Raw genomic sequence first — 71,783 nt, 5'->3', positions numbered from 1 at the left:
TGGACCTGAATTCTCCCTCCATTTCACAGCTTTAACTCTGACAGGATTTTTTAATAGTTTCGTAGGGATAAAAGATGAATCACAATTTATAAATGTAGTGGCTAGATGAAGAGAAGATAAATTTCATGCAGACTTTGGAATAATTTGAAACTCTTTTTTCTTTCTTAAAGCTGTGGCCATAAAAATACTTAGAGTTAAATGTGGACCAATGCATCTTAAAAATGACAGGTATTCTCACCTCGACGTGCAAATGCAATCACAATGTCTGCTTGCCTGTTGTATACTCTTTGGAACCGCAGGGGAGTCACATCACTCCATACCATGAGAGCCCTTCTAATTGCATCATCCACTTTCTTTTGGGGTAGATCAGGAGTATAATTGACAATCCTGGCAGAAAAAGGAAAGAGATTAATGTCACTTATGTTGTGAAGGAAACCCACATAGTTAAATACAAAGCAACCCCTTTCCCCTTAAAACCTGAAACATCACTAACTTGTAAGTCAAATGTCTCTTGTTCCACCTTGGACTTCCAGGAAATGTTTTGTAATCCGCTATATCAGGGATTCCACATCTGGGCTGTTTAATTGTTTCTACTGTTTCTGCATTTAATTTTCCAGTTACAGTCAGGTGGAAAAACCTCTGCATTTCTTTAATCCTGTCTTCTAAACTTTGGTTTTGTGTTTTTGTGAGAAGTGGAAAGAATTTATCAAGATATGCCTGAAAGAAGAAAAGGAAAATAAAAATCAATATGTATATCGGTGGACTTTTTGGTAATTGCATTTTACATTTGGTTGAATTGTTTTGTCATCATGGTTAGTTTTAGATTTTTTTTTGTTACATTTCAGTTTACAAAATGCTGTTCTCCCCGTAGTATAGATTAGTATATGTAAAAAGAATTGTAATAGTAGCGAAACACTGTAAGGAAGCAATCTTTTTAAGTAAACACAATTTACTGAGCATTCAAATCCTCTGCCTTCCAACATAGTCTACATAAATACTTTAGAAATGTTTTAAAAATGACATGCTCCCCTTTACCAGTTGGAACTTGATCTCTTTTGTAAGTTAGACTGGGGGGGGATGTCTAATCTAGTCAATAAGTTTAAATTGTTTCATGTCATCTCTGCAAAAACTATTGTGGTAACTTAAGAAGATAATATAAACAGACAGGAAAGGAATGTAGAAGCTGAATAAAAAATCAGATTATTCACAATACAGTTACATTGCCCCCCTAATAACATACCTTTACATTATCAAAGTCTGTGTTGCTCTGTGATTCTGATTGAAGTTGTGCTGGAAAAGCAAGACTCTCAGGTAGGAGGATGGCAGCACAGAGTAGGACATATTGCATAGTGCCCAGCTTGCCAAGGAGCCTTGCTATAGCAGAAAGGGTTTGACTTTCTGTCTCCCAAGACCACAGCTAAATTGCTTATATAGATCCTGATAGCTCGAAGAGGCAGTTACATGTGACTCACTTTTTGGTGGTGTTAATGGTATGTCATCACTATTCTAAGAAGTAAATGAAAGCATGTTAAACAAATCTTTTCTTTGACTTCCCTGTTGATATCATGTCACAGCTCGAAGACATCTTTGGCTCAATCTTTTCGTATTATTCCAGCAGTGAAACCACAAGGTCATAGGGAGATTCACTTTCTGTAACTTCATCAATGCAGTTACTGTATAATCACTGGCTTCTTCCAAGTTCCTTATATACAAAGTCATTCTGTAACAGCCTGTTGGCCAGACAGCCTGCCTGTATTAATTGATGCAGAGTCAGAGATGCGATGCATAAGGGCACTCACTGAAACTACTGGTATTTCCTAGGAAGCATGCACAACACTCTTCAGGTATTTTTTTCTAATCAAAATTCTCTTGTGAGTTATCCTATGCTGCAGGAAATCCAGTTCAGTGACGTTAAAGAGGTTTCTGCTGGTTTTACATAGTTAAGAAGAGAGCTCTTTAAATATGCCCTCTAGAAACAGGAAGCCATGGGAAGCCTTTGTCCCTTTCTTCCCAAATGAGCTGGCCTTTCAGGAGAGTCTTTTTACAATGGAGAACTAGATATAGAACATAATTTACAATTACAGGTGAAAGCCCTCAGGAGAAAAGAGAGGAGTTTATCCTAACAAAGGTGAAGATATCTTCTACCTCCAGTTGTACCAGTGCAATCTGACAGTGTCAGAAGCACTGGCAGCTGAGCAGGGCAGCTACAACCTCCCTGGTCCTCTGATAGCAACACTGGTCTTGGCCTCAGTCCACTAAACCCCACTAGAAGTGAGTTTTTGAGGACTGGAAACACTAGTCCACAGTCTGGCTTGTGAATTTTTTCAGGCTGTGCAGTTTTGTGACCATATTACTTTTAATCTAAAAGAAAAAGCAGATAAATGGGAAAACAGCATTACTGTTTCTCACAGTAAGACAGCTTGTATGGATATAGCTGAGCATGTGTGGAAAAGTCTGTGGGTTACTAGCTTAAGTCCAATGTACTTCTGACTGGCATTTGATTTCAAAGAGACTTTGATTTCAGAGAGATTATCTACACCAAAACACTGCTGAATTACACGAGAGGACTGCATTACACAGTAGTGTCTTTCAGACAATTGCTAAAGGAATGATGCTTCCACCTGATACTGAAAACAGCTGAGATATCCACTGTAATCATTTCTGTACATTTAGGTAGGCTTATGGAAAATCCATCAATGTCCAAATTTTAAAGCTTAATGAAAAAAAGCTGGTTTACTGTTAGAGGCAGGTTCATCTTCCTCAAAAACTGACTGTATGTCTGACTGTGGCAGTAAAGCAGGATCTGGACCCGGGGGTGGGAGGCAGGAGATGAGGTTGTGTTTAAACCACTTTGAACTCCGTGACTCTGGCATATGGTACTGATTATTTCCTCATATTACACAAGAGGAATTTGAAAGCCACCAGAGCACCATTCCAGTTGACAGACTATTGTGCAACACACATGTATCTTTAACCAGGGCGTGGGCAAAACTGAAAAGGAGAGTTTAAACACAATAGCTTGCTGACAAAGGACAGGTGTCATGCTCCATCTTATTTTCTGATGGAAATTTGTCAGCTCCCCCCCTGGGTTTTTTATTTTTTTGGTTTTTGTTTTGTTTTGTTTGCTTGTGTTTGGTTTTTGGTTTTGTTTTTTTTTTTTTTTTCAAAAAAGAGAGGAGGGTTTCAATGAACTTTGGGCTTGAATTACAATAAAAAACTTTCTGTGAAAAGAATTTTAATTTCTTCAGTTTCAAAATCATCAGGAATCAATCTAATTCTAATAAGACCATTATCAAAAGGAAACAGATGCTGTTTTTCAGCTTTAGCTCTGTGAATTTTGCAGATAACTCTATGGCTTCTGCACTCTGTTTGCATAAATCTTATACTTGAAGCAGTCCTCTGGTACCTGGATTCCAGGGCTACATATCCCTTTTGCAGGCTGTGTGAGGGTAAAAACCTCCAGTCATCCCTGCCTAGGCACCGAGATCCTCCTGGGGTCCCTTGGCCCTGGATCAGCCCATCACTGGAGAGGGTCAATCCAATTCTTGCCTCCTGTTCGGCTGGATCAATGTGCATAGAGCTATTTCCCAGCAGGATCGAGCTCACATCCCACTGTTCTAGTGGATGAAAGGCCTGAGGAAGGGATTAGGTATTCAAATTCAGCAGAAATGATGTGGTGAGAACCAACACATCCAAGTCATTAATAATTAAGCAATCAAACAATGTATCTCAACTTGGGAATTTCCCATCTTCTTATAGTATCTAGAATTGTTTTGCATTTAATGACTTTGTATTTACAGCAGTTTAATTGGGACATTGTGTGGGAAAAAGATGTAAATATAGAGATTAGTTTTTACAATAATAATCTTGAGCAATAAACCACCAGAGAAATGACCTTCCTGTAAATATCTGTGTTAGTTCTGACATCCTCCATTTTTTAATTTGTCTTCTCCTTTGGCCAATGAACAGGTCTCTCTTTCCTCCAGCAAACAAATACATGTGGAACCCTCAAAATTTTTCATGCAATAATTTGCTTTATTAAATTTAAATTGAAGTCATTAGATACAACATTTAAGTGCATTCAGTTGTTTCTTCCTCCAGAAGTGCATGTACAGGAAGGGAAGAGGGCAGGAGGTCACCAGCTGCATTTCACTGCACTGTGGATCCACAGTTTGATGGTCAAGAGCAGTGGCATAACCTCCGATAGTCACCTTTCATTTGTGAATTCCCTTTTTGTAGCTGGCTGTCCCTGCTCATTTTTACGTCTGGCTCAACACTGTCTTTAAAGGACTGAGCCAAGGTGCAATCTAAAGCCTTTTGTGCATCCTGTCTTGACAAAACCATATCCCTTCATGTAGAAAACCTTTAGCTTAGTACTTGGACTAAGGCAACCTCTGACTGCCTTTAACCCTGCAGCAGATCTCTTTGATAAGCAGCAAAGTCCTTTCTGAATCAGACTGCTCATATAATGGTGTTTCAAGGGCAGGCAGAGAAGCCGTGACAGCATGGAGAGGCATGTTGCATTCAGTCTGTCCACACTAAATGTAACCTAAACTAATGTCTGAAGCTCTTCCTGACTCATCCTGAGGTCTGCACATGCTGGGCCAGCACAGTGAGCTTGGGCTTTGGTGATGGTGAAGGCCAGGATTTGAAAGGCAGGGTAGACACAGCAGGACTTTACCTTCTTGTGCTTTTACCTGTGCTTGGCCTAACAAACCTCTACATCTCTTTGGAAAATGTGCTGGGAGCATAAATTAACATTAACCAAAATATTGCATTTGCTTGGTTTGCAAAACCCTGTTTCTGTAAAAAAATAAACAGCCCTGAAACACCAGAGAGCTGATAGACTTCATTGTAAACTGACATGCAGTAAACAATTCAAGAAGAATTACAGACTTACCTACCACTGGGGGTTTATGCTCTGGTATAAAAGGTGTGAGATTGAATTTGAATGCGGTGAATACAAGACTGGTGCAGAAGCTTGGTTTACCTTAGGTGTGTTGGAGGTAGGAGGATTGCAAAACACTGAAATTAGCCATACATGAACACATTGGTAAAGAAATCTTTTACACCTTTTGTTTTTTCCCCATAGAAGTTGTGAAGTATTATCATGCTGTTGTCTCTATTCAAATGGTTCTTAATTCATGCTGGAAGCTCTTTGCTGGTCAGACAGGTCCTCTGGGTGTGGGGTGGGTCCTTTCTGTGTCTGATTTCCAGTAACTGAGTACAAAGATAATAACATCACCTTGTTGGTAAACTTGATTATACCACTGAGATATTCTTTCACCAAAAGTTTCCTTCCTTGAACAGAGCTGCAGCCTGTTTCACACAAAGTTAAGTTATGCCCAGTTTTCCAGCATGGTAGATTTTGACTTTGCACCTTTAAAAAGCAATACAACCATAAAAAATCTGCATAACCAAATAAGGACCACTTGCATTTGGGTGCTGAAGAGTGAGTCATGAAGAAGCCTCTCTAACTTTAGAACACTTATTCACATAGCTGCTCACTAGCCCGAGTGGTTGCTTAATCAAACCCATGTGAGCTACTATGTTTCACTCCATTTCTTTGAAACTGAAGGATAACATTGACCTTTACTGCATTTAACTGGATTCCTAAAATTGCTTGTGTTAGTTATGGCTTCTGACTGCCTATTGACCACTGTCTGCCATCAGGAGCACTTAACTGAGCAGTTCAGATGTTGCTACTTACCTGATGTGTGCTATTTCCCACCCCACCGACTGTTATCCTTTGTTATAAAGAGCCCTCTTATTGTTGCTGCATGTTTTAATAGTACTCCTGACTCTATCTAGGATGCATTTATCTCAGATCTTTCTGCAAAACTACAGGAAGAAATACAATCAGATACAGCCACAAGACCTCTAATTGTTGTCTTTACTCTGTAATGATGAATATATAATTTAAAGGCAGAAAAATGGTCATTAAAAATTTTTGTCTTGTGAAGACAATAGATTCTTGCATCATTGCCTCAAAGAGATGAGAACACCCCCTCTACTTTTTTTTTGGTTTTTATTTGCTTTTTTTCCTTATGGTCTAATATTTTACTTTTCTACATTTCAGTTTATTTTTTTTTTTTCTCTCAGAAGGTGTCTTCTCTAGGTTATATGCAATTTTCCAAATTGTTACAGCTACTTCCAACCAAAAAAATATTTGAAAAGGAGCATGTTATAACAGTGTACAAAATTTATATAATACATATAGACTTGATAGGTTTGCAGCTGATTATAGCAGTTTAACAGTATCTAATTTGTAAAAAGCTTAATAGATGCATTAATACACGCACACATGGTGGCATGCTTTTTGGCTCAAGACCGTATCAAAGGGGGACAGTTTTTTTAATGTCCAGCTGATCCCAGTGGACTGGTTTCTGAAACATACTCAGGTCTGGAGTGAAACACTCCCGGAGGCATACCCAGTGCCCTGGCCTTTGAAACCAACTTGAAGTCATTACATTTTCTTCATTGCCAGGTGATTATGGCTGATCACAGGTCAGGAACAATAGGCTTTTGTGTATTTTAATCCTTTATGTTCCTTCACATTAGCGTGCAACAGAAGATGATTGCACATTAAGACTTTCTCCAGTCCTCACTTCGTGTCCCAAAAGTTTGTTGCAGGTAAAGTTTGCATTTTTGCATAATGCAAATATAAATTTTTATGGAAGGATGATACTAGCCTGGGGGGGTTTGATACAAACAAACAGCCCTTTGCAGTAAGAATTTATTCGTCACAGCATCCTGTTTGAACATGACCTGCTCCAGCCTGCTGTCACTCTATCTTGCTCTGGAGGTAGTGATCATTAATTGCTCTGTGAAGGGTGAAAGGAGTTTGACTGTATTGCACTAGTTACAGATCAGTGACCTAGCATGACAAGGAGAAAAAAAAAAACCAACCCCATAAAAACAAACCCAGTATGTGTTCCACAATTACAATGCAGTTGTTTTTTTATAGTTTACAATTAGTTTAAATTCATCACTTGTGTACATCAGAACCAGAGGTTTTGCACCAGGGATGTGCTCTCTACCTAGGTCACAGCAGGATGTTTTCTGTAGTGGCTGTTGTACCTGTTGCACTGTGGATTATGACAGCTTCCTAAATCCTGAGGAAAAAAAACAGTCCTTTCAATAATGTCAATGTTCTTGTCAAGCAAAGGTGGCTTTTCCTGCACTTAATGCAGACAATAATGCCAGTTCTTAAATGAGAAAGTGCATCATGCTCTTGGTGACACCAGAATGAAGTCTAATGCTATGAATGGAATAGTGGGACATGAGTATACCTCAGGATGGCAATACACTTTTTAATATGGTGAACAAGCAGTAAAAAAATTCACTAAGCAGCTAAGGGAATATTATGCTACATTAATAGTGAGACTTTAATGGTTGGATATATATAGGAGCAGAAATTGTTGAGAGAAAAGATTAGAACTTGCCTGCACTCAATGGCAAAAAAAAAAAAAAGTAGTTAATTGTGGAAGAAAAACTTCTGTAATGATAAATCTGCCTGAAAAGTGTCTGTTTCCATTTTAGGGATGCAACCTCATGCAGCTTTACTGAGTTACTGATTGAACTGTGTGGAGGCCTCACTTGGTTTAGCCATCATGTGATGTAACCATCCTTGCAGAGATAAGGCAACAATCCCCACTTCCCCAGTGAATTGGGAAGCCAACCCACTTGAATATGACTGTACCTTTTTCAGCAATTTTCTAGCCAATGTCACACAATGAGACTGCAGTATATCTTCTTTGCAGCGGGAGGAGAGGTTTTCTTACTTCATCTGTACTAGCCAAAGATACATTGCTGCCACTAACTTTTGAATATTACCAAGGAAAATAAAATTCAGCTTTCATTTCAGCATTACAGATGGGAGAAGTTTAGTAGTAAGCAAAAGATACTACCCACAGGTGCCTTATGTGAAAGAATTTGCACGAACAGAGATTATCTTCTACCAGCAAAAGCACATTGCCTTGTCTTTAGAAACCATTAACTAGACTGTTATTGTTAAGATGTTAGTGTAGTACCACCCATTCCCTCCCTCAGTGCCTTGGCTTAGTCTGGTATTGTGAATTTAAATGCTGCTCTTTTATGATGCTTAACTTCTGTTGTGACAATTATGGAAAATGCTTAAAATGAGCAGGTGAGAAACTAGACCTACCTGTGGTATCAAATCTTAACAAAACACACCTAGCCAAGTTCCATATGGCCACATTATTAAAAACTGGAATGATTTACGTTAGTGTCTCATTCAAAGTGGTGGGAGCTCACAAGAACTTGAGTGCCCCTAGCTTACTCTTCTATATTGAGCAGAAAACAGGGGCTTCATGTCAGCAACCTGCACAGGATAACCTAAGGAAAGTTAAATCCATGGAAGGCAGTATTTATTTTGTTGGGGCTTTGCCTAGTAAGTTATTGTTTATTAAGTACCTTTTCGGAATAAATAGAAGGACATACCAGGTCCTTATGGGCTATGTAAAGGATTAAGATTATACATAAGGATTCACAGACATAAACAAAGACACAAAAAAGATAAATATTATTTTAATAGTAGAGTTAGGAAACAAAGCCAGCTAGAGACTTTTTCAGTGAAGCCTTTCATTCAAGGTACAGGTACCATGTATAGAATTGGTGAAGCCTTCTGGAATTTGTAGGTGCACATTAAATCAGACTGTGATGCATGTTTAAGTTGGAAACATATCATTTGATCTCCAAGACCCAGCAAAACCTGTTGCAGTTTAAAAAGGAATTGAAATCATGTGCTGTGGTTGTGGTTAAACATTGCACATCATTACCATGAGGATGAGGAACTAGTTAATAGTTGATCACAAGCCGAATAGGAGTAAGAAACAATGTTTTGTTCTTTTAAAAAAGGCAAACATCATCCCGGAAGTAAAAACAAATGAGATAATTGTTCTGCTGCTATGTGCCTGGGGAGAGTTTCACGTACAGTTTTGTGCACTGAGCATTCAGAAAGGTGGGGACCAACATTAGGAAGCGCAGAGGTGAGCCATGAGAATGTGATTTAAAATGTAACTTCTGTGGAAACTTCAAGGCAATGGGGTTGCTAAGTCTAGAGAAGAGCGGTTGAAGGGAGACATGATGCTGCTCCACAGCTACATGGGTCATAGTGGCAGAGGGGAAGTAAGTGTCTGCAGTGAACAGAGTTATCTTCGCTGATGGGAAAAATGCTCTAACACGAGAATATCTGGGGTTGCAGCAGGTTGCTTGGTGAGGCTTCAGAAACTCTATTACAGTAAACTTTTAAGAACAGCAGGTTAAAAGATATCACTCGTAAACTTTTAAGAACAGCAGGTTAAAAGATATCACTTGTAAACTTTTAAGAACAGCAGGTTAAAAGATATCATTCATTTATCTACCACTCTCCTTGGAAAACTGGTGCTGCATTTCTAAGTGCCAGCTGGATTTTAGGAAGACAGGAGCAAGATAACCAGAATTGCAGTATTTGAGTTTTAGATCTGAGGTACAAAAGCAAGTGAGGGATTTTTCAGGTACTGTCCTATTTGACCAAATAGACATTGCACGCAGCATTTTCTTGCAGTACCACAGGTGCTGCCACAGTGAAAGACCTTCTCTAGAATACATACACACATGTTGCATGGAGGCAAAAGAGTGCTCAATATTCAGATCAACAACTGCAGGCTGACAGTGTCCTTTTGATGACCCTGTACATTAACATCCAGGCAGGACTTTTTCCTAGTTATAGTTGTTAGCATGTTCTTGAGAGTCAGAAGAAAAGGTAAATGAAGTCTAGGAAAAAAAAAACAACAAATTAATTTTATTTGCTCATAGTTCCTATGAACTATGAATATGAGCATTGCTGAATTTAATAAAAGAATGGGGTTGCTGGTCCATGGCCAGCATTGATTTTCTGGACCAATGTGAAGGCAATGTAAATGGCTGAGGAACTTCTGTTTTTCCTTCTTTATGCTCTGTAGTAATGATTGCAGCATGTTAGTGGTCTCAGCAGGCTCTGCTTTCACTTTGTGACTCTATAGCCATTGTAAAATAACCATGATTTTATTTCAAGCATAATGGAAATCATTTACAGGCAATATTTATGGCTGACTGGTGGAGTCAGTTAGTATATTCTGCAAAGTAAAGTGTACATGTGAAACAATACTACATTTAAACCTTTTCCTTTGTCTCAACATCACATTTGCCACCCACCTCCTCTTTCAAATCCTACATTTTCTGCATTTTATTCATATAAAAAACTTCTTGTATTTGTTTACTTAATTTGTTTACTTCACATTACTTTGTGAATGTCATCAAAACTGAATAACAATGTGTGGAACTAGATAAATATGAACAATAAATATGTGGAACTAGATGATCTTAAGGTCCTTTCCAACCCTAACTATTCTATGATTCTATGATTCTATGTATATCTATTTTTTCTCAAAAGAACTGGATCAAAATCTCATGGAAACAGCTGATTCAAATAAGCAGTCTGTTAACTATTCCCAAGCTGTTACTTTTTAGCAAATCAGCAAAGGGACCTTAATATCATTCACTTCATTTTTGTCTTAAAACTTTGTCTAAAACTAAGTTGGCTCATTAGTTTGAATTCTTCATTAACACATTGCTGGGAACATTCCTGCAGTGTTAGAGAGTCCTGAAGAGCTGGAGGCTCATAGGAAAGGTTTGTGCACAGTAGGCCTGCAGAGACAGATCCCGGATGTGAAACAGGGGTGAAAATCCACTAACTAAACACTGATCTGTGTTAAAACTAGAAAAGAATAGGCCAGAGCTCTCACACCTTTTTGTAAGTCTGAGGCACTTGAACCAAATGCAGAATGTAGATTTATTCTTTTAGATCTTGTTAAATTTCAGTACTTTCAGCCTGCAGAGATGATAGATTGCTTATCATGCAGTTTGTTGAACTATTTACAACAAGAAATATTAAACATTCTCATCTAAACGGGAAGTAGAAGGAAGTAATATTGTAAAGGGGAGCGTGAACTTAAAATTGAGAGGATTTCAGTAAGGTCATTGTGCAAGTACTCTGAACAATGGGATTATTGGGGAGGGGCTGGAGCAAAGCTAACATATCTAAATTCTTCATTCTTCTTCATTCTGGATTTTTGTTCAATGTGTTACATATATTCTAAAATACTTGGATTTATTCCATAAGGATATGCAGTGAAATATGCGTTTCTTGAGCTAATTTTCCAGATGAAATGTATTTTTTTCTCACTAGTTAAACATACTTTAATGATTTTTCTCTTTTTTATTTATTTATTTGTTTTAACTAGGACTAATATTGCTCAAGGACACTCATATATTCCACTTACCTATAATTATGCTATTCCCTCCAGGCCTCAGCAAGTTATTCATTCAGTTTTAGACTAGACTCAATGTAATTATGCTATGATGTGTTACAGGGGAGGAGACTGTTCACATGGGGGCCATTTCAAATGGAACTTGCCGTACAAGGGCTGTATTCTCCCCAAAGGTAGAAGAGAAAGTGTAGAATTCGTCCAAGCTGAAAAATTTCTGTGTCGTGAACTTGTCCAAGAAAGTGGTCAAATTCTACCCCACTGAACAGAACATGTCCTGACAAAGCTCAAAAATCCATGAGGCTTGATATCACATTTGAAAGTATAGTTTAGCTTTCATAAGAAACTTACATTGTTTGACAGATAAATAATTTCTGCCTTCTCTGATATACTGTAATAAAGCAAACATAGGGAACTTAGGATGTTTAGACAAGAAGGTACAGTTGTGATCTATTTTGAATTTCTTCATAGCACACAAAAAAAAAGAGTTTCTGAAACATTTGTCCTTGAATTCTGTTACAGTTTTGACTGCAGTTTCATGGGGTACTGTCATTTCAGACATTTCCTGAAGGAAAGGCAAATTTGTCTTAAAATCAGAACCACAACTGGAAAAAAAGTTTGATAGAAAGGATGTTGCAATGGTGGGTACTACAAAGGAAATGTGAGGTTTTGGTCAGAAGCAGCAGCACCATGGATGGGGAGCTAAGAGGGGCTAATAAATGACAGCTAGTGAGAACATGTGAAATAACCCTAAATGCAGATAAACTTCTTCCTAGCCTGAGCTAAGAAATGGAAAGAAGCAGTAAAAAGCCTGCCTAAAGCAATTGTTGTAAACTGATTTTTCTTCAATGTTTTGGCATATATCAGAATACAAATCCTTGGTGGAAAAAACCCAGTTTTAAGTGAAGGTTGATGTGAACGTGCCTGTTCAGTGTCCGGGTTGTTAGCTGCTGCACACAAGCAGTTTTGGATTTTCACACTTCCTGGTTTGCTACGTCATCATTCTGGGCAGGATCCAAAGGTCATGGAAATCAGCAGAAACACCTCATTGGTAAGAGGTAGATGGCTGAGCTTGTGGAACATAATCCATTGTCCAAAATTCCTCTTCATCTCAGTATCACCTCCTATTTCCTCTCCTTCAGACCCTCATACGTGACCTAGCACAACGTGACATCAGTCACATGGGAAAAAGTTCCTTTGTTTTAGCAAAATGCATATTAGATTTTAGCTGGCAGTTCTTGTACTCAGGTAAACAGTAAAGCCAGAAAATACTGTAATTTGAACCCAGAGGATATTAACCCTTGGATTTACATTCCCTGTTAAATTGACTTTCTTTCAAATACCTTGTACTTGTTAAGTCAACAGGTTCCTACTTACGTCAAAAGCAATATCTAGTGTTGCAGGGAATTAAAATTCTTTGGGCTAATTAAAGACTTCTTTCACCCAATGTAGAGAGCTGCCATGGGTTAATAATTAAAAGCAGTGGTAAATAGATTCTCCTAAAGTGTCTGTCTCCTAGCAAATATTGCAAGAATTCATCATGGTTTAGCATGCTCATGACATGCCCCTCTCAGATTCTCTCTCATTCTCACTTCTTTATGCCAATCATATTTACAAAAGGAATCTTTGCTTTTTTATTTTTAATGCCCAATCATATTTACAAAAGGAGTCTTTGCTTTTTTCCTTAACGTACATTTTGCTTGCCTTGTGCTGTTCAAACCAACTCAACTGATTCAGGAGAAGTGAACCAGAAACATGCAATTTAAATATTTTGGCTATCAGACTTTAGTGTGATGTGAAACCCATCGTATCTCATTCATCTGGTTTTCTGTACGGTCAAGTATAAAGCAGCAGTCACTCGCAAGAAGCAAATAATCCTGTTATAAGAGGCACAATACCTGGGCTGAAGGACCGTCTGAATCTCTTATTAAGATTCTTCATAAGAATTTCAACATTTAAAGGGTTTTGTTTCATAGATGTTGAACATATGTGTTTCTAAAAATTGAAAAGAATTTGTGTGAGTTCAAGAATTAGGTAACATGTTTAAATGCCTTCCCGTTAAGCTGCTCGCTTGTGTTAGATTCCTTTCTATCCTGGTAGAATTGCACTTTTAAGATCAAAATATCAGACAGAAGCCAATCTGTTCTCTTCCCCTGTTGTGGTGGAAGATGATGTGTGTATCTGAAGGCCCTGGGGGCAGAGCATCCCCTGCCTGGTTCTGCTGACCTCCCTGCTCTGCAGGACACAACAGGAGAGACGACAGCAGCTGGAGGGAGAAGAGAGGCACTATTAAAGCTGGCATGCTGGGGACACTGCTTTGGCAGTGGGAAGTGGTTCAGTGTTATGCCTATTTGCTACCCACCAAAGAATCACAGGTGAAATTCATGATGAACACTAGGCATCTTAAGGTGCCTGTGTAAATGAAACACACTGTGTGCAATCTAGCACTTGTGTGCACTGCTTTTCTTAGTTCACTTAGGTTTGGGTTTTGATATTTTACAACAGGTGGTGCTTGAAGTTCCTTTGGAGCTTATGCCTTGTGTAACTGAAACAAGTTGTCCTTCCTCAACAGTGCTTGTATGAGAATGTGACATAGGTTGAATATTCTTGTCACTTTTCTTAGGAGAAAACCTCTCACTTCAAAATGTGTTTTGGACAGGTTGTTTACTAAAACACACAGGAAAAGCAAACACCTTTAGAAACAGTGGTTATTCTGGTATCGTTGTCCTCACTTTGCAGTTACACAGAGTTCAGAGGTGTCACGTCCCTTGAATTCCTTAGAGGTGCTTTGACTATTTGATTCAAGACTTCCTGGTGCATGTCTGTATCATTGCATACAAGGGAAGTTCCAAAAATATCAGTAATGATATACAAATATTTTATATCTGGTCTAGGAAGTTCTGCTTTCTTTATATCCTCATACAAGTGGTAGTAAGTACATCCAAATTAGTTGACACTAGAACTAGAAACTGACACTGGAAATTCCCTTTGTGTGGGGGAAGGAGTCTGCAGACATAAGGAAGCTGCAAGTATTTTCCCTCCTTCATCAGATCCTGAAGAGTTACCGTCCTCTACTTCTAGGTATTGTTTAAACACACTGGCACAAAATGTCTTGTTTAGGTTTTCCCTTACTATGAATTCGTTGTGGTCTGAAGGTAATGGTGCATTTCAATCTAAAATCAAGGTGACAAACAAATGGACCACTGCTCAGAGTCTACACATATAAAGAAAATGTTACGCTGCTTAATATACAGGCAAAAAAAAACCCATTAGCATTCAGCAACATGCCTTGAAACCCTGCTCCTGTTGTGTAGTGACCATGAAACTGACTATTCTAAAACAGCGCTGCCTGATGGTCTGATCACTCTGATCACTGAAGGATAACCCAGGAAGGATTTCGATTACATGGCTTCAGGAAACAGTTTGTAAGACTAGCTTGTCAGAAACCGTTTCCCACCACTCCCCCTGGCCAAAAATGCTCACCACCCGTGTCTCCTATTATTCTATCTGTAGAAGCAAAATACTCAGATTTATTTCATATACTTACTATGGATGATAGTAATGGAAATGTTCTAACAGAGCAAAAGCGTCCTTGCTTTTGAACTACATCCAGTAGTATTTTATTGTTCAGCCAATTCTGAAAAAGCCCAGCTGTGTCACTTTATAGATGTTTTGAATGATGTCATCATGTTATGTCTTCACAAAAAGTAAGCAGTGACATTCTTAGAGCTTCATCATCTCTCTTCTGATCAGCACTTCTGAGACTCAAAAAATATATTCAAATATTATGTGCTAAAAGGAACATGTGCCTTCACAATGCAGGACCAGAAACTGATGTTCAGGTTGATTCCAAAGGAAATAGTTCAACTAGAAGCAAATGCACTGGGGAATGAGAAAGGTCCAAGCAGAAAGCTATACTGGATATACCAGTATGGTAATGATGTGACAGCATCAAACTGCTATCATGCTAGAACAGGTAGTAGCTATATAGGGCTCATCTATGTACCATGATTATTCATTTTTTCACACTTCACTTTATTAATGTGCAAATACATTTTGAACATATATTAATGTTTCTTTAAGATTTTGAAAGATGTGAGCTTATGTGTGTACAACTATGGCAATCCCAGTAATAGTGCAGAAGTATGATACCATATTCAATTTGATGAATACATTTTCTATTTCTAAAATTGATATTTCAGTGCAGTGAAGTATTTAAGGTATTATCAAAAGAGGACACCTTTTTGCCGTGTTACCATTTTACATCTCTACAGCAATGGAATTAGTATTAGTTCTGTGGCCAGTGTGTAAGGATGACAAAACCCCAGCTCTCACATTCATAAAAATTGAAACCAAGAGGAGACAGAGAACTGCAGAATCATGTCAGGGATTCCACACTGAGACTGTTCATCTTTGTCACTCTCTGAGCAACCAACATTTCAGGGATCCACTTCTCTGGGCAATCTGTTCCAGTGCCTCACCAGTTCCGTAGCAAGGTATTTCTTCCTTATATCAAATCTAAATCTACCCTTTTTAAGTATAAAGCCATTCCCCCTTGTCCTGTCACTACTTGCCCTTGTAAAAAGTCCCTCTCCAGCTTTCTTGTAGGCACCTATAGGTACTGGAAGCTGCTCTAAGATCTTTCCAGAGCCTTCTCTTCTCCAGGCTGAACAATCCCAACTCTCTCAGCCTGTTCTGATAGGAGAGGTGCTCCAGCCCTCTGATCATCTTCATGGCCTCCTCTGGACTTTCTCCAGTAGCTCCATGGACTTCTTATGCTGGGGACACCAGAATTGAATGCAGTACTCCAGGTGTTGTCTTACAAGAGCAGAGGGGAAGAATCACCTCCCTTGACCTGCTGGCCACACTTCTTTTGATGCAGCTCCTGCTAGTATAGTATCTAAGGTTAATCATGAAAACAAAATAAAATAAAATAAAAATTACACGGTGCTTATCATTGGTTTTTCTAAAGCCATGACATGTAAAAGGATGACCAGAAATGTCATACTGCTGTGGTTCAGGCTGAAGCTGACACACTTGTTCTACTTTTTCATTTCTGTAATCTAACTGTAGACTTTGACTTACATGGGCTTCAACCTCTTTTTAATAAAAAAGAAAAAAATCTTCTATAGTCTGATCAATTCCTGGGAACTAGTTCAGGCCCCTCCAACTTGCAGGCAAATTCGTATTCCACCTGGCTTGTCTGAGTAAGGACTCAGACAAGCATTGAGGATACCTGTGAAGCATTGCTTCAAACTGTATGGTGGATGGGGAACTGGCTGCCAGGCTGCACCCAGAGGGCGGTGGTAAACAGTTCCTTTTCCAGCTGGTGACCTGGCACTAGTGGGCTCCCCAGGATCAATATTGGGCCCGACACTGTTTAATATCTTCCTAAATGATGTGAAGGATGGGATCAAGTGTACCTTGACAAAGTTTGCCAAACTGAGTGGGGAAGTGGAAAAGTATGCTTTGAAAAGTAAGGTTTTTCCAAGGGCACCTGACTGGGAAAATGATAAGGGAACGTCGGATATTTTGACTGGGAAATTGAGGTTTGTATAATCAGTTCCTTGTCTTTGAAATGAGGTAATATGACTGTCAAAACTTCAAGATGCTATGTCAACATGTGGCTTGAATGCTTAAGTCCTTGTGGTTTCATAGGCTTATCTACGTGCATTAAAGGATAGTATATACAAGACCAACGCCACACAAAATGACAACTTCAAGATGTATCTAGACAGTTGGCCCTAACTTGTAGTCTCTGCAGTTCAACCCATTGGATGCACTGACCCACTTTCCCTTGCATAGCAATTTTTGTTAAAATATTTGCATTTACTATTTGTGCCAGATGAACTTACTGCAACCAAATGTGTTTCATGGTAAACTAAGTGGTTTTGTTTAACTGCCCCCCTATTCAGTAGACCCAGAACAATCTTATTCCCTGATTTCTGGATTGTATCCAGAAGAATGTAATCTACAGAAATTAGGACACATCAGTTCAGTGGGTTTTAAGTGAAATTTAATGGGAGAAAAATAACAATCCTTTCTCTTCTACCCTCCCTAAAAACCCAGCAAGGAGGAAACAAATGAACTGTTCATTGAAATACGGTCCAGAAAATTCAATAGATGTGCAGCTGTGTTACATGAAACAGTGAAGCAAGCACTTTCTCCAATTAGGACCTAATCATGCAAAGCCCCAGTTCCCTACTGAGAATCCCAGGACTTCTTAAGTTAACCAACACTTAGTGAGGATGACAGACTTCTGTGGTCAAAGGAAAAGAGTTCTGGGTTGAATTTCCCAGTCTGAATCTTAGTCATGTTCCCCAATCAAATTTTCCAGCCCAGTTCCTCAACTCCAGATTCGACAAGAGTTACACAAATATGCCCAGACTAGAGATTTCTAAGTGACCTTGTTATGGAAATGATCTGTCTACAAACCTGCAGTGTACTTAGATTTGATCATTACATTGCTAATGAATGTGCTCATTCTTCACAGACTTATTGAAGATGCAGTTACAAACTATGTTTGCTTCCAAATGGTTTACTTTGACTCATCTCAGTTTGTCAAGTGAGATTTGTCACACTGCTCATAGTGCATGGGTTGTGCTTCCTGACTTAACAGTGAAGCTTTTGAACAACACAGTGATCAAATTATATTGAGTTTTGTGTTCAAAGATGATACACAAGTGTAATTATGTGTAGGATCTGATAAGAACTTTGTTGAACTCAAAGATAATGATGAGAGATACTCTTTCCTGTTCCCTGCTTCACAGACCATTTCACATAAAGTCACATTTTATTAGTTTTATTCTTCAGATATGTATGCTTGTTTGCATGTGAATTCAGGTAATCTTTTACAAAATGAACAGCAATTAAATAGTCACTGGGTACTTACTGATTTGCATTGAGTAAAAGGAGGAATCAAGCAGCTGTTTAGAAATGCTAATTAAAATTTAAAACAATGCCTTTTACCAAATTTATAACATTGAAGTGGAAATTACCATTTTAACTCTAAACATGTAATTTCTTATTTATGACAAATTATCATGACTTCAACGCAGATCTGCAGGGTCACTAATCTTCAAATTCTCTGTCTTCTTGTTAAGCCTACTGACAAAGCAACATGGAAATTTCTTTATTCCCACTCTTCATATTCTTCAGTGAAATGAGTAACAGAGAGTGAGCCCTTGATCTTGTGTGGTTTGATGTTACACCTCTATTCTTAGCAGTTCATCCTCACTTTCTTCTCCTAGAAGCTTATTTTAGTTGTTCATGGACAAAGTCTGTGATCCTTACAAGATATACAAACTCAGAAATTGCTAGAATGTTTATATTTACCCAGTGGTCCTGTTGGCTATTGTAGTATTCTTCCATTTTTATTCTTCAAAACACATTTTTCTTCTCTGTATTCTGACCCCAGACATTTAATATTATGCCAGTTAGATTTACATGTCTTCATGGGTTTTTTTTGTTTGTTTGTTTTCTTTTGTGGCTACATAAGTGGAGTTGGCAGATGAGCATGAATCAGTTAGATAGGGAACTTCCCCCTGCCCAGTTGCTACATCAGCGTCTACAAGCTCATGAGTAAGGTGCTCCTCTAATGTTAGCTGGTCACATGTACTTTCTCTATTGGCAAGAATGACAAACACCATAGGAAGTGATCAATCCTATCCTAAAATAGGCAATATGCTTCAGTCGCCTGAAACAAACGGTAGACAATGTTAAGTCATGTGTCATACCTTCCTCTGTAATGGGGAGGATCAATTTCTGATCCTTATTTCAGAACTTATTCCAAGGTTGAGACACCTTTCAGCTGCTACTACTGAGGCCACACTTTGAGAGGAGGAGGACAAGCTGGGTACAATTGTTTAACCAAGAGATTGCTTTATGTGCTAAGTGGGAGGAGACCTAGAAGAGCTAGCCAAAGAAATGATTAAGTGAGAGACCTTATGCACCTCGAACACCAGAGAGGCACCTAGCTGCTGAATATAGTCAACACTGAGATGTTTATGGACATATATAGAAGTCAACCTTTAGTTAGGGTGTGGGTTTCACTTAGACATCTACACTGTGTCCAATTTAGAATAACTATTGAATCTCTTTTTGTGGTTAATGGGAAGAAAGAGGCACCTCCCACTTGCCTGCTCAACTTGGTGTAAGAAAGTCTTTCTGCATCCATTCCCACAGACACCATTATTTTCCTATAGCCTTTCTGTGCCTCCAGGAACAATCAGATATTGAAACACCAGGATGAAAGGTAGCAAAAAGATTCCACAATATTCTTTGCAGACAGAATCAGCTATTCCCTAAAACTCTGGGGAACATATTAGCTCTGGACCAGCATAGGACTGAACCAGGCCTGGTCTTCATGCATGTAATGATGAGAGGCAAACCTCTTTGCTTGCTCACTTTGCTCCAAAATGTCTTCATCTGACCTTCAACAAATTGCAAATATTGCTTTAGTCCTTTTTTCTTTTAGGAAGTCCCTTGCATCTCAAAAATGGCAACATGAAGATGTTTGAGTCATAGAACCATAAAATCATGTATGTCGGAAAAGATCTTTAAGATCATCAAGTCCAGCCATTAACCTAGCACTGCTAAGTCCACCACTAAATCCTATCCCTAAATGCCACATCTACACAACTTTTAAATACCTCCAGGGACTGTGACCACTGCTTCCATGGTCAGCCTGTTCCAGTGCGTGACAACCCTTTTGGTGAAGAAATTTTTCCTAATATCCAGTCTAAACATGCCCTGGCACAACTTGAGGCCATTTCCTTTTGTCCTTGTTACTTGGGAGACATCATCAGCCACTTCACTACGATCTCCTTTCAGGTAGCTGTAGAGGGCAATGAGGTCTCCCCGAGCTTCCTTTTCTCCAGGCAAAACAACCCCAGTTCCCTCAGTTGTTCCTCATAAGACTTGTTCTTCAGATCCTTCATCAGCTTTTTCTGCCCTTCTCTGGACCAGCTCCAGCACATCAATATCTTTCTTGTAATGAGGGGCTTTCAAGCCACTCTTCCCCAAACCTCTAGCTTGGGTAAGTTAGTAGCTTACTGATCTGATGTTTTTGATCTCATCCCCGTTCACTAGAAACTGCTGTTAGATGCCATTTCACCAACCTTCCTCCAGCTCACATTAGTCTCTTCCTTTTTTCAGCTCACTATTAATCCCTTCTCTTACACGCTTCCTAGGAGCTCTTAGGAATTTCCACATTGGCCACAGGCTCCTTAACAAATATGCATTCTCCTCATGTTTCCCATTCTCTGTATCATGCCTATTCTGATAGCCTAATTATTGACATTGCTAATAAGCAATGGAGTAAATAGAAAGGTAGAAGGTATGGTGATTTAGTATGCCTTCAACTGCAATGTTCTTTTGCGGTTAGAACATGTCATCATGGAAATGAAAATTAACAGTAGTAGTCACATTGTTAAATTGAGCTAGCACCTGAATTTTTACAGTTTTGATTTCTTCCTAATAATGGAGGAAAGCACAACTGAAATTCTTAAATTATGCATTTTATTTCAATCATTTTTCTTTGACATGAAATTTTGAAAACTTTTGCATTACTTGATAGTTTCTATGCTGCAGGGGTTATAAAGCATGTGAAAGAATCCATGTACCTTCATATGTTGCAGACAGTTTAAGTTTCAATACGGTACATTGAAGGTCACTCTTAACAGAGTTTATGATTCAAACAGTAGACAGATCATGTATGTTTATTTAAAGTCTCAGATAAGAAGAAAAAAATTTACATCCTTTTTCTTGCGTCTGATTTGAAAACAGATGAATTTGAAAACTTTCAGTGGTTGCTGGAAGCCATAGAATGAACTATATAAAGATCAGAGAAGCACAGGTTAATTTGCTTTCCTTCTTTAAAATCTTTATCAGATACAAATGGAACATTATTTAGAATTGAAGAGGTATTCTGCAGACTTCTACTGGCTTTAGGATTCTGGGTTCAGGGGAAAGTCCAAGGCAGAAGAAGGAAATCACTTCTCTCATAAAGCATGCTTAGGTAGAGATTACTTTTTTCTTCCTCACCGCTGATATGAATTAATCAGAAAGTCCTGTTTCTGCTGAAATTACAAAATTTGTTCTTGTTTCCCAAAATGAATATGGTACAGTATTTATGTTCCCATTTCTGAAGAACACAGCACTTCTCCTGAACTCCTGACAAGATTGAATGTTAGGTTAGTTTTACCTGAGGACCTGGATTAGTCATTCCTAGATGATATAAAATGAATAAAATTATGAGCATATTTGTCCAAACACTAAAGGCATTTGCCAGTTAAAGGCCTATTGTATATTGCTTTGCCCTGTACTGTCCAAGCACCTGCGGCTGGCTGTCATGGACCTTGAATCTCATCTAGTAAGGTGCTATCATATGTTTCTTAAAGTCAGGAGTAGCTTTGCTGGAGATTTTCAATGGGGCCAGGATTTTAACACAAGGTGGATGTAATTCCTCATAAGATCTACTAAGAAAGAAGAAAAAGATTTCTTGACTACACATTTCCTGTTGACGATGCACAGCAGCCAGGAAGGGTGGACAGTATCTCTCATGCTAATGTTAAATAAAGTGTGTTCTGTTTGCAGCTTGAGGTGCTATGCAGAGGATCTATGGTGTTGAGGATTTTGAGAAGAAACTGCATTCATTGAATTAGTCATTTTTGTCTATTAAAGGTTATTTTCTTTCTGTGGTGGGTTTTATTATTCTGGTCACCTCCACTTGTTTTATTTCAGCTCCAGTGGGACTGCATGAAATTTACAGCGCCATAAAGAAAGGAAGAATCAGGACAGCTTTTAAAAGGAAGATCCATATTTTTGAAAATCCTGCATGCTTATTTAGCTTTGCAAACTAAAGCATTTTCAGGGAAAACAGTAAGGCTGTTGTGAGGAAATATTTTTTTTCTGTGTATGAGCATTTCCAGAGCTGAAGTCTCAGGAAGAACACTCCTCTAATTGGGAGTGCATCTATAAAGTGATATGCAACAGGAGATATTTGCTGGGTTTGGTGTCCTTTATAGTTTCCTCAAACTTCATGTTTTCTTTCGGAGTTAAAAACCTGGGTTCAGAAACATTAGCTTTGTATTTGTGTTCCCTCCACCCCTTAACTCATACTTGAATTTCTGCATTAAACCAGATGATGCTGTTGGCAGGGAGCCCTGTTGGGTAATGTAAAATGTGCTTCAAAACACTGAGTACAGAACTGCAAATTGTAGCTTATATCTTTCAGTGTCATTCATTCATGCACATCCTCAAGGGAAAGTGGTGGCACAGGTATTTTGTGTTTTGTTATGTGAGTGCTTCAGATGTGCTTGGACTTTGAACAGGGAAGTCAGAGTAGTCAAACTCTTGCACAGCAAAGAAGTGCAAGTTAACATCTTTAAAGAACCATGCAGTTGATCAATAAGAGAGACAGAAGTTTCCAAAGCTGAAGTAAGAGTGTGTCACAGAGAAGTGGAACATGCCTACAGTCAGAAAGAAATATGAAGCAATAGCTAGGGAATTTTTGTTTCTAGAGGGTGTCTTTTTGAATAAAATGAGATCAAGGTTTGTTCTAACCAGGCTCAAGAACCAGAGTTCCCCCTTTTTCACACTACAAATAAGAAGATTTCTTTTTCACTCCCATCACAGTGTATGTGAACTTCAAATGCAGGTACAAACACATGAGCCAGTTGTCTCCATGACCATCAAAAGCCCTCATAAGCTCTGAAGGTATATATAAAAACAAGCTTTCCTTTATGCAGTATGCTCACTATACTCTTGAATCAGTGGAGTAATACACCAAGTTATCTGAAGTATATGCTTAGGAAGTACTGAATGGAAAAATCAGTAAGTTTACAGAGCAAGGACAAAAGTATGCCCTCCCCTTAAATCATAGAATCATAGAATCGTAGAATCATAGAATCACAGAACGGTTTGGGTTGGAAAGGACCTTAAGATCATCAAGTTCCAACCCCCCTGCCATGAGCAGGGACACCTCACACTAAACCATGCCACCTAAGGCTCCGTCCAACCTGGTCTTGAACGCTGCCAGGGATGGAGCATTCACAACCTCCCTGGGCAACCCATTCCAGTGCCTCACCACCCTAACAGGAAAGAATTTCCTCCTTATAGCTACCCTAACCTTCACCTGTTTAAGTTTAAACTCATTACCCCTTGTCCTATCACTACAGGCCCTGATGCAGAGTCCCTCCCCAGAATCCCTATAGGGCTCCTTCAGATACTGGAAGGCTGCTATGAGGTCTCCACGCAGCTTCCCTCCTCCAGGCTGAACAGCCCCAACTTTCTCAGCCTGTCTTCATATGGGAGGTGCTCCAGTCCCCTCATCATCCTCGTGGCCCTTCTCTGGACTTGTTCCAACAGTTCCACGTCCTTCTTATGTTGAGGACACCAGAACTGCACACAATACTCCAGGTGAGGTCTCACAAGAGCAGAGTAGAGGGGCAGGATCACCTCCTTCGACCTGCTGGTCACGCTCCTTTTGATGCAGCCCAGGATACAGTTGGCTTTCTGGGCTGCAAGGGCACACTGCAGCTGGCTCAGGTTCATTTTCTCATCGACCAACACCCCCAAGTCCTTCTCTGCAGGGCTGCTCTGAATCTCTTCTCTGCCCAACCTGTAGCTGTGCCTGGGATTGCTCCCACCCAGGTGTAGGACCTTGCACTTGGCATGGTTAAACTTCATGAGGCTGGCATCAGCCCACCTCACAAGTGTGTCAAGGTCCCTCTGGATGGCATTCCTTCCCTCCAGCGTATCAAGCGAACCACACAGCTTGGTGTCATCGGCAAACTTGCTGAGGGCGCACTCAATCCCACTGTCCATGTCACTGACAAAGATGTTGAGCAGGATTAGTCCCAACACTGACCCCTGAGGGACACCTGAGGTAACACTTGTTACCCCTCTTCAGTTGGACATTGAGCCATTGACCACAACTCTTTGTGTGCGGCCATCCAGCCAGTTCTTTATCCACTGAGTGGTTCATCCATCAAATGTATGTCTCTCCAGTTCAGAGACAAGGATGTTGTGCGGGACAGCGTTGAATGCTTAGCACAAGTCCGGGTAGATGGATGTCAGCTGCTTTGTCCAGCAAAAGCAGTTTTTCTGTCTTATAAGTGAAGTCACTCCGTATGTGACAATCACACAGTGCTCTCTTCATTTTCTCTGAGTTATACAACTTTGTACTATGCAAGAATAACAAAAGAGCCATTATCCATCCCTGGCAGTGTTCAAGGCTGGGTTGGACAGAGCCTTAAGTGACATGGTTTAGTGTGAGGTGTCCCTGCCCAAGGCAGGGGGTTGGAACTAGATGATCTTAAGGTCCTTTCCAACCCTAACTTTTCTATGATTCTATGATTAGAAACCACAGGGTATGAGGAACTTCAAAACAAGGGAAATACATGAATAATGGGTTTATTATGCAGTATTTTTTTTTATTACATAAGCATGTAACAACATGCTTCAAATTACTTTAAATTATATGGGGGAGCACGGCTCTGCAATCCTAGCATTTAAGTCTGATGTCTCAGGGTGAAAACTCTGACCCCTTGAGGCATTCTCTCAGAAGAGAAAATCAAGAACAAGAAGTACTTTTTTCAATAAGCAAAAGAAGAGTATCTTGCTGAACATATTTAGTGGTAGATAAGTCCTTTTTTCACACTGAAACTAGGAAGCATTCTTATTTATAGACGGCTGACCTAATACTGCAAAAGATTTTCACTGATGATGTGATGAAATAAGCTTGTTGTCAATTTTATAAGTCATGAATATTAAAAACCCCAACCCTTCTCTGTGCATAGCCACAAACCAAAATATCAGGGAAAGATGTAATCCTGTTGTGCAAGTCTAAATCTTTTGAAAACTTTAATTTGATTAAAAAAGTTTGGCATGAAAATAATTGGAAAATAATAGCATCTGGATGGCCCAGATATAATACGTAATGCTAAAATTCTCAAAATTACACTGAAAATCCCAACAAGAAAAATTACATAGCAAGAAGAGATAGCCTCTACTCTCCTAATTAATTTTTAATTAGAAAATTACCATTGCTGATAGAACATCAGTGCATATCTCTTTCTAGATTTATTACAATGCAGTTAGCTCACAAGTGTCTTGGAATATTTATAAGTCCATGCAAAAATATTTAACTACAAGAATTACTTGATATACAAGATATAAACTCTTAACTTACAAGTCCACAAATAAAATTGTTTTCTACTGTTACAATGGTGTCAGTTAGAAGCTCTATTTTAATAATTTATAACACACATTTTCTGTATAATTATTTAGTTATTTTTGTGGTTTAAAATGTTTTTACTCAATAGCCTAGAATATGTGCAAAAATCAAAGCAATCAGTTCCTTAGTGCGTATGATCCCAGAAGTAATTTTATTTCCTCCTCTCCTTTCTTTATCCACAAGGCCAAAATCTGATTAAATGTCCTGCTTTCCTTGTATGAGAGGGTTCTGATCCAGTGGAGAAATGGTGGCACGGTTTTCCATTTGCCTAGGTAAATACTAGGTGTATTGCTGAAAAAAATCAGACTCTTAATCCAGGATTTTGATGACATGGACAATTCATCTGTTAAAATGGCACCTGCATTTCTTATCTTGGGAAAAGTAACCTGCCTTCATCTTAGTCATTCTTTTGTGAACACTGTTGCAAAGAGCTACTGTGTTTTCTCATAGCTTTGTGGCTTGAACAAGCCTCTTAAATTTATTACAACTATTTCCTTGTGTGTACATGCTGATTTTCAGGATTGCTCAGTAATGTCTGCTATATTCAATAACAGCAATAAATATTAAATTTTATGAACAAGTTTGGCGAGTCTTGCTTGCACTTTTTAGCTTAAAGTGCTAGATGATGAAAAAAGTTTTTCACTGATGCAGTAGAAAATAAAGGGATGTGTATGCAGGACTCTCATTTGGATGTGCAAAACTGGAGGGTATTTGTAGTAGCCCCACACAGGGACAAATTTGTGCTAGTTTTGGATCCTAGTCTTTTTGCCACTTGGCTTTGCTCTGAAGTAGACAGAAAGGAAGATCCATTCAAAAGAAGTAGGACAGAAGACTAAAAAACATTCAATCTATTGCAGATATCTGAAATGAAATATATTTGTCTTTTGCATAGGTTCCACAGGGGAACTTATGGAGGGAGGCATAACAGCTTTATGGCCCACTTACACCTTGGTCTCAGGCTCTTCTGGGTGTTAGAATGGCTTTTTCTGTCATATAAGTAAATGGAATAGAAGCAGAGCAGCTCTTGCTTAAATTGCTTTGGGTGCAATTACACGTTTTACACGTTTGCAGTTTCTCTATAAGGCGGATCCATTAGGCAGCCTATCAATAGTCATCTAAAGAGTCCTGCCTGGAACAGTTTCTGGTCAAGAAAATTTGTAATTGTCATATAAAGGCACAAAGGAAGGAATAAAAGTTACATATGTTTAAATATATTTTTTTTTTATTTTAGTGCAAACAACTGTGATAACATGATGACATCAAAAAGCAGACTTCATGAATATCTGTACTTTAAACTATGCTTCCCCACTGTTTTAATGAGTGATATGCAAATCCTTTATCACTGTTTTCAACCAAATAATTGTGTAGTTACTGTGTCAGGCCTCATTTGTAAGACCATGTTTCAAACTAAAACAGAAAAGTGGCGATTAGCTTCTGCTCTGTCATCACATTTTCCTTGATGAAAACAGATTGTGTTGATGAAAGGTCAGACTGAAGATGCTGTAGACTGAACTCCAATAATTAGGCACTGGGAGGGTGTGAATATTTGCTGCTCTGCTCATCTGTCTTGCATAGGACCACTTAAACCACAAGAGTCGTTTTTCTTTCATAGAGCTGCTCTGTCTGGAATAATTTTGCTGGTTCTATCAGGAAAGGGTCTGACTAGTCATAGCTTCTGTAATGGTTTCCCCTATATCACACTGTTCTCTGGAAATGCAGGTCTTTAGGAAGTGGTCTGAAAGGGGTTCTCATTGAATTTCATTAGAAATATATTCTGGGTCCAGGAGTTTCTAAGGTGAGACTGAAGCTCAGATGCTAACACTGATCATAGAATCACAGAATCATAGAATCAACTAGTGATTCTATCACTTCCCTGAGCAGCCTGTTCCAATACCTGATTATGCTCTCATTGAAGAGATTTTTCCTAATATCCAATCTAAATTTTCCCTGGTGCAGCTTGAGGCCATTACCTCCTGTCCTATCACTTGTTACTTGGGAGAAGAGATTGACCCCACTTCACTACAACCTCCTTGCAGGTAGTTGTAGAGAGTGATAAGGTCCTCCCTGAGCCTCGTTTTCTCCAGGTCAAACAACCCCAGTTCCTTCAAGTGCTCCTCAGCAGACTTGCTCTCCAGACCCTTCACCAGCTTTGTTGCCCTTCTCTGGACCTGCTCCAGCACCTTGAAGTCTTTCTTGTAGTGAGGAGCCCAGAACTGAACACCGGATTTAAGGTCACCAGTGCTGAGTACAGAGGAATGATCAATGCACTACTCCTGTTGGTGGCCAACATATATCTGCTAAAAGCTAGGATGCTATTGGCCTTCTTGGCTGCCTGGGAGCAAGCTAGCTCATGTATAGCTGCTGTTGATCAACAGCCCCAGGTCCTTCTCTGCCAAGCTGTTTTCCAGCCACAATTCCCCTAGCCTGCAGCATTGCATGGGGTTGTTGTGGCCTAAATGCAGGATCCGGCACTTTGCCTTGTTGAACCTCAAAACTTGCTGAAGCTGAGGATTTACCCTGTTCCTATAGTATGTGCTGAGCTTTGTGCTCCTGCAAATCTAGGCTGTTCCTGAAGTGCTTTATCTAAATGTAGCCTGAATGTCAATGACATGTTTCCGACAGAACAGACAAATTTATTCTCATGAATCTTTAACTTGCTGCCACGAAGGAAAATCTTGATGAAGAATTCTGGGGTTCAGACCTCATGCTTGCCACATCCTGTCTGCATTCATGAAATGCCCCTACTGCTATCTATAGGCCAAAATGTCTATTGACAAACCACATGTGTGTATTTGTTGTTGAGCCACTGGATTTCACAATCATCTCTAGACAGAGATTCCAGAAGCTGTTCCTTCTGTTGGAGAGTATGAGATACGAGCCCCAGTGAGCTCACAGTGTAGACTGATACACCTGAACATCTGCAGAACATGTTTTATGTTGAATGCCTGTCAGTAGCTATTGCTACCTGCCACAGGAAAAACTGCCTGGCTCTTACCAATTCTCTTTCTGGTTTTCTCATGCTCTAGACAAGTTATTATTATTTTTTTAAAAAAAGATCTTTCTGCTCTTAGCTGTTTAATACCTTTTTTTTTTTTCCTGAAAGTTGTTTACTTTATGGGAACTTCCTTAACTATTTAGAAAAATAGAATCATTTAAGTTGGAAAGGATCTTTAAGATCATTAAGTCCAACCATTAACCCAGTACTGCAAAGTCCACAACTAAACCATGTCCCTACATGCCATGTCTACATGTCCATTAAATCCTTCCAGGGATGGTGACTCCACCACTTCTCTGAGCAGCCTGTTCCAATGCTTGACAACTCTTTTAGTGAAGAAATTCTTCCTAATATCCAACTGAAACCTCCCCTGGTGGAACTTGAGGCCACTTCCTCTTCTCCTATTGCTTGCTACTTGGGAGAAGACACTGACACCCACCTCGCTACAACTTCCTTTCTTCATTGCAGTTATGGCTATGACCCCACTAGCATGCCTCAGAGACTGAGGTGACACCATTAGACAGTGCTAAAATCTGATTTTAGCAATACCAGAGCTGTTAACACTTACTGCCCGCAGGTAGCACAGGCTTGGTTATGAGGGCTGCACTAACTGTAGTCAGTCAGCTGACTACAGTTGACAATTGTCAACCAACTCAATTTCATTGTCAAAAAAAATCTAAAATACTGATGTCAGTGCAAATTAACATTGCCACTTGTTATTAGCATTCATAGGTTCAGCGTGGACCACTCACTTTGCTATGGTAGGTCTTACATCAAAATAAACACAGATCAGAACAGAACAGAATGGAATGAAACAGAACAGAACAGAATGGAACAAAACAGAACACAACAGAGCAGAACAAAAAAGAGAATATATCAGTTGGGAGGGACCTACAACAATCATCCAGTCCAACTGCCTGATGTCTTCAGGGCTGACATGAAGTTAGAGCATGTTATTAACAGCTTTGTCCAAATGCCTCTTAGACACAGGTCTGGGGCATTGGACACCTCTCTAGAAAGTCAGTTCCAGTGTTTGGCTACCCTCTCGGTAAAGAAATGATTCCTAATGTCAATTGTGAACCTCCTCTGGTGCAGCTTAGAACCATTCTCATGTGTCCTGTCACTGGATCTCAGGGAGAAGAACTTAGCACCTCCCTTTCCACTTCCCTTTCTCGGGAAGCTGTAGAGAGCAATAAGGTCACTCCTCATCCTCCTCTCCAAAGCAGACAAACCCAGAGTCCTTAGCCACCCCTCACAGAAGATGCCTTACAGCACTTGCACCATGTTTGTTGTTTTCCTTGGACCTCCTCTTGCTACTGACATACTTAAAAAAGCCTTTGTTGTTGTTTGACATAACACTAGCCAGTTTCAACTCTAGTTGAGCTTTAGCTTTTTATGTCTTCTCCTTGCATATGCAAACCACAGCTCTTGCTGTGAAGCCTGACCTTGCTGCCAGAGATCATGCAATTTTTTCCTCTTGAGCATCATGAGTGGTTCACTGCTCCCAAGCTGGTCTTCTGTCCTGATTGACTGACTTAGGACACAGTGGAATTGCCTGTTCCTGTGCTTTTAACAGGTGGTTCTAACAGACTGACCAGCACTTGTGGACCTATAAGCCCCCAAAAGCAGATTCCCAGGGGATACTGTTACCTATCTCCCTAAGCAGCTTAAAGTATGTCCTCTTGAAAACCAGGATAGCAGTGCTGCTGACCCTTTTTCTCATTATCCTGAAAAATTTAAACTCAGCTATTTATGGGCAAGAGTGCTGCCTACCATCACATCTCGCATGATGAGTCCTTCTCTACTCACAAATAAAGGGTCTAGGAGGGTATCTTTCTTATTTGGCTTATTGACTACTTGTGACAAGAAATTATCTCAACCAAACTTGTGGAATATTTCCCAGTCTTGCTTGTCACAGCAGTATGGTATCTCTATAGAGTCCGGTATTTGAGACGCAAAGCTTTCTGTTGGAGCTATAATTACATGAAATAATTTTTCATGAGATAATTTTTCATGAGTAATCTTTTAAGACTCAAAGAGGTAATTTTTTTACTTGTGCAGTAAATATGTATGCAACTTTTTTGCAACTAATCGAAACAGGGTTTGTGAGCTGTGGCTTTTTCAGTAGAACACTGAAGAGAGTTTAAAACTAATGGAGGAAAATGATGAATTAAATGCTGAATTAAAATTGGGTTTTGAAATCATCTGATGATTTCACAGCTTCGATCTGTAGCTGATACATTCCAGTCTTTGTTAAAGCAGGTGGACAGGAAATCACATTCAGCTCCATCACAGAAATAAATCAGTAAATATGCTATATTTGGAAACAGACACTGTGTTTATAGTAACTTCCTTACCTCCATGGAGTACAGACTGGCTGGATCAGGCCTTTTTGCTGTGTAGTTAAAAACGCACCATTCATCTCCAGGTCTTCATCTACTTTGCTACCAGTTCCTCTGAACTCCTTATGAATACTTTTTGGATAGTCTTTTCCCATCTTTCTTTTCCCTTCATCATAGATTTGAAAATGGAAACAATTATTATAAATGGGCCAGCTTTAATGCTGTATTTTTTGAAAATGTTTTTGGAAAAGCAAGACTTCTTCACTGCAATCAAGAAATGAGACCTAAATAGTGCCTTTGATAGAGAACTTTGAATATGCAATATTAGAAAGTGGGCAGAGGCAGCTCTTTTCAGCCTATTGGTGGTGTATGAAGAACCCCTTCCTGCCTCTTCCTGTTGTCTTTCCCTTAGGAAAGCATGAAAGCCTTACAGTTGCTCACTCCCAGTAGCCCTGCTATGGCTACCTAACTACTCCTCACCCATGGAATTGGTTTTAGGCAATCTCATTTGGACTGTGCAGTCTACATAATATAGTCTGCATGGATGCAGTTAGACATTCTCACACCTTAAGAAAAATGGACTACATAGGACAGAAAAGGAAATGTTTGAAAGTTCCAGTTAAATGTGCAAAATAGAAAATCTATAGGGAGCCGTAAGGGACTGCATGATCTAAAAAGAAAGCTATAGACACTGCAAGTAAGAAACATAATTAGATTTACGATAATTTACGCAATTTTCTAGGACTGGTAGGAAAGGCTCATGAAAACCAGTTCATGGCTGGTTTTCTTTAAGAGTAGTATCCCACTGTCAAAAAAATAGACAATCAGACTAAAAGCTTTGATACTATGTTTAATGCTGGTCTTTAAGGAAATTTGGATGATCTCCATAGCAACTTTGCTAAGTACTAACTACAGTAGCACAGACATTTGGTTTACTTCTTCCATATTTATTTTATTATCCATGCCTATGCCAGAAAATACACATGCTCTGTATTCACCAAATAAAATAAATTTAATACCTCTTATGAAGATTTTATAGCTTTTCTGAATGTGGTTTCTCTAGAATGAATAAATGTGTTTGCTCAGCAGTTTGAACAGCTGTAACAATATTGCACACACTATGCATCCTTATTTCATTTCCTTAGCAAGTGTGAGCAGATTTTAAACAGGTGGGTCAGAATTTTCCAGAAATCTTTTCTCGGAAAAAGTCATGGACTTTTTTTTTTTTTTTTTCTGAGTAACTGCCTCTTTCTTCAATTTTTAGTTACCATTTTCTGCTTTCATTAGGAAAAACAAAGAAAGCAAATGAAAATAATTTGGGCATGTCAGAATAAAAGCCATATGTTACAAAAGAGAGATAAATAATCAAAATCATGTAGGAAAGCAAAGATTTAAAAATGTTTCATTGTGTTTTCACTGATTCTCTTATGAATTTACCAATTTTAAGATATTTTTATTCTTTATTTTCTTAATTACTGTAAGTATTTAAAATTGCACTTCTACTTAGAAAAAGCTAGAAAATTGTAAGGATTATTAATTCTATTTTAAATGCAGGTTTGATTAGACTGGCTTCTGGGCTGTGCTTATTTCTCCCCAGCAACCTCCTGGAGAGAGAACGAGTAGTAGTGAAGTTGGAAAAGGTGCTTGCGGTAGGAAGAGATCTGTTACACATATCTAACAGTTTCTCTGCTGATTAAGAGCTTAGGACTTAGGATACCTCTTCTTCTGGTGTGGTTTGGTATTTACAGAAGATTTTCAGTGGAACAGTTTATTTCAGGACTATTTTCTGCCTTGTACTACTTGGAATATGTGATAAGTATTTTGTGGCTCTTCTAAACATTGAGACTTCTGAAATTGGAGGAGCCAAGAATTGATGAACCATGCCTGTGCGTTGTGTTTAAGCATGGCGTGAGAGTGTATCTCATTCTGCTTATGAAATCTGCAGGCTTGGGGAGGTTGGAGAGATGCAGAACAATCTGGCTTTAGCTCTGTTCAAGAGGTACTGTCTGAATTAGTATTCAGAGGGTGGAGTAAATCACAGGTAAAGACTGAGTATAATGGGAGTCTTGCTTGAAATATTCATATATACCACATACACTGTAGATATCTACATTTTGTCAGACCATTGCCATGCTTTTAATTCGTCTGCAAACCTCCTCCATGGTTGAATCCGAATATGTGATACGTGGAACATACTTAAAAGATGGATGTTGCAGGACTTTCATCTGGCTGGCAGAAAGCAGGTTTAATCTATAGACAATCTATCGAGAAGAGGCCATAGGAATTTTGCACTGAATTCACTGCAACAAGTGCTGCTGCCTTGGTCATAGTAAACCCATAACAGCTTTGATAAAAGCTGTGTGGGGTGGGAAGAGGAACAGAACAGAATTAAAGAACTAGAGATTTGTGAAGTGTAGTATGTTGGCTGGATTCTCCTCAAAGTTATATACAATTACACATGTGTGTACATATATATGCATGTGCTCTTGCGTGTGTCTAAAAAGATTCTGTGCTATATTACTGGGCCAGATCTCCAAGATAATCTTGGGTCTGCTCATCCTACCACTAGAACAATGTGTTTCACATCTGTTTTGAAGGATCAGTAGCAATCTCCAAAGGATATCCTGCTTTATAATTTTTCCCTTTTTATTGTGGTGTTGTGGCTGCCTATAAACCACTGCTATGTTGCCTCTTGTGAAATGGTCGCAGCGGCTGCAACCCTCATTGAAATTCTTGTCAAAGTCATCTAAATTCTCTTGTCACACTGCCAGGCATCAAACTAAATAGGAGCTAACTAAATGGATGTAAAAGGAAGGAGACTAGGTGAGATGAGCAGAAAGCATTTTGCATTGTGGGCCTCACGGGAAGCTGCTGCACTGTCATCTGTGAGCCTGTTGTCTGATGGAGTTTGAGAGAGATGGATGGTTGCTCAGGCTACTGCTGCTATTAGTAAATTTTGTGGTACTGAAAAATTCCCAGGCACTAGATCTCAGTCCTTTGCACAAATTGCTGGAGTGGCTCTTGGATGGTTTCATTTCAGGTCAGCCCTCTGAATGGTTCTAGGCACAATTCAAGGACATGTCATGGGTCAGGGACAATTCTCAATAACCATGTTTGATGTAGCAAGACTATATTGGACTTTAAGTTTATTCAATAGCGTGGGCATGAGCTGCTTCATGCCTGTTGGCCTCCATGTCAGAGAATGGTCCCAAATGTATTTTATTTCCAGCTACAGATCTAGCCATAGGATTTAGGCTCCATCTGAAAAGCTGCCTTATGTACTTCAACCTAGTATCTTCGTCATATCAGTCTTATGATTTATCTTTGATCTAGTTATACTGGCTATATCTACAGCTGGAGATCAGTCCCCAGCACTGATTAATGCGTTAGTCCAGCTACAATCATGTTACCTTTGGTCTTCCAGGCATTTTTGCAGGCGGTAGCTCCTCTTTGAGTCTCAGAATGAGAGTCTGAGTGGTAATAAAAAGCTTAAAAAAAAAATAATTCTTTGTGCCACGGGTTTAGGAAATGACTCACAGGCCACAGAGGATATGGCAACCAATTTATGAAATCTGGGGCATTTCTCAGTTCCTGATGAAAAATGAAAATCACACAAATTAAATTTCACGTTTGGAAGTTTTCTTTGTTTTTTAAAGTTTTTTGCTGACTGATTATTTTTAGCAAAGTGCTATTAAGGCACAAGTCCAGTGAAATCCTGCATGACTCCCCTCATGACTAGCAGCTCATGGTAGGCTGTGGTGAAGTTTGGCTGCAATATGTGGGATTTCAATGGTCTTGCTCCAAAACGGTACAAACATGCTGACCACTTTAAGTCTGGAAAGCCCAGGAGAAACAGTGATTGTCAGAGCTTTAAGCAGAATGCTGATTGATTGATTGATATCTGAAAGAACTTTCATTTCTTTTGCAGAATAAATTCTCAGTCTCCTTGGTCCCTACTTTCACAGCAGCTGGAGTGGCAGGCCAGCAAAGAGAGAGAAGTTGTCCTAGCTCAGCAGAATTAATTTTGGGATTTCTACTGTATACTTGGGCTGAAATGGATCCAATCATTAGCAATCATTAGCTACCCTCTTTTAAGTAAAAATTTGATTGATGATCTAAGAGAAAGAATGTGCATCCATTCTCACCCCCCATAGCCACTGAAGAGTCTGCTTGAGAGATAATCTTTGGTACTTTTGCAATATTTTACAGGGTTTTAAGGTTGGACCTCTAAGAATCAGGTTTGTTTTCCTTATTAGCTCCCCAAAAAAAGGTAATGAAAACTTGGGTATGCTATCAGAGCACCTTGAAGGGGAAAGGATTGGATAAGATCCAGGTAGATGACAGACAACCTATCAGATGGGAAGAAAATCTGATGATATAAACAGAAAAGATGGTCAGGCATGTCAAGTTTATCCATGTGAGTGTTCCAAGCCATCAACATGCAAAGAGCAAGCACTGACCATTGCTGAGCTAATAAAATAAATAGACCTGTTCTGTAAAATTACATTTCAAAAGAGGGCAGGTACATGCAGATTGCTTCTTGAGGGAAGTCTTCGAACTGTACTGACTCCAGAATCATGTCCAACTCCTAGTTTGTCCAGGACAAAGCTGTGCCAGGGACCAAGTTAATAATTTATAGTATAGATCGTTACTTCTCTGATGCTGCTTAATTTACTCTACTGAGGACATGGAGCCAGTAAGTCCCCCAGACATTTCAGGATTTTTCTCCTCAACACTACAAGCTGATAAATGTTCCAGTGTTGATCTCGCAAATTTCTTCAGGACGGGCTTAGCATTAAACCAGCAATCACCTATTTTAGGGTCATATAGCCTCCTGTCAAACAACAGCAAGACTGCTACCCAGTGGCTCCTTAGTAAAGCACAACGATAAGCAACGTGTTTCTATATGTATTCTGATCCTTAGTGCAGTAAAACTGTGGATTGTGCTATTTTATTAAATTATTGGCAGAGATAATATGGATCAAATTTTGTTCTCCCACTTCCTGTTACAAAATGATAGGCCAGAAATAACTTTTCCAGGATTTATTGAGTTAGTCCAGTTTTGAAAATGTAATATTAGATCCTTTTCTTTATACTTGTTTCAATGAGTTTGCTTGGGATCAAGTTTTATCAGTCTGTTCATGTAGCATTCACTTTCCAAACTGACCTCAAATTTATCCCGTAATGTGGGGTTTCACATTTCACACTCCCACATTTTAAACTGACATCCCACATGGTTTCTCCCCAAGGTAGCTCAGCAATAGGCTGATTTCTGGATGTAAATTTCAAGGACTGTTTCACAGGAAGTTCTTAAAACACTGAAATTTATAATCCGCGTTTGTGGGGACTAGCGGGACCTTTTCATAGTCTGACATCTAGTGGCAGCGTTCTGTAATAGCAACGACATAAAAGCGACAGCCAGAGAAGGTCAGAAACGTCGCACCACGGGAAAATTTTAGCCATTAACGTGTAATCAGATAACTTAATTTTGTGATAGACAACCTGTAATTTAAACTTTGTAATCTTCTTAATGTAAGGCAACGCACTGAGTGGTGCAGTAACAAGCTTGTGCTTCTCAAAGAGGTGAAGAAATGTGCATTTGAACTTACTTCATGCTTTTTGATAATGCAGTCTTCTCTTAATTCTAAGTACTGGCACTTTCTTCCAAAATCACAGACATTCATTGCAAAGTCTCCACTGACTTTATAAGGGAGATAAAAGATTTGAAATACAAATAGGAGGCAATACTGATATAAATTAAAATAAGCTAATAGTCCTTTTTAAATCACCCATGTGATGCCTTCTCATTTCCAAAGACAGAAACCCCACAACTCATTGCCTCATGTACACATGTGCATTCATGTATTCTTTACCTGTCTGGGCTCTTCTGGAAAGAGCTGGTAGTTTGCTATGTCAGGAACATCACACCACGGTCTCTGAGTCACTCTCATAGTGTTGTAGTCCACATCATTGGTCACCTGAACACATTGGAATGCCTGTATGTCTCTAAGATTCCTTGTCATGCCGCTGCTGCCATCTCCACAGCCTGCCGCCTTCCTTTTTGCATACAATACTTGTCAAGGCTCTTCTAAAAATCCAGAAAAATTCAAGCAAATATTGCTCATTGACATGTCAATGTTTTGATTTAGGTAAATGGAGTATCGCCCACGGTTTGTATAGTGTAAAATGTTGATTTAAAAATAAAAGTGTTGCTGAACACAGTAAAGTTTGGCAATGGAAACTGGGCAGTTACTAGCATAAAAAAAGCATAGCATATTTATTTTGAAATTAGATCTTATGCTGAATTGAGGTTTGATTCAGAATGAAAGGAAATTGTAATTCTGGAGTTTTCTACGGTATCAAACACTTAGGTTTTGACAAGTTTAGTGTATTTGCATGAATTTTCTCTAAGGCAAATAGAAATTTGGCAAAGAAGTCTAAACAATAACTTCACTGTAGTCTATAGACAGATTTCTATTTCAAATACATAGAGATGGAGAGATGGAAGGGAATTGATGGGTATTTGTGGAGTTACTGAAGAAAAAGGCAAGGGCATAGTAAAGAGGTTACATGGAAGAAGCATGTGATATATTTGAGAATAGCTGGACCACAACACTGGAACATTCATGATGATAGGCAGTCCTGTTGATATCTTTCTTCAGATGTTTAGGTCTGATCTAAAGACTGAGGTAAGGTACCCCCAGGAATGACTCACCTTATCCTAAGACAGGCATTCTGTGAAAAGCATCTTCATCTAGGATGGTCAAATGAATCATCATCTGAAAGAACCTGTGTCCTTCAGTCATCTTCAAAGGAAGCATTATGTCTGCCAGATGTGTTCAGATATCTTGGATACCCTGTAGTCAGTGTCACTAAATGCTTATGTTGAGGCAACAGAATCAGTTGACCCATACTCAAGTTAGATGAATCTGCTGTGCATGTAGCTAAGGTTTCTCTTACGGGGAGAACTTGTGCAGTTATGATCTTTGAAAAGGAGGTTGGTGGCATGAGGCCCTTTGCACTGAAACACTTCTCACATTTTACTGAAGGAGCTTCAGAGTGTGGCAAGTTACTGTGGGGGTGCATTATGACCCCACCTCCTCTGGGCCACTCTACAGTTCCAGCAATTCGCATTAGGCTTTGTCCTTTGGGTAATGAGCTGGTGGTTAAATGTCCCTTGACTGTACTAGGATGCATGGCTAAGGTGGGAACAGCACTGACTGTACCAGGAAATTCTGTTGCTTGGCCAAGGTGGGAAGTAAGAGTGGAAATAATCAGTCACCATTGACAGCCTTGGAACATTCTGCACCTTGGTTGTAGCTTGTGTGGAACAGTATCACTGTTACTAGAACCTTGAAAATTGAAGTAACTACTAACCTGATTTGCGGCCAGGGTGGAAATTTACTGATTACTAAAGGCAATCATCCTGCAACAGTGGTCCTAAGTGAGGCCCTTTTGTAAATACCTATATTTAGATATGTATGCTTGTCCTGCTGCAACACACCTTCAGCCCCTCATCTGCAGTAATCCTCAATTCCCTTCTTTGTCATCTTCCTGCTTTCCCAGAAATGTGGGTTAGGTTTGCAGTGGAAAACAACAACAAAAAATAATCTAAACCAATCGGGAAAGTGCTGCTAATCACTGTGACACTCAAATCTTGAGAAAGAGAAGGGATTGGTTATGAATTGGGGTGGATGTAAACTCTGTAAAGTTCCCCTATCCATGTCCCTGGAACGGATAAGGATATCAGCCATCCACTGATCATAACAGAGATCTGCTTTGTGTGCTTGCCAGGTCAAAAATGCTGAGGTTTAATTTTTCAGCTTTACATGGTGATTTTGGGGAGGGAAAGGGCTCTGTTTTGCAGTCTTTGAGTTGTGTGAATAAGAATAGCTGCTGCATGACATGAGCCGGGGGGTCTCTGTGCCAGACCGCAGAGAAGGGAACACTTCTGCCTGGTGGTGATGGGGAAGCCCAGCTGCCCCAAGGCAGAGGCAAGGGCCTGAAGCTATGTTACAAGCAGCCCTTTTGGTGCTTTACAAGACGCTTTTTCTTTAAATGTGAAACTCCAACATTCAGTTTTTAAACACACACAAATAACTCGGTAATACATATAACACAGTAATAACACATACAATGCAGTAATAACTTCTAGATACAGGTCTGATAACATAGGATGAAGGAACGGCCACAAGAATGTGGAACCTACATAGGGATTTCCAAGAAAGTTTCTTACACAGAGTTCCATGAGCAGCTTCTCTTTCCTTTGGTTCTGTTCCTTTCTGTGTAAAACTGAGCAATCTCTTGATTTTCCAGCAGGGTTATAAGAGAGGATTCAGCTACTGCTCCCACACTTGGTTAATGACACAGTGGTTGTTCTTCTGGACAGAGAATAACCTTGCAAAGCATAGCCCTGAAAAGAAGCTATGGGATTTCAGATAGCGACAGGCAACCTATGTGGGGTAGTTACACCACCTGACTGTGCATGCAGACATCAGGTCTCCTGATTTCTCCTCCCAGTGCACTTACCTGCTCAGAATCGATGTGTTAAACTAAATGCTTACTCCTGCCAGACACTTTAGGATCATGTTGCAACAAAGCTGAATTTGATTTTTTAATTTCTAAGTAAATAAAAAGGTGCAAGAGAATAAAGGCTTATACACTATTATCAATTCAGGTGACTGTGGTAACTGCCAGCAAACGTAAACACAGTTTTGTCAGAGAAATTTACCCTGATGGGTATTTATCTATTTGCTTTGAATACCACAAGCACATTCCAGCATGATCCAAGGCATGTACAATTACATTTTTACAACTGCTGCTGAGAGAAACATTACCTGAGGGCTAAATCCATCTTTTTTACAACTCCCTGCTGTTAGCTACACAGGCAAAGCTTTCAGTAGGAGACTTGGGACTGACTTCTGGTGCTAAAACACTTTCCTTTGGCCACAGGGTTTGTGGATCATTCTCTGGTCTCAGTTCCGATCTCTCTCCATTAGGCGTGTGGACAGCTCTGGCAGAGCCCCCGAGATAGCTTCCTCCAACAGAAATTTGTTTTTTTTTGTACACAAACTAAACCCGTGTATGGCAAGTGAGGACGATGACGCTGACTTCAAAACCACGCTGCTCGGAACCAAAATGCTAATGTACAATCAGCCTTTCTAGGCATGCTTATCCTAGTATTAAAATTTACAGTTCCCTTGTCCCTTGCCCCAAACAGATGCGCTGAGAGAGAAAACCCTTATTCCTGCCTGTTGTCAGTATGTTCTTTAAGCTCAGAATCCTTCTTCCATGAATGTTTTGTTTCACACTTGCCATAAGGGTGGGGTCATGATGGTCAAATTCTCCATAAATTGCAGGGGCTTATATTTTCCTGATGCTTAAACATCTTTGAAGTCTCAAATCCAGTCAGTAGACACCCAGACACAAGGATATAGGTGGAAATTAGGTAATTAGAATTTGACCTTCACAGTCTAACCAAATTCTTACAGAAATATCATGTGTGAAAAAATATACCACAGCACATTCAGAAATCAATGAATGACCTCTGTATTTCCTTTGGTACAATTTGCATTTTATTTAGGCTTCTGCTTTCCCACTGATTCCCAAAATTAAGACCTCCGATAACCTGCACCTGAGGCAGAAGCAGAAAGATTTTCAAGGTGGCAGGTTAAGCTCTGGGGATGAGAGCTGAGGAGACTGCAAGGGGAAGGAAGATAGTGGAGTCCATTCTTGTTTCATGTGCAGATCATTTTGAATGTAACAGTATGAATGCTCCTTTCTACAGCCAAGTGCGCGAGGAATGGCTGATGTCTGAATGCTTTGCCTGAACTCTGTTATGGCAGTACACTTCTATGGTCACAATAAGCACAGATGTCTTCATTAGGACTTTGAGTCAAAGATTTCAAAAGTAGTATTACTTAAACATGTTTGAATTCTGGCATAAGCTTGAAGGCTTTGCTGAATCAGCACCTTTGTCTCTAATTAAAGCCTGTCTTTTAGCTCATAATGTACACAGGCTGTGCTGTGATCCTGGAAATGAAGAAAGAGTTTATTACTCTAAGAAATGAAAAACACATCTTTAATAATAGCCATTCTACTTCCATATTTTATGCTCGTTAAAACACATGTCCAGGTGATGTTTATGTACATCTCTGTAAACATACACTTTTTAACTTGTAGAATTTTGCTCCAGAACATACCAGAACATACTCCTGTAGGAGTTTGGTTTTCTCCTGAGAAGCCTTCCTTGCTTCCTTACACAATGTGTATTTCTTTTGCTCTTAAAGCCTGTTTTGTTCACAATAATCCTGTTTGCGGTAGTGTGAAGTGATAAGTACACTTTTCAGCTGCTTGGAGAAATATAATAACCTAAGCTAAATTACACCATGATTTAAAGAAAAGAGTTCATATGGTATAAATCACTTCCTCTATAATCTTGGGTGAAAATCAAAAGCAGTGCTTATAAAAGTAATGATGATAGTCTGAAACACAGCTACAGGTAAATATGCATATATATATGTATTATACACAGACACACATTTGAAAAATGTTTTCTGGTGCTTTTTGTAAACTCCATATTTTTCATCTTTATTGCAAAGTTCTTCTGTTTGATAATGACATTTATCATATGCCTGTAAGCTATTTTGCTGTCAAAACCACCTTCATGTTTAGATATTGATTTTTTATCTTAACCAGTGTAACCTTCTCAACCTGGGGTAAAGCAGATTTCACCACCTCCCATAATAGTTGCTGACAGTTAAGGGGACTCAGTTCTTCAGGACATAGTTTCTAGCGCTCTTTGATAAAGTCTAATATTTAAAAGCTCATGTTGGCTTTTTCCTTGATGGCTGAAAACCTTGTGTTGCTCAGCTGTGTGGAGGCTGTATTGCCCTCGGTTCTACAAGCAGCATTTTTAATGTAAAATACACAAAGTAATTTCTGTGCAGCTGTTGGGATTCCCTACTCCTTTAGCCCCTGCAGCCTGCAGAGCCCCAGAGAGACCGTACAGACCCACATGCACCTGTGGGCAAGGTACCTCTATTGGAGCACACAAACACACACATATCTATGTTTTTTCATTTACTGGAAGGTAGCAAGACACAGTGTGCTCGCACATCATTAAAACACATGAAGAGCATGATGCATAAGGAAAAACCCCAACAGACAACACCCACCCCCATAAGCTTATTTAATGAATGAATACAGCCAGACCATGAAAAACTCTGATTCACAGCCAGAACCACAGAACCCACGTCTCAAACCTTTAGGTCCTCTCTACAAAGTATGTGCACAGGATACACTCAGTAATGTCAGTGAGATGGCTGTCACTGAGAGTTGTCACCCTGCAAGGGGTATTTGTAGCCCTCAGAGAAGTGCTCTTCTTTGTTTTACCCAGGCACACTGTGCAGCTCATCTGCAGTCCTTGCTGGCATACTGTCTGGTACCTGCAGTGGCTACACTGCGTTTTAGTACACTGCTCTGGGTATGGTTCTGGCATGTCTGAAGGTTCAGCGTTCAAAAAAGTTCAAACTTTATAAGCTGTTCAAAAACTGTGTTGCCTACCAACATTTAAATACCGGCCTTGCAGCTTCCTTTTCTGTTATCAGAACTTGGACAATTAGCCACAAGAGGCATGGAGTTATGAGCAAGGTCAGGGAAGAGTGGTTATGTACATCCATATAACAAAAAGTTCTTTCTCCATACATAAGCTCTCACACTTTGTCTTTTTACTTCCTTTAAGGTAGCAAACCCTCAGAAAGATTCAGCATCAGTTTTCTCAAGGCTTTTGGAGAATTTGTCTGCTACCCAAGAGCACAGGGTAGCTTTCACCTGAAAGCATAAAGGAAAGAGCTGGGGTTTAAGCTCTGCTCTAGCAAGTATTTTACTATAGACAGCTCCTGCTCCACTCTGGTCCATAAAGCACTCCCATGCCAGTGCTAGAAGACCAGGTTCTTGCAGTCCGAGAAGCGAGCCGGACTTTTCAGGACAATCTACCAAGAATGCTGTACTTGTGTGTCTCAGCAACATTTGACATCAGGATGCATAATTTCCTCATTTCCTAATCCAATCTCATCATCAGTATCTTATGATTGATTTGAAAAACAGCTGCTAAAAAACATTAATTGGCCAAGAAACAAATGAGCATTTTTTCTTTGTGATATCAAACAACTGGAAACACTGTTTTTATATATCTTTCCTGTCTTGCCTTGTCTGCCCTTCCTAACTGCTCTGGTCAACAGTAGGAGGAATATGACATTACAAAACCAAATGAAAATGTGCAGTGGAAGGCAAGAAGGATGTTTAGTGAAAACACCAAGAAAACAATTTTAGCTCGATCACATGGGATCCTGTTTTTTTTTTGTGTATCTGTTTGTGTGTCCATCTGATCTCACATTAACTGAAGGTCCTGGCCAACTTCAGCCAAGTCAAACTGAGACAGTGTAGTTCCTAGAGGTTTTGTGGAAAATAGCAGCTCAATAAAAGAGAAATAACCTTATTAATGGCTGGGCTGTGGGGGCCAGTTGCTAGTCAGTCCATGGGTAGCTGCACAGTGTTTACTCAGCTAGTAACCTAAATGTAGTATGAGTAACCTAAATGTAGTATGAGGATATGCATTATGAGGGGCTATAGGTGGCAGAAGAGAGTGGAGGTGGTACCAGGAACTGTCTAGAGCTGTGGGAGGATATGGTGAGATGCAAGGCCCTTCCCTTTGTTAGCCAGGCTCCTGGCAGAGATGAGGGAAAAGACCACCAGTAAATACTTAGTATTTACTGGATTTCTGCTGTGTCACTCCTATTCTGGTTCTTATTCCTTCAAGACAAGAAGTGAAGAGGGAAAACTAAGTGACCAAGCTGTTATCACAAATCAAAAGTCAAGCCTTTTTGCATAGGGAATGCCTTTTCAGGCCTTCTTTGCAAAAAACAGGGAAAGCAGTGCTCATTGCTTTCTTTATTTTTGCAGGGGACCCATGAAAACGCACCCCATGCTGGATTAAGAGAATATCAAAGCTGCCAGTCAGAGAACTTCACTGACAGCATTTCATTGGTAAAGATTAACTTTCCTTAAGACAAAGGTTTCATATAAAGTGTGAAACAAGGTTTCACCTGAGAAAAGAAGGAGCACAGAGTAGCTATGATATTTGTTTATGTATCTGAAGACAGAGGACCTTGACTATGTATGACAAAGGACTGAATAATCCCCTTGATGACTCAGTGATTAAACTTTTCTTGCAGCTAAAACTACAATTGTATTAAACATTGTATTAATGTTTAATTAATTAATGTATTAAACATTGAGCAAAGTGTGTGTGAAAGAGTAATCTGAGTATAAACACCTGGGTATGACTTGGCAGCTTCTGAGACTGTGCTGTTAAACTCTGCTTTCTACACAGCCAACAACTGAACTGAATGCTGGGTAAGAGTTTAAGGAAGCTGGAAATAAATAATAGGTAAGGAAGTGTCTCCATCCTGCCTGCCTCCAGCATGTTCTACTCTTGTCTTAAGGGATATCGCGGTCACTTCACAGGCAGTGTCAATCCAATCAGGTGCTTTCAAACAACTTCATCCCTGGCTTGTGGTGACATAAAAAACTGCTGGTGTATCTTGCCAAAAATTGAGTATCAGAGACGATAAAAGTAGCATGTCCTTCTCTTTCATGTCACATAAAAACTAACAGACACCCAGCAAAGACACTATAAATTTCACCAGACTTTAGCTGTCTGAAAGTTAGCTGCTCTAAGCTAGTTGGATAGCCTTTCTCTGCAAAGAGATGTTTTCTTCAGGGACTGAAGATATTGGTTTGCCCCATCACAGTCTTAGGAAGAGATATGTAACACTGCAGAGAACTTTTACCTCTTTTTTAGGTACAGGCATCTTCTATAACTTGTGTGACTAGATGTGAAGACAGACAGAAAGCTACAGTTAAGTCAGATGAATCTCACCCAAATGTCTGCCATTTCACTCCACTCTAAGTTTAAATTTTGATTAGTCTTGTAGATCAGTGAAACAGCATATCTGAGCCTCTATTTTGACTTTCTGGTGGAAACCAAGCCAGTGCGATTCTCATAGCAATATCAGCAATGTAGCAGTACCAAATGGTACCAAACAGCCAAATCAAATAGGTAAGGATCAGGTTGGGATCAATGCATTGTTCGCCTGGTACTGTAAGAATACATAGCAAAAAGGAACTTTTTACTCTAACATGCAACAGGTGTGTAAACCAGCCAGATATGTGAGAGCTAGGGAGCAGAAGGACAAGCCAGTTCTAATGAGATCATGTTCTCAGATACACCCTGCCATGCAGGCAGCAGGTTCTGGGCCTGTTTCCAGAATTAAATGTAAAGGAAATACTTGGAGAGGATATAGTTGTGACTTTATAGGTCTGATTTTGCAAGGAGTTTGCTTCATGCACAATGGCAATATGTAGTAAATGTCAGATATACGTGCACTTGAAACACAGGCTTTGCGTTAGCGGAGCAGAGGTTGTGCTTCATGACATTGGTAATTAACTATATTTCTTGAATAGGACACAACTGATTTCTGAAGGATGCCATTCATAGATTCACAAAAATGGTTACTGATGAAATACTAGTTTTTATATAGCTATAGACTGTGAGCTAATGTATTTAGGCACTGGGGCTTGAGAATGATTTTGGTGGCAACATACTGATATGATGTGAAAAGAAGAAGGCTGAAATGGGCAAGGAAAAGCAGGAGAAGACACAGGAAGACACAGGAGAGAGGACAGAAAAACAAGTGATTTATGAAAAAACTGGCTCCTGAAGTTGTTTGGAGATCAAAGAATAAAAATACAAACATTGTATGTTGGAAGAATATTAGCATATTAACCTGAAGTCTTTCACACTTCAGAAATATGGAACACCTTCAAACAAATGAAGCAGAATACAGTTGACATCAACCTAAAACCTTTTATTGCCAAAATATTTGAAAACCCATCTGAAGTATAAAATGATATATTATGTTGAATATATTACACTTACTCAGGAGAAAAAATGCAGTTTTATTCTAGCCTTTGGAGGTACCATTAGAACTGACATGATGATATATTAAAGTAGTAGATACATAGGAAAACTAGTCCTATTGCCTCTTTTGTATAGTAGTGTTTATATGAACAACCTTTGAGAAATCTAGAATGATTTTTATTCTCAATTGTTGTGTGTAAAAAAAGCTTAATGATATTAACAGTTAAACCAGCTGTTACTCTTTGTTTCACGGATAACTTTTTTAGCAGTAGGGTCGAACTCCCACTGCTTTGATCCATGGAAGAAGTAGAATAACCCTGGAAATAAAAAAGTAAGGCATCACGGCATTAATAAAAGAAACAGGTTCATTCTGACAAAGCAGAGAACATCACTCTTATACACACAGGAGAGCATCTCCTCAGTTCTTTTGCAGGACATATCAATAATGCCATTCATCCAGAATGTCCTCCAGAACTCAAGTAAGTCCTTTACAAGTACACCCATTTTACTTAAAAGCTCATTTCATTTACCTTTTTGTTGGAAAACAGCATCAACTCTCTGGCTAATTCCCGGAAAGTCATTGACTGTCTGTCTAGGATAACCCTTCTCCATGGACTGGCTGTTTTCATCAAACCTAAATCATATGAAGGGAGACATGTAATTTTAGAGTTTAGACATCAATTCTGCAAAGAATTAATCGGCTGCTGAAAAGTATCCACCATCTGTAGTTTGTTTGACTGATTTGAATGGGGTTACAGAGAGTAAAGTTATCTACTCAGGTTTTCAACAAGGAGGATACTTGTTCACTGATAAAGGCAGGCACAGATCCCGGGAAGCATTTGGAGTGAGAGAAAGTGAAGGAAGATACCAAATTTTTGACAGCAGGGATGGGATTTACCTCCTTTTAATGATAGCAGTGTGACAGACAGTGCATGGAAACTGGCTGGGTTGATTCCTGCTACAAGGACTGCACATATTTATTGCATGAATTTTAAACTCCTCTTAGACTTTGATATGATTGTGCGTAGTCCTTTAATATCTGACAGATTTAGATGGAGGAAAGGAAACTCTTAATACAATCAAGTTGTTTCTAAGTGAGCCAGGACAATTTTTATAAGATAGGTCTGAATCTGGGTGCTTTTAGGAACCCTCTCTGGAAAAACATGCAAGCAAACAAACACGCCTTTGTTTTACTTCTCCATGGATACAAGAAATACTTTTCACAGGGACATGAGACTGAGATAAGGAGTTACTAAGTAAGAAATCCGTGCTGTGGTTTTCTTGCATGCCTTTGTCTTGTGACCAAGGCAGTAAAGTATCAATTAAGTATATTGTAAATACTCATTCCAAAACTATCAAAAACAAAGGACAGGAAATGACATGCAGCACAAAATCTAGCTAACACTTTATGTCTCACTGAAGAACCCCCACAATTAGTCACAATAAAGTCTGTTTGACCCATATATGCTCCTGGTTGCCTGGAGAAGGCATTCACAGGAGTTCTTGCACTCAGAGGGAATCTATCAGCTTCCCCAAAATTTTTTTTTTGCTTCAGTTTGACTGGTATTTGGGTATTGGGAATCACTCACCACAGTCGAAATAACGTTTAGAAGAATCATGTTGCAATTCCAATGCTAACCGGTCAAAGAAAGGAAAATGAACTATCACTTCTGTCTCTCTAAACCAGATAAAATAATCTAGGAGTTTTCAGAAATCACAGAAATTCTGACAAGCCACCCCAGCCAGCCCTCTGCTGAAGTAGGTTTGTTTTCAGATCTTTATTTCCTAGAGATACTTTTGTCTATTGTATTTGTAAAAATTCTCTACATGCCAGAGTTTTTTTAGCTTCCAGGCATAATGCATCAAAATGGGTCCATATCCGGAACGGCTATTTCAGGACACCCTTAAGCTCTCAAAAGTCAAATCTATATTCTTCTCCTTGTGCAGGAGTCAAAGAATTCCTATGAAAAGTAAGATTGCTATAATTCTGTAGTTACATATAATTACTTTAAAGTCTACTTCCTCTTTTATCACATAGACAATTTTAATTCTATTCAGACTACATTGGAGTCAATCATAAGAAAACACTTGTCAGTTCCTCTTACCTCCAGTATTTGTCACCTATGAAAAAGTATGTCTTCCCTGTATTTTTATTACAAACAGCTGCATCAATTTTCTTGACACCTTTAGGGAAGCCCAATGCGTGGATATTCTGTGGATAACCAAGCAACACCTGATATCCGCTGATAACCCAGAATTTATTGCCTATTAAAAAAAATTAAAATATTTATTTTCACCTGTGATTTTCAGAAACTAAAAGGAAAAATTCACTCCCTTAGTGTAGGTTGTAGGAAAAAAAAATTAAATGTCATGAGTTTTTATTTATTTATTTGAAAAGTTAATTTTATGCACATATAGCTACCTTTTCTCCCTCCTATCCTCCCTCAAAATTAAAAGTAAGAAAAATTTGAAGAAAGTCTCATACTTCACCTTTGAAAAATAGGATCCGATCTTTCATGTTCTCATATGCAGCTTCAATACCAGGTGGCAGAGTTGGCCAGAAGGTAGAAATTAATTCACGCTCAACTTCTGAGTTATCAGGATAGACTCGCCATAAGTGCCTGATTGAAATATGGAAGAGTTTTTGAAGTAAATCATTAACCACAGACGTTTCTATATGTGTATAAGAATGTGAACGACGTCATGACTTGCAAGCTGTTTCTTGTCAGTGGAGCTACCTAGGTTGATGCATCAGAAAGGAAAACACTCCCCTCAATGGGAAGTGAAGGTTTTTTTTTATTCTGGCTTCTTTCTGGAGTTGCCCTTCTTGTTGGTACTGATTGATTATGGGATCAGCTACAAGCTGCTGAAAAATTCAGGTTGTTTCTGTACCCTATAGTAAGACAGTTACAGGGTCCCATATAAGCTTGACTGTAAGCTGTTCCCTATATGATTTACCCAGATGACTTTGGGCTTGATCAGGTGACTGAAGGATAGATTAGCCCAACTATATGGTAGAACATACTACCTTCTTAGAAAATGGTTGCATCATTTAGTTATGTATTACTTGGTGTAACCGTTTATACACCTGGGAATAAAGCTTTATTGTGACTGAGATGTTTTTTTGGAAAAAACTAAGCATTTTTTTCAGGGCATCCTGTAAAAATATGAATATAACTCATAACTTCTTAAGTTTTATTTCCATGAACAGAAATCTATCCATTTGTCTCATAAGTCCCATAATCATAATCATTCAAACCACTCAGTCTTTGTAGAAACCAAGGAAAAAAAAACCTCATGGAGACCAATGGCATAGCAATATTTACCTGCCCTTTAGAAAAATGACTTCTTGTCGGAGTGTAGTTACAGCATTGAAAGACATCTGGGAGCCACAAGTCTTAGGTGGGGTAGGGATGGCTGGCCTTTTATCTGGGGCATTTGGTGGAGATCCTAAGGAGACATTATGGGAAGAATACACCAAATTTAGAGAAACATTCAGGTTTTCATATATAATTGTATTTTTGATAATACGAGAAGAGAAATACTTTTACAGTGAAACTTTGTGATAGAGATTATTTCTCTCCTGCTTACTCTATTTTCAAGGCATGAGTTTTACTCACCATAAATGGACTGTATGCCATTTATGTCATCTGGAGAGAGGGGAAATTCGCTAGGGCTGATGTAGGCATAGTTGGGGAACATCAAAGCCCTCTGGTCATTAGAATGGGAGAGACCCAGGGCATGGCCAAGCTCATGAGCAGCAACAAGGAACAAGTTGAACCCTTAAAAACAGATAGAGAGATGAGATCAGTCTAAGTTTGGTCTGCAAACGGCTGATATGAGCAGAGCAGAACTATTGCTCAGTGACAGTGTTCATAGAATATATTGAAATTCATGAGGGAATGGATATATGTAAACATATTTTTTGTATAGGCGAGGCTTGTGCTCTTCCCCAATAGAAGGGAGTGACTTTTGGCCTTCTTTCCTGCTGTTCTTTCTGTTAGCTACTGAATGTGTGTGTGGCATGAGTAGTGTCTGGGGGTGAATGTGGGTGCAGCTCTGAGGAATGTCCTGGCAGGGTTTTCTGGCGGAGCTAGAAAATTAGATAGTGAGTCAAAACAAAATAAGAGCTCTCCAGGGCAAGGATAGGAAGATGCACTTTGTATTCACTTGAGGTGCTGAAGTGTCACCCTGTATATCAGCCTTCCTCCTACAAATCTGAGAAAGAAAGGTGAGATCATAAGTAGGCAAGGGAAAATATAATGTTAGCAGAACAATTTAATTTCTTATCATTAGGACTTGAAAGAGTATGGTTTCTTTACGGCTTTGTAAAATAAACTAGCTTTTTAAAATATGCTTATGCATGCTTATTCCCAGTGAAATATGTTAGCATAGTAAATAGATAAAAATGGAATTTCCTTTAACATACATCCCTCTAAGTAACACGCCTTTCTCAGTTAGGAAAGAATGATCATCTGCCCTGCAGACCAAGAGCCAACAATGTTAACAGACTTAGTGAAGATCACAAGTCTGTGGCAGAGGAGAGGACTGGTCATCGATTGCCCAAGAAAGGCTGGCTGAAGCCAAGATATCCATTTCTCAAAAAATCAAACAAAGTTTCAATTTTTCCACACATATTTCCAGTCTTCCCTCTCACAAGTCCTCCACACTCTCCCGATTTCTGCAATGCCTGGCTTCTGGAGCTGTGCTGTTGAGAAACAGCAGCAAAACTGAGGTTGACCAGTTCCAGTGTGGGGAAAACACTACATATTATCAGCATGACATGTCCACTTCTCATCCTTCTCTTTTTTCCCACCACAATAAACCCAGACCTTTTCTCCTCATGCAGTGCTCTTACAGAACCTTTCTGTTTGCTAGCTCCTTGCTTTTCATGCTGCGTAACCTCAAGCCTGCTGCAGTTATCCTATGCAATTTTCCATCCCCCAAACGGGATGAGATAAGGGTCTAAAGTACAACAGGGTGTGTACTTAAATACAATGACAGTTGTGTCATTGTGTACTGACAGATGTGTCATTGTGTACTGACAGATCTGTCAGAGGCAGCATGTTCTGTTTGGCTAGCCTGGAGATTGAAGGGAACAGGCAGTTGAGCACTCTGTGTTCCCCTCTCTTCTAGCCTGGTGTAACACATCTGTAGTCAGCTCTACACACTGCATCTCAGCCCATGGGAGGCCTGAACAGCAGGTTCAGACTCCCAGCTCCTGGTAGGATGCTGAAATTATTTTGAGAACTCTTTTGTGTATAAGCTTATCCTAGCTGATATTTGGACCTATTGTATTATCAGTGAAGACTCTTCATTATCACTGGTTTCTGTAATGTTTTCTAGGTAGTGGGAATCTCCTCTGAGGACTTCCACAAGGCAGGGTGTGCTTCCTCTGCAGTGTGTGGTAGTGCACAGCTTGATGTCCGCGTGTGTGTCAGGAGGGGACAAAGTCAAAGCTTTTACCATAGGTTGTGAAACTCTGGTGGACATGGGTCCTAGCAACCCCCAGGTAAGAGTGGCCCATGTCTGTAGCATTCATATTTGAAAAGGGTTGTCCTGTTGGTATCTTTGCCATCATTAAATAAGAACTAAAGTAGATCAAGCTGATTTACATCACTGCAATTGTTATTTTTGCACATACCCTGTTTGGAGGATGGCCTGTAGTATCCTCAGACTGCTCTTATGGTTAATGTTGTGTTTCATCTCAGTCTATATCTTCAGTTAAATAAAATCAGAAAGGGATTTACCCATCTGCATAACACTTCAGAAAGACCTTTTTACCTACCAACTGAGCCCATGGTCCAATCTTCATCCTCATCAAAGTGCACATCACCACCAAAACCATTGCCAGGTGGAAACGCATGACCAAGGACACCAAGGGGGCCATCAAAATAACGAGGACAACGTCCATGAGCTAAATAAGGTGATGTTGAAACAATACAAAGTTTATGTTATGACTACTGCAAAATCTTCACATTAATTTTAACATAGTTTGTGCAGTCAGCATATTACCTTTGGTCCCAAAAGCAATCATTATATATGCTATTCCTTCATGAATACGAGTGAAAATCAGTGGGGTGACAGTGCTCCACACTTCAAATGCCTTATGGATTGCTTTATCCACATCCTCTTTGGTCATATCTGGTGTGCGGTTAACAATTCTATGATATGAGAGTTCAAGTAATAATACTTAGTGTTTGCAGAAAAAAAATCTCTAATATTGTCATGATGATGAACAGAGATTCAGGTAATTAACTTAACCTACAGTCTAGTAGCTCCCAAGATTCATCTTGGATTGAGTTAGTTCGAGGAATGTGATAACCTGACAAAATAGCTGCTCAAAAATCTGCATCACAGTACGGTTTTAGCCTTGTCTGAAGTCAGTTGACAAAAAACCCCAAACCTGATTTTCTACACTTTTGTCTCTGCTCTAAGGCCGATTCCAGAACCATACATGAAGGCTACATGATGTAACCAATCATGCAATACTTAATTATATTTTTTCATAATAATACTTATGTACATGATATCAGATTTTCTCAAAATAGCCCTTAACCAGGAGGCCATCTCTTGAGCGTGAGGAAAGTCATGTCCTCAGGTTCCTGTGACTACCAAACTGTTGGTCTTAGCAAATTTTGAAGATAATGGGGCTTGTACAAAGTGCAGTGGGTATTTCTGTTCGGTCACAGAATGTTTGTCAGGAATGGTAAATGACAAGCAAAATACTGTGATTGACTAGCCCGAATCTCAGAAATCCTTCTCAGGAATACGCATAGCTAAGAGCTGGGGAAAGAGAAACCTTTTTGTGTTCCCAACTGGACACAATTGCTATAGAAGTTGTATTTAACTGTAACACATGTGAATACCCACAAAAGCAAAATTTTAATTCAAAAAAGCAATTATTGAAATACTACCTGTATGTCAGCTTGTTTTTTTTCCATCCTGGCAAAGTAATTCCATAGAGACCCACATCAGGAACTCCACACCTGGGTTTCTTCATCATTTCCAATGTCTCAGTGTCTGGTTTTCCAGTCACTTTCAAACCAAAAAATTGTTGCATTTTCTGAAGTTTTTCAGATGTGGATTCAGCATTTGATTTCCATCCAAGCTGATTTGGATCAGGCTCAACAGCATAGAATTTATTTAAATAGTCCTAGTGAAAAAGTAAAGCAGTTGCATTTCACATTTTGATATGTTCTTAAACAAATACCTTAGGACTGGTATTGTTTGTGTGCTTTGCTGGCAAAAGCATCTGCTCGTGATTTTGGAGCAAAACAGATGTTTTCCTGAGGATCATAGCCAAACAGAAACAGACAACATTATCTCTCTTATTTATTTGACATTTATAGTTTGTACAGATTAATCCCACTTTAGTAAAGTTTTGTGTAATAGCATTGTCTCAGAAAGACAGCAAACTGCTGTGTATCTGGGACATGCAGCTTATATCTAAAAAGAAAGGGCTCAAGAGATCTGATATGGACAATGTAGTTACCTGTACAAGCTTTGTATCTTCTTTGTTGTCTTTCTCTGAGTGTACAGAGAGAGCGTTAGAAACAGCTGCACACATTAAAAGCAAAAGTGAAAGATCCTTCATTCTTATTCTCATCTCTATCCTGGTAGGTGAGCAGTCTGCTTTCTGCTCCACGTGCATCCTCTCCTGGATCCCAGTTTATATAGTTATGGGGTGCTTTATAGAGTCAGCTGTAGAGTGACTCAGAGTTTATCATGTTCTGATTACCTCCCACATCCTATAACGCTGCGCTGGCTGACACAATAAAACTTGATTAAACCCATCCAATTTCGCAGACATCTGAAGTCAGTTAGCACTTGAATAATGCAAGCTGCTTGGTTACTATTTCAAAACTGACACTCAGTTTTAGTTGAGACTGAATTTTAGTGATCCTCAGCAATTTCATGGAAGATCAAATGGACAAATGCAAAACCTTCCAAGCTGTCCAGACCCAGCTGTTTGAAATGCGGCCCACAAATGTATGGGGACTCCTCAGAATTCTCAGCCTAGAAAATAGGAACTATGCACTGAATATGAACCCCAAACAAACAAACAAACAAAAAAACCCAAAACAAATCACTTTGGGAGAATTTACTATAAGCAGAAACTTTTATTTTTAAATTGATCCATCAAGTGAGACTTGGTGTTTCAGAAAATTGATGACAACTCCAAATCACTCCCCAACTCTTACCTACAATTCTTTGAAAAGGTGTGTTCCCTTTAAGTTATACTGGTGGAATACAAGATACAGATAAACTAAAAAGATTTTGCCCTATAAATCCAGCCTAAGGAATGTGGATAATCTTATATCTCTGTCTGCATTTACCTAAAGTACTTATTTATGTATGCATCTATCTATCTATCTATCTATCTATCTATCTATCTATCTATCTATCTATCTATCTATCTATCTATCTATCTATCTACCTACCTACCTACCTACCTACCTACCTACCTACCTACCTACCTATCTGCCATTTCATTACAAAAGGTTTCTTCAGTTTAACCACATTAGCCACAGGGGATGTGATTATTTCCTGTCTTAAGTAATTCAGAATAAAGGAAGTTTCAGGATTTACACAAACTGTGACAAATTATGGGATTTCGCCCTGTGCTGGGCAAGCACCTTCCTCTTCCACTGGTGGCAATTGGAGCTGAAGGTGTTTGGTGCCTTAGAGAAGCTCTGACAGCATGTACTCAACTTTTACAAAACAGTTGTAAGAAATACCCTCATGTTGGACTGTGGCTTTTTCAGGAAATCCTTGCTTCTGAGTTTTTGCATTTTTGTTGTCACTTGCAGCCAACTTTTCTCCAGCTGGAGGTGTTAATGATGAATTTTCTACCCCAAATTTCACAATATAGCCTGGTTAGTTTAATTTATTCATTAATGGTATTAGCTACCAAGAACAAACACCCCCCCTCCCCGCCAAAACCTCCCCAAACCAAAGTTGCCACAAGCAAGCAAAAAACGAAATAACGGAACACTTCCCTTAATTTGCTTTTATCACTTTATTGTAAGGTAAGATCTGGATCCTCTTCAGTTCTGTAACTGAGATAAAAACTGTGACAATGATTTTTCTAAGATGGAGAGCTCAGCTGAACTGAAAATGGGAATGACTTGTGTTTATGCAGAAATACAGACTTTCTTTTTTGAGAACCACTTCATATTTTTGAATGGATATATTTATTTGTCTCAAACTTTTTAAAGCTAGAAGTTATGATCACGGTGCTATATACATGGTATCAATAACAAAAGACAAAACCCCATTCCATGGCTTTTGCACCAAATATATTTTCCAATGGCATATATTTGGAAAACATGTTTTGGCTGATATGAATTGAATTTTGAAAAAAAAATCAAGGCATTGATTTCCCAGATTGAACTGGGAAAAGTGGTTGTCTTTTTTCAACTGTGGTTGGCCATCAGATCCCCATAGCTGTCTGCTGTCTTGCAGTGGAAGGATAAAGACAATGAGAGCAGTTACATTAAGTTTGGTTGCACCTAAATTCATACATTTATTAGCTAAGCATTCTTCTATAGAAAAATGGATAAATACGTATCTCTGGAGAGTGATTCAACCAGCTATCTTAGAATAGGATGAACTGGCCTCTATAGGTGTTCTCTGTCTTCATTGAATGTAGAGAAGCTTAAGCAGCTAATTTAGACTACATTTCTAATTTCAGTTAACAGTTCATGCTACATTAGTGTTTGCTTAGAAGACATTTGAGTGTCAGATGATGGGGGCCTATATCACTCAAAATGCAATTAGGGTTTTGAAACTTGACCACCTACACAGCACAGTGGCCAGGTCCCATGGCCCGTGGGGGAGAGGCCTAAACACATTTTTTTGCAAGTGATGTTTCACAAGTAGACCTATAATTGGCCCTGAGGTCTGGGAAAAGAAGAAGCTGTATATGCAGCTGCTGGTTATGGTTTCATAATGCTTGTCTTTGACAAGTTAGAGTTGGTGGATGTTGATCTACCTCGTGACTCCTTTCTTGTCCTAGAATTGGTTTATACAGACTACAGTAATGTGACCTGTGTTTTAACCCAGAAAGGTCACTGCCTCTCCTCATCACATCTCTAGTACCAACTGACATTACACTGCTGCATTGTGGTGATCCTAATACGCCACCAGCAGGGATCCAGCTTTCATAAGTGTTCACAACATGGGTGTCTGCATGTGAATTAACTGCCTAAAATTGCATTATATCAATAGAAATCTAACCAATATGGTCAAGTGGCATCTAGAGAGCATTTCATCTGACCATATGTAGGAAAAAAACTTAGGATGATTTGTGCAGCTCTCAGGAGCTCACCAAATATTTTGACCAACACTATAGACTACGAAGAAAGCTTAAACCTGAGATCACATGAAAACACTTAGGCTGCAATTAAGCTGACTAAACAGTGATTTGTTGTGCTTTAGAGGCAGTCTAGAGTATCTGAGACAATGACACAGGCCTGGTGGCTGTGACCTAGGACATAGAGAGGACATGTGGCTTCTAGACTGGTAGTTGGAGGCCAACTGGAAATATTCAGGGACATTAACAGCACTAGATACTTATTCAAGCGGCTGAACTGAACCACTACTTTGTAGGCTCAATCCTGCCGTAGAGTCAACAAAGCTAAATCATTACTCAGCTTAGGCGAAAAACATGGTCCAGTGGCAAATAGTTCAAATAACGTGTTTGACTCTTGGCAAACCTTTAGCAAATAATTCAGCCTGTGAGGACAGGATTCAACCACCTGAACATAGGTGCTGAGGGACAGTACAGGCTGTATGGGACTTTGGGAAGTGCTGGTCTCCCAGAAGCTGGTCTCTCCATTTCATACCTGCATGGGTGACTTGGATTCCCTACAGCACCCCAAATGTACTGAACATGTTTAGGAAATTGGATTCCTGCCTGGGCAAATCTGTCTTAGTTAATAACTGTATTGGCTATGACTACACACAAAACCAGTTACCAGACACTAGGGAGTGCTACAGTACTCTGCCATAGTACAGTAATTAGCAAATAGGACCTTAAAGTTATTAAAAAGGAGTAAGAAAACAGCAGGTGACTGTGTGGACTGAGCTGGAAACAACGCTTAGATTCCAAATTAGTTAAAGTGGTGATTGTGCCTGCAGGCAGGCAAGAGCTGTCAGAACTATACATGCCCTCCTCCTAATGGTGTGGGATGATGTAATACCCACGCTCACCCAGACAAAGGAAATTTTCACTCACATAAGTATGGGGAATACTTCTCACAAAGAAATCACCTCATTTTGAACTTTCTGTCTTCCTGTTTAAGGGAAACCCACAAAATAAGCTAAAAAAAAGTGTTCCTGGCAACTAAAAATCAGAGCTTCACAGAATACCAAAAAGCATGGACTAAAAATATGCCATTATAAGCTTAATCTTCTCTTTAACTTCTTCACCTTCCATAGTTTGTAAATTACACTTTATCTCTCTTTCCTCCAAAACATAACCATCTCCTTAACCCTTTTCTTCCATTTAGCACTATTTCTGCTCCATGAGTACTCATTACTATTTTTGTGTAGAGAGGGATTAATGTACTCTAAGTCTGAAGAGCTGTTTTGGCATTGTCTTGAGACCTTCTGCTCTTGCTTCATATCTGAAGAGAACATGTGTCCTCAATTTTCATTTTTTTTTAATATCTAATTAGTCTAATAAGAAATAGTATCTTTCCCTGTCTACTGTTTGTAGACCTTCTCTGCTATAACAGTATAATCAATTTAGATTTATATGCTTCTAAACCAATTTTTGATTTATCATTGGTAGTTCAGTAGCACTGGCTTACACAAGAAAATATTGTTAAATAGAATTGCTACTAATGTTTTGAATTAAAGAACTGGTATCTAAATCACCTTGTGAGAACAGGATTCACATAAATCACCTTCTTCATTAAAGCTTTTGATGCACTATAATTTAATTTATTTTTTTATTATTTTATAATTTTTTAAGTTTTACAAAGAATTTAATCTATTCAGGTTAATTTTCAATCATACATTTTCTTATCGTTGGATAGTATGTAGACTAATTTTTACTCCTGAATTTAATAAAAGTAAAAACTACCAAGCTTATTCTTTATGAAGAATCAAATTCAACAGACTTCTAATACAGACAGCTAAGTAATGAAGAAAACTGAACAGACATGTCTTTTTCTAAGGTTACACATTCTTTCCACAAAATACAGTTAGTTCTGTTACAGAAAGCTGAAACCTTCCTCTGAAGTGTTCAGAATAATATAGATGTTGTAAGAGATAGCACATTTTTGTTTGGTCACATGACTTTTAGTGTTATCAGCCGAGCTACAAAGACTAAAGAGAAAGTGAATAACCTTTCAAACACTATTTTAATTTAGGATATTTGAAATAATGCAGTTAAGAGGGAAGTCAAGCTTTTTTTTCGTGAACCATTTGTGTCAAAAATATTTTTTTGCCAAGAATTTTAATTTTTAAAGAAAAACTTTCATTCTTTAACCCACTGAAATTAGGAGGAATTTACTAACTACTGGAGGATTAAGCACTTGAAAGAGCTTTGAGCAAAGAGATTCATTTGTCTGTTATATGATGTGGCTATGTGTGATAGCAAAGAACTTGTTTCAGTAATCACAAGGGTCCTTTCTAATCTACGTTCCCAGGCTTAAACCCCAAAACATGAGCAAAAAGGCCCAGTTCCAAAGACATACATCCTGAGGGGAAGGCTAAGAGTAGAAGCTAGGGAAAGAGGATCAGAAAGTGGTGATTTGTAGACTGATGTTAATGAACCACAACTGGCCTAATTACCCACAGAATATTCACCAGCCCTTGTGTGAGATGATGGGCATCAGAGCCAGCTGACTGCTCCTTTCTCTGGCTTTGAGAAAAAGGTCTGACTTTTCCTTCCTGAATACATTTTCTAGTGTTTGGAAGCTAGACTTGGCTCTTAAGTATTAATAAAAATACTATGCAAATAAGACATAAATGACACAATGATATGAAAACCATAATTTATTAGGAAACTTAAATATAGCAGGTAAAATTGTGATACATTATATAAATATCTTTGGTATACAATAAATAAGGCTATGCTCCCAAACAGTTTGGGCAGAAATTCATCCTGAGCTGATTGTCCTGAAACGCTGAAAAATTTAGCAAATGAAAACATACACTGTGCATATGGAAAAACATTACAATTAACAATTAAACCAGCTGATGCTCTTCATTTGTCCAACAATCCGTTTGGAACGAGGATCAAACTGAAACTGAGTTGTTCCAAGGAAGAAGTAGACATAGCCTAGAAATAATGTTTAATACAGTTATATTTCATAGGTGACTTCTTTTTAATATTTTGGAAAAAAAATCAAACCCAAGATGAGCAGCCCATGTATGCTTGTTATTTTTAATTTCCTTCTCATTAAGACTAATAACAGGTTTTTTGAAAACAAATGATCCTACCTACAGAGGCTCAAATATTCAAGTAAACCTAGATTAAAGGTATGCTTTACTCACCACCTTTCTGGAAAACAGCATCAACTCTGCCAGTTATTCCAAAGTCGGAGACTATTTTCCTGGGATAACCATGATCCATGGATTTTTTGTTTTCATCATATCTTAACAGAGGAAACATCATTACAATTTGTGAGGAAGCAGACAGTATTTTGAAAGTCCAAAGCAAATTCATACACGTATGCAACTCTATGGTTACTAAGAAGTCTTATAAAGAATAGTTAATGCACCTTTTTGATTCTTCCTGTTATGTATTAAGGTTCTCACATTATGAGTATCCTGAGATTCGAAAAACCTGCCTTTGCTAAAAGAAGGGTCTCACAGACCTTGGGAATGCAGGCCAGGAACTCATTAATGCCTTTCTGGACTGACCAGAGCCTTGTGCATCACTTGCACATAAAATGAGTAATGGATATCCAGTTCAATATAAAAGCAAAACATATAACTTGGGAGTATAAGACAGTAGCACAGTCCTGAAACATACATGTATTAGTGTCAACCATATAGTTAAACAAAATCAATCTCTGAAATTTGTCACGGGCTACACTTGAATTATAAATATGACCAACTGTACAATTGGAGGACAATTATAATCACATAGAGAAATTAAATTCTAACACTTTTTACTACCAATCCATTTTGTTTGAAATGTGAATAAAACATGGACACCTTCACAACATTGCACTGAAAAGCAGCTCCACTGTTGTGGAGAAAAAAAAAAAAAAGGAATAATTTACCAGAAAAGTCACTCTGTAGTTGAGCATATGTTTCATTCCATTGCAAATAATTACACTCCTGGCACAAATATATAGGGAAAAATGTCCTTTGAAAAAGTTACATTTCATAGCAAATTGTTGCAATTTTTAAACTTTCAGAGAATCCTGTTTACATTTCTGGAATATTCCTGGTTTAAACATTACTACACTCGAATTTTATAGTAATACATCAGTTCTTAGGGACAAGTGAAAATATACCTTTTAGTATACGAACATTAAAATCTTACCTCCAGTATCTGTCAGCTATAAAGAAGTATGTTTTTCCTGTGGTTTCATCACTGTAAGCAGCATTAACTCGTTTGACAGTCTTCGGGAACCCCAAACGATAGATTGGTTTAGGATAGCCAGGTGCAATGTCATATCCCCTGAGAACCCAATATTTATCCTCTGAAAAATATAAGCACATTTCATTTGGTTTTGCTATTTATAGAGCATTTAATTGTGTATTAGATAAGGAGTTGGGTGTCTTAGACATCAGAATTATCCCTTTCAGTTTATTACTTTAGAAAATGGTTCTAATTCTTTCATTGGAACTACATCATGAAGGTAATGGAAATGTCTTTTAGCTTTATGAGTAAAACATTAGAATCGTAAGGTGTATGGATAGTATTTTTACCACTTTTTTTTTCCAAATGAATATAAAGTATTTGTCTAGGTAACAACCTGGGGAGGGCTGGAGGCTGATGAGCTAGTCCACTCATATTGGTCTGGGATACTGAGTTTACTAGATTCCTATAATATTATTTGATTTTAGAGCCATATAATATTTTGAAAACTAGACAATGTGCATTAAATTAAGCGATTAAGAAGGGCATATATCTAATAAAAATGCTTTGTAATTTTGGATACTCTAACATACTCAGAAATGGTAATATATTGTGTACTGTAATGTATCAGGTACTGTAATATGTGCATAATGAAGTTGAGACATTTAACACCTTGAAAGGAAAGGATTGACTGTTTTTTCAGTGAACATGCTTTTTTTTTTTTTTGGTCAAAGTATCACAAAATACTAATAAGCATATCAGTAACAGTACTGTACAAATGCCTGTATTTGCTAACTGGATTCACCACAATTTCTTCTGCATAAAGTGACATATTTTAGAGCTTAAGAGGAACTAGAAATGAAGAGAACTAGATTCTCTGTTTCACTGATCTTCCTTTAAAAACACCTTGAATTCTGCAACTGTATAGTTTGCAAAGGAGCAGGGAGTAACCGGTTAGAAAAAGTAGAGGATTTCAGATTTCATTACCTTTAAAAAGTAAAACTTCATCCCTCTCAACGTTTTCATAAGCAGCTTGAATTCCTGATGGTAACTTTGGCCAAAACAGTGAGATAAAATTGAGCTCTGTCGCTGTCCTTGTGGGATGTTTGCGCAGCATATATCTGATTTAAACAAAATTTATGCAATTTATCCAATCATAAGTGCAAAATAATTATTAGAGCTCCTGGAGTATAACAGAGGGAGAAGGGTACCTAAGTGTGAAAAACCTCTCCACTGAATGTAAAGGAAATTTACAGTGACCACACTCTTAATTTTAGCACCTTAGTTAAAATCAGGCAAAATGAATATAAGCCCTTCTATTTCTCTGTAGGACAAGCAGACAAAGAGCTGGTTTCAGTAACCGCCTAACAGATGTCTTTCTATGTGACACAGCTTTCAGTTCTATCCCTGCTCTTGTACTGGGGAATAGTGGAAAGGTTAAAGTGTGGGACCCACAAACCCATTGCTAAGGGATATATGAATGTTCTTGCTTTGCTATGAGTTGAATTGCACTCAGAGACAAGTCTGTTGCAGCAGTGGCCACAGCAGCAGAAGAGCTGGAAAACAGCCTACAAGCCCTCATTTCCTTCACTGCTCTCATCAGCAAAGGCTCTTAGGATTAATGATTTGAGATCTCTTGCTTGTTTAAATACGTTTTCTAGCGACTCTTTCTACTCCATTCCCTTCTCTTTGCACTACATTCTAAAAAGACAGTTTTGCATCATGGATTACAGATTTTTTTAAAACTGCTGAATATTTTAATGTAATAATACATATGCTTGTTGTTGTTACCTGCCCTTGAAGAATATTATTTCTCCACGTAGGGTAGTAATAGCATCAAATGTCAAATTTGGGTCACAAGCTTGTGGAGTTATGGGTCCTGTCGGCTGCACAGCAGCATTTGACTGTCCTATAGGAAGAATATTTTATCTTTCAGTATGAAGAAATATAAAGACAGTGTTCAGAAGGTCTATGAGCACACTAAGAGCCCTCTTTACAGGCAATGAGAAGGTATATGGTTTTCAGCTAAAATCTGTCACTAAAAGCAGACCTTTAACGTTGATAAAACCTGTTGTGTTCATCCTTTCCAAAATAAGTTTTTTGCAGGACTGGACTTCAGCTGAAGTTATCTCCCAGGAATTTTCTCTTTCGTCATTCATAGTTCAGCAACAATTAAACTTCACATTTGGTGGAATAAGAAAATTTTAAATATATTCCTATTAGTGTTTACCAGCCTCCCAGTTAGAGATATTAAATAGAAATATTTTTTTCGTACCATAGATGGCTTGAATGCCATCAATGTCATCCTGAGGAAGAAGGAATTCATTAGGATCCGTGTAGGAGTAAGTTGGATACATCAGTGCTCCAGGATCATTTGAATGAGATAGACCGAGTGAATGGCCAAGCTCATGGGCAATAACAATGAATAAATTGTATCCTGTAGGAAATCATATGAAACAAGGTAAATCTATTTCAGTGTTCACCACAGTTGATTAAGCGGGAAACATCTATGCATCCTCCCAAAATACAGTTGATTAAGCGGGAAACATCTATGCATCCTCCCAAAATACAGTTGATTAAGCGGGAAACATCTATGCATCCTCCCAAAATACATTCCATGTATAAGGGAGGCTGTAAGTAATGCTATCAACATCACAACTCAAAAATATTGTAGCAGAACATCTATATGAATACTTAAAAAATGTCTGGCCAAAAAAATCCAAGGACAATTTCTGCTTTCTGCTAGTTTTGCTCACTTTCTGCTTGTAATCAGACTCACGAACTAAGCATCACGTGAGTTAAGAGTTTACGAGGTGAAACTGTAAACTGATCCAGTTACAAAGTCCTTACCTCTTCCATCTTTTGTCCAGGCTTCCTCCTCATCAAGATGCACATCTCCACCAATACCTTCACCAGGCTGGAAAGCATGAGCCAGCTGCCCATTGGGGCCATCAAAAGGAGAGTTGTCACGGTGATCTAAAATGAAGAGAAAAAAATCCCTCAGAATCCTAAATTACTTCTATGACTGCAGACGTCAACTTAATGCATAAAGATACCAATATTACCTCTATAAGCAAAAGAGATCATTATATCTGCTTCTTTGTCCTCAACCTTCCGGAATGTCAGTGGTGTCACATTGCTCCAGACACTGAGAGCTTTTTTGATTGCTTCATCTACATCAGCTCGTCTCATCTTTGGAGTGTAATTCAAAATCCTTCAAGGCAAACCCGACATACTATATATTGCTAGGAATACAACATTTTAGCTGAAAAAATAATAACTTATGTAAAAATTGAAAATCGTAGATATATCTTTCATGAATGAAAATTAATAACGGCTTCATTTTAGATGCTGCCTTCTAGAGTGTCTGTCTTCCAGAAATCAGTTAATCACTCTAGATGTCCAAATATGGCATGATGTGTTTACTTGGGAGCTCCCAAAGTTGGAATGCTAGACTTACACCTTTTTGAACCAGAAAAAGAAAGGTTACCTGTATGTCAGATTATTTCTTTTCCATTTGGGATTCCCTGCTGTGAACACGTATTGCCCTATATCAGGTATACCACATCTAGGTTTTTTCATAATCTCTAAAGTGTCAAGATCAGGTTTCCCAGTCACTTGCAGTCCAAAGAATGCCTGCATTTCCTTGAGCTTTGCAACAAGGGGATTTTCACCCTTGTTTTTTAAATGAGGCTGGTGATCCCTTTGAAGATCGTAGAAATTCCGTAGATAATTCTGAATGAAAGATTAAAAATGATCATTGTGGCATATCAGTACTGTCTTCAGTCACACTTAAAATTGATCTTGAACTATTCCCATATAAACATGTCCTGTGTTTACCAGGAGCAAGAATAGCACTTTTTTTCCCAGGAATTTGTGTGAAGAGTCAGACACAACCTACAGCTGTCATACAGTTTTCTGAATTTCTTGTTTCACTTATAGGAAAAAATGTATTTAAAATCCAATATTTACTATTAATAATTAATTCCATATTTTTTTACGTTGCCTAGTTACTCTAACAACAAAACTTATGAGGAAACTTATAGCTGGTCTCACTCAAGGAAACAGAGATTGGCAGTGAGACTCCACACAGCCAGGACTCCCAACAAAGCAAGTGACTACTACCTAACAGTCAGCATTTGGAAATCATGCCATTTATTTTTTGCTACTAAATATGATATCAGGAACTCAGGTCTTCCTACTAAATTTCAACGTTTTTGTCTCCAGTAAATAGTGTTGTGTCTACGTAAGGTTTTCTCACAAATGTCCTTTTTTATAAACTATTCCATAGAAGATCTACTCAGCAAAAGGTTGAAATACATCCCTGCTTCAAGCAGCTTTCCCCCCTTATGTTACTGAGACTAATCATGTCACAAGTTTCAAAGCACATTCTGAAACGTGAATTGCTGCTGAGTTTGACTATTTCTGCACAGCCACATACCCTTGCTGCTAGAGTTCATTCTTTGGTAGTTTTATTATTACTTTACTGACAGCATCAAAAATGAAGTAGTTCAATATACAGATTACTTCTGTGTAAATAAGTTCCACATAATTTTCATGTGTTTTCTAGACTGACAGGAAAAGCTTTGTCTCTGCAAAATGGCAGATTTTTACTTTCAAGCCATATTCTGCGACAAGAATTGCAATTGTAGTTGTCTCTCAGACTACCTTATGTTTAACTTAGAAATGCACTAAAAGATACTTACCTCCACAAGCTGTAGGGTTTTACCTTCATCTTCTGCTTCTGGAGCCACAGGAAAAGCAGCAGAGACAGCCAAATATAGCAACAGGAGAAGAGAAAGGGTCTTCATCCTCGACTAAGGTTTTCTGCCACAGTTTCAGTCTTAAGCTATTGAACACACTTCTCAGCTCTGTTTATATAGCTAATTTGTAGATCAGTGACAGTCTGACTCATGTTGCATAATATCCTCTGATTAGCAAAAATGATGCATGATAGTTTCATCATCAGGTAGTGACTCAATATGTTTAACTAATGTTATTGTCCTTATTTTGCCTGAACCTTCTGTTTCAGGCAATTTTGTAGTTTGTTTATTAAATAAAGAAATGCTTTTCAGGTAAAACATGGTGCTACATTTCACAGGGTTTTTTTATTCATTAATTTAGACTATTAATAGCACAAAGTCTTGACAAACTAGCAAAATGATAGGAAATAACACATAACAGTAAAATTACATATTATATTATAATTAATAACTTTATGCTATAGACATGATACTTTGTTTTACTATTTAACAAAATATAGCATATCATGTCATAATATGTAATAATAAAATGTAAAAGTTAGTACAGAAAGCTGATCTTATCTAGGAATAATCAGTATCATAACTCCAGGAGGGGTGTCATCAGCTAACTTATAGTTGTATCTAAAACAATCTTACAATGCTAGAAAAACTGAGTATGAAAGTTATTCAACATTTTTTTACTGATGCTAGCAAAACTCAGTGATTTTCCTGCAATGCATAAACTGGGTTCCCATTTGCATGGTAAGTAAAATAATGGTTTTAATCTTGTCAGAATGGATAGCGTCTCAGCTGCAATAGGGTGTTGGGATCCAGTCAGAGGATGAGCTGTGGCTGGATGGACTCCAGGAATTTCTGTGAGTCTGGAGTAGGAAGACTAAAGTAGACTGTTCACTGAAAGAAGAGTGAGTGGAACCATGACAAATGCTGTTACATATATGAAAGGTTTTTCCTAAAGGGAAGCAGTCTCCAAGACTTTAGAATGATCTTAAACAACAGTGATTAAGGTTAGACATGAGGCTTGGGATTCAGCTGCCTGAGCATTAGTGCTATTTGAGATGCCGAAGAGAATCCTACCTGACCTCCAGCTGCCCTGGAAGAATGCATAGCTCCTGTGTCATGGCAGCCAGTCCCAGGTGGGTGTCTCAAGTATAGGCAAATGAGTAATGAGCTGGAATGAGTTTTAAGTGTTTCATCATGTAGATAAGTTATTTAGGTCTCTAAGCTCCCATTTTGGACAATGGATTCTACAGAGTGATTCAACTGACCGTATGACTTGGACTTGAAGATGAGAAGAATTGCTCTTTATACTTCATTGACTGTATTGGATAGGCCTTTGCCAACGGTAAGAAGAGTTTATATACCCCAGACACATATGGAAACCTGCCGTGCAGACCCCTAAATAGAGGAGAATGTTTTTTACTGGAAGGACAGTTAAGTACCAGAGGAGATGGTCTGAAATGGCTGCATATTTGCTGGTGCTGGAAGCTGTCAAGGACATTTTTCAGAATGGTTTTTTGGCATGGTTCTTGTTGGAGGTAAAGTCTCCTTGGAAATCTTAAAAGGGAAAACATAAATGTTAGGGAGAAATACAAATATGTACCACTATAATTTTTTTTCTGATATATGAGCAAGTTTTGCTCTGAAGGAGCTCAATACAGGATGAAGAGATAGAGTGTACCCTCAGAAGGCTTGTTGATACAAAAATATGAAGAGTCACTGATACATCAGAAGGCTGTGCTAACATTCAGGGAGACCTGGGCAGGCTGGAGAGGTGAATGGACAGGAACCTAATGAAGTTCAGCAAAGGCAAGTGTAGGGTACTGCACCTAGGGAGAAATAACCTTAAGCACCACTACAGGTTAGGGGTTGACCTGCTATAAAGCAGCTCTGAAGAGAAGCATTAGGAGGTGCTGGTGGATATCAAGCTAACCATGAGTGAGCAAAACGTGCCCTTTGGCCAAGAAGGCCAATGGTACCTGAGCTACATTAGGCAAAGCATTGCCAGCAGGTCAAGGGAGGTAATCCTCCCTCTCTGCCCTGGTAGTGCCACATATGGAGTACTGTGTCCAGGTCTGGGCTTCCCTTTACAAAAGAAACCTGAAGCTCCTGGAACAAGTTCAGTGAAGGGATACTAGAATGATTAAGGGTATGGAGCATCTCTTATATGAGGAAGGGCTGAGGGAACTGTGTCTGTTCAGCCTAGAGATGAGAAGTCTCAGGGGGGATCTGATGAATGTATGTAAGTATCTGATGGGAGGGTGTCAAGATATATGAGGAGAGCATGCCAGGTGGTAGGACAAGAGGCAAAGGGAACAAACTGAAACACAGGAAGTTCCACATGAACATGAGGAAGAACTTTATTGTGAGAGCGACTGAGCATTGGAGTACTCAGTCCCTTCCGACTTCAACCCTTCTGTGATTCTGTGATTCATTGTTGATTATTCTTAATCCACCCGGACTTTTGGATATGAACAAAAAGAATCATGTGTTGAATACTTCTCCAAAGTCTCTGTTACAGCTCACATGATCCTGAGATTTGTGAACTGTTACCTTACTTCTCTAACTCTGTCTCTGAAGTAGTGTTATTTCCCTGTAAATATTTCTCCTTTGTGTGTTTCTATAGTCTGTTTTTTATAGATCCTGATTCAATGCCTGAATTTTCTTCTTCCTATTTTTTTTTCCTAAGGAGTAGTTAACTCCTTATTTCCTCTGTCCTTTTTTCTTTAATTTTCTGAAGGTGTCATAGGCATGTTTAAACACACAGGAAGAGAAGAGATGCAGATTAAACAAATGTGTCTGGTGGTCGAGATGGGAAAGACAGGAATTCATGTGTGGTGGCTTGCACAGAGAGGTTCTGCTGCTTTGCACAGTTCTGCAAGGGGTCTAGGGCCAAATTTTAATGTGACCAAGAGGATATTGAGTCAGGCAGAGCATGAGAGGGGACATCTGCTTGTTTTCCAGGAAACTTTAAATAAATTACTTTCCAAGGCACGAACAGAAAGTGGGAGCTGTTTATGCATTTGAAGAGTCATCAAGTGAAAAAACTTAAACAGAATCAGGAAGAGGAAGCAGAAGCAGTGGCTTCTCTCCTTCTTGGGAATTTCCACAGTGTTGGGCTGCAAAGTCACATCACATTTCACCATCTGCTTTGGCTTTCTACTGCGTGTTCTTCGGCACATCTCCCTTGAATGAGGGAAGAAGAGGTTTCATTCATCTGTTCTTCCCATGGTACAGCAGCTAGAACATTGCCATCATCTCCTTTTCAAGCACTTACCTTCAGACAAAAAACCCTCAAAACCCAACAGAAGGAGATATGAATATGCCAAAAGGAAACTGAGACCCTTCAAAATACATGAGAATTTTTACTAAGTGCCAACAGGTGTCTATACTTTGCTTGTGGGACCCTAGTTTCGCTCCTGCACCTGACTGGCACAGTATGTCCTGGCCTTTCAATTATAGCTATTTTCCAGGGCCAGGACTCTGTCCTGCGTGCAGAGGTGTGTGTTGAGGATCTCAGTGACAGCCCCTGGGATGGGACCAGAGGCTGGAGGCCCCTGTGTCTGTGGTGCTATGACTGGAGTGACTGGGGTGCATGCATGTCAACTGGGTACATATGTATGTGTGCAAGCACTGTAGTTGAATGAGCCAGTGAGCAGGGTAGGATGTTGGGAGCTGGGAACAAAAGTGGCCTTAAGCCAGGGGTGAACACTGGAGAGACCAGGGTTCTGTGGGCTGGCCATTGATGAACAGCAGCTAGGGAGGCTGTGGGAACTGGGGTCAGTGGAGAGAGATCCTTATGTGTGTGTGCCTGAGTCAACAGGGGACAGCAGCATATCCCAGGGCATCTGCTGGATAGATGGAATGCCTAAGCCTAGCTGCTTGGGATCCAGAGTATCTTTGTGTGTGTGTTTACCTATGCGCACATGTGTATGTGTGTATGTGTGTGTACATGGGCCTACTTGGAATGCACCTAGGGGGGTGGTGCAGATTCATCTCTATCAGGTTACCAGATTTGGGCAACTCCTAACACATTGGCCCTGCCTGAAGTTTGCCCAAAATCTCCATGTAACCAATGGAAAGAAGGAAACTTTACCCTTACCTACCCCCAGTTGTTCTTCAGAGGCAGCTCTTGACTGGATCAAAAGCATTAATACCTCACAGAGGTTGCCAAGAATCAGTCCGCAGGTCTGGGACTCATCTGCTAAGTCACTGCTAAAACCAGACTGGGTGCCTAAAGAGGAGGGGTTGACACTGTTGTTAAGAAAGCGCCAGCATTTTCAAGGGTTTTTCTGTTGTACACACAGGCTGGTGTCTCCCTGTATTAGCAATACATAGTGGAGTTAAAAGGACTTTTAGGCAGAAGCATAAGAGGAGATATATTTCTCCAGAAGAGCTTTTCAGCCTCAATTTTTTGCTTCAGTGATTTCCACTTTGTACGCCACTTACCTAGGGCTTGCATCTGACTCTTCAGGATATTTCCCTCTTCCCCTAGTTACATCTGATAACATTTTAAAATGTTCTAATGGCTTTCATCCTTCTCTCTTTAAGGAGAAACTTCCACCCACACCCCTGGCTAAATAATGAAAAAAATAAATTCACTGGGTGAATTGTAGTGGGATTTCCCTAAATCAAAGTCTCTCACTACAGAATTACTGTAGAAAAGGGAAGTTTAATTGGTAGTTCTGTAATAAAAAAAATAAAATAAACACAGTGCTTCATAATTCTAAGAATTGTTTTATATTGTAATTTGTAACAATTACATTAACAATTGTTTTCTCAGCAGCAGTTGGCCCTACAAAGTACAACCATCATTCTTGCAGGAAGCACTTTTATGCCTATTCTACTCTCTTATGCATATCTTAATCTCTTCATGTGTTTCCAATCTATTTTGAAACAGCAAAATAAAAATCTTTCTCCAAACCCAGAATGTTATTCTGAAACAAGCTATTTTCCTTGGAGGATGTCACTTTCATGCAAAGACTGAAGTGTCAAAGATATAAATCATGTTACTGTGAAGCAACATTCATCTGGTTGCCAGATATTCACATGAAGTTAGAGAATTCATTAGAAATTTTCTCTTAATGAACCAAGTACACTTTAATACTGAGATGAGGAAGCCAAAGGCAACCCTCCAAGTCAGATGTCTTAAAGTTTGCAAAAGTTCATGGCTTAATGACACCAAATGTTAAACATTTCCTTTATAGAGATGCTGCTTATATTGCTCCAAGAGAATGTCAGTCACTCCATTTATGAGCCAGTTTTGTGCTGAGCACTATTAGGAGCACAGTGGTATAGTTCAAGCCATGCTGAAGTCCGAAATCCACCGTGATAAGGCTCAGGATATCAGGTGCTGAATCAGTCCTAATTATTCTATTGTAGAAAAGCAATTCAACATGACAAGTCACAGACTGGGGCAGTACCTGAGTTACACCTCAGTGACTTGCACAGTCTCAGACATGGCATCATCAATGATTTCAGTAAGAGGAGAAGGGAAGGAGTGCCACTTTCCATGCCAAGCACCTGTTTTCTCAATGCACAGGGAAACCAAATCACATTCTTCATTAGGCAGGTGATCTGCTGCTTGGGCTGGGAGCCTGCTCCACTCTGTCCCAGGAATGACTTCCTTGATGGTAGACAGACCTTATAGAGCTAACCTTACCAGCTTTAAGTCCTTTGCTTCTAAACTTAGTGGTTGTCATACAAGCTGTCCAGATGTAAAACTTGCCCTGAAATAGGCAGCAGGAAGAGATCAGTGTCTCCACACTAATCTACAAAACAAATCTGCATATGCTCTGGCACTCTGGACCATTTGGGGCATACAAGGCTACGGACTCATGGCCCCCAGTCAGATGCACAGCATCAACTCTAACACATCTCAGACTGCTGCTGTTTGTGAACCTACAAGGGCAGTTGTCTTGCTTACAGGCAGCAAACACAAACGAACTGATAGGAGACCAGCCAGATGGCAGTTCAGAGGCTGCCAGGGAATCATCTGGGAACAAAGTCTGCACCTTGGCAGCTTTTATTATTTTCTCTGGAATAACACTGGCAGCTGAGAGATGCATCTTTGCAGTTCTGAGTTGCCTTCAGCACTTTTGAAACCACAAATCTGCTGCTTCTGTCACCAAGAAAATGTTTTTTTCCCTCCTGCATTTCCTTAACCCAAGCAAGCATTTCACTACAAACAGTGCAAACAGTAGTGGACTAATTTTATTTTATTTTTTTTTCTGCCAGGACATATCAGCTACCTTTGTCTGTTCTACTTAGGTTGTAACTCTCTGGTCTTCTAGTTCTGCATGTCTAAATCATTACACAATAGTTCTTTGATTCACTACCACACCAGCCCTACCTATTGCAGTAATAGATATGTAATCTGGCCAAGAATAATTTCAAAGTGCATTTGTTCCTTCCGGGCAGGGTGTGTGAAACCAAGAAAACCAATAAATGGTAAGAAAAAGAACATCCAAACCAAACTGTTTTTTCCTGGTGTAGGTAGTGCTGGGTCTTCCATGTTAGACCTCCTGGACTGTGTCTGATGGACACACTATGGAGTCCTTAGCAAACAAAGGCAAAAAGATACATTCAGATGCTGGCAAAATGT

At 39.1% G+C, this 71,783-nt stretch overlaps 3 protein-coding genes and 1 long non-coding RNA gene across 7 annotated transcripts in view; 1 reads left to right on the top strand and 3 right to left on the bottom strand.

Moving 5' to 3' along the window:
• MMP7 (matrix metallopeptidase 7) overlaps positions 1-1,570 on the bottom strand; it is a 4,437-nt gene extending 2,867 nt beyond the window's left edge. The window contains exons 1-3 of the mRNA XM_057399791.1: positions 1,241-1,570; positions 494-717; positions 239-387 (exon numbers count right to left, since the gene is read on the bottom strand). Coding sequence (XP_057255774.1) covers positions 239-387; positions 494-717; positions 1,241-1,348 — 481 coding nt within the window. The 5' untranslated portion in view covers positions 1,349-1,570. The remainder of the gene's footprint in view (positions 1-238; positions 388-493; positions 718-1,240) is intronic.
• A 24,052-nt stretch (positions 1,571-25,622) lies between these two features.
• LOC130594096 (uncharacterized) lies at positions 25,623-63,491 on the top strand. 2 transcript variants are annotated; one of them, XR_008970974.1, is made up of 4 exons: positions 46,318-46,347; positions 51,580-51,794; positions 62,700-62,880; positions 63,290-63,491. It is a non-coding gene; the product is annotated as an uncharacterized LOC130594096 (long non-coding RNA). The 2 variants fall into 2 exon arrangements; XR_008970975.1 differs by lacking the exons at positions 46,318-46,347; positions 51,580-51,794 and adding an exon at positions 25,623-25,820.
• On the bottom strand, positions 45,795-58,601 carry LOC130594088 (matrix metalloproteinase-27-like). 3 transcript variants are annotated; one of them, XM_057399782.1, is made up of 12 exons: positions 58,579-58,601; positions 57,086-57,168; positions 53,364-53,428; positions 52,786-53,024; positions 51,884-52,032; positions 51,657-51,785; positions 49,489-49,650; positions 49,195-49,318; positions 48,359-48,489; positions 47,974-48,133; positions 46,399-46,502; positions 45,795-46,185 (listed from the first exon to the last, which is right to left on the bottom strand). In XM_057399782.1, exons 4-12 carry the CDS (start codon positions 52,929-52,931, stop codon positions 46,085-46,087), a joined length of 1,206 nt encoding a protein of 401 aa, XP_057255765.1. In that variant the 5' UTR covers positions 52,932-53,024; positions 53,364-53,428; positions 57,086-57,168; positions 58,579-58,601; the 3' UTR covers positions 45,795-46,084. The 3 variants fall into 3 exon arrangements, with proteins under 3 accessions (XP_057255765.1, XP_057255764.1, XP_057255763.1); XM_057399781.1 differs by lacking the exon at positions 58,579-58,601 and having other exon boundaries at positions 53,364-53,528; XM_057399780.1 differs by lacking the exons at positions 57,086-57,168; positions 58,579-58,601 and having other exon boundaries at positions 53,364-53,940.
• Positions 58,854-65,972, bottom strand: LOC130594090 (interstitial collagenase-like). The gene is made up of 10 exons (XM_057399783.1): positions 65,126-65,972; positions 63,910-64,154; positions 63,485-63,633; positions 63,270-63,395; positions 62,695-62,856; positions 62,211-62,328; positions 61,407-61,540; positions 60,381-60,540; positions 59,381-59,481; positions 58,854-59,165 (listed from the first exon to the last, which is right to left on the bottom strand). Exons 1-10 carry the CDS (start codon positions 65,228-65,230, stop codon positions 59,065-59,067), a joined length of 1,401 nt encoding a protein of 466 aa, XP_057255766.1. The 5' UTR covers positions 65,231-65,972; the 3' UTR covers positions 58,854-59,064.
• Positions 65,973-71,783: the final 5,811 nt, after the last annotated feature.

The sequence above is a fragment of the Pezoporus wallicus genome, unplaced genomic scaffold, assembly GCF_028554395.1.
Source record: "Pezoporus wallicus isolate ANWC-B61680 ecotype Strahan unplaced genomic scaffold, APGP_CSIRO_Pwel_v1 scaffold_6446, whole genome shotgun sequence".
NCBI classification, from domain to species: Eukaryota; Metazoa; Chordata; class Aves; order Psittaciformes; family Psittacidae; genus Pezoporus; species Pezoporus wallicus.
Note: the sequence above shows the minus strand (reverse complement) of the source record. Positions and strands in the feature narration are given on the sequence as shown.

Coding starts and splice junctions, on each gene's coding strand:
- LOC130594090 (XM_057399783.1), bottom strand. CDS start 65,230: ATGAAGACCCTTTCTCTTCTCCTGTTGCTATATTTGGCTGTCTCTGCT. Junction 63,634..63,909: donor AGAAATAATCTGACATACAG/GTAACCTTTCTT, acceptor TTTGCCTTGAAG/GATTTTGAATTACACTCCAA. Junction 59,166..59,380: donor TGCTGTTTTCCAGAAAGGTG/GTGAGTAAAGCA, acceptor CATTATTTCTAG/GCTATGTCTACTTCTTCCTT.
- LOC130594088 (XM_057399781.1), bottom strand. CDS start 53,522: ATGCACGTGGAGCAGAAAGCAGACTGCTCACCTACCAGGATAGAGATG. Junction 51,786..51,883: donor GATTGCTTTTGGGACCAAAG/GTAATATGCTGA, acceptor CACCTTATTTAG/CTCATGGACGTTGTCCTCGT. Junction 48,134..48,358: donor TCGGATCCTATTTTTCAAAG/GTGAAGTATGAG, acceptor TTTTTTTAATAG/GCAATAAATTCTGGGTTATC.